At 38.5% G+C, this 70,337-nt stretch overlaps 8 protein-coding genes across 10 annotated transcripts; 2 read left to right on the top strand and 6 right to left on the bottom strand.

Annotated features, from left to right (window-relative positions):
* Positions 1–2,614: 2,614 nt before the first annotated feature.
* Positions 2,615–6,260, top strand: LOC147499785 (Pentatricopeptide repeat (PPR) superfamily protein). Its single transcript, XM_086563535.1, has 3 exons — positions 2,615–2,697; positions 3,154–5,776; positions 6,019–6,260. Exons 1-2 carry the CDS (start codon positions 2,615–2,617, stop codon positions 5,576–5,578), a joined length of 2,508 nt encoding a protein of 835 aa, XP_086419661.1. The 3' UTR covers positions 5,579–5,776; positions 6,019–6,260.
* Positions 6,261–9,644: 3,384 nt separating this feature from the next.
* Positions 9,645–14,189, bottom strand: CVL1 (CVP2 like 1). Of its 2 annotated transcripts, none has more exons than XM_086561559.1 (14): positions 14,039–14,189; positions 13,865–13,952; positions 13,481–13,549; positions 13,270–13,357; positions 13,044–13,148; positions 12,293–12,953; positions 11,980–12,173; positions 11,742–11,850; positions 11,456–11,604; positions 11,054–11,312; positions 10,765–10,829; positions 10,385–10,444; positions 10,091–10,271; positions 9,645–9,950 (listed from the first exon to the last, which is right to left on the bottom strand). In XM_086561559.1, the coding sequence occupies exons 1-10, from the start codon at positions 14,066–14,068 to the stop codon at positions 11,087–11,089; spliced, it is 1,719 nt and encodes a 572-aa protein (XP_086417685.1). In that variant the 5' UTR covers positions 14,069–14,189; the 3' UTR covers positions 9,645–9,950; positions 10,091–10,271; positions 10,385–10,444; positions 10,765–10,829; positions 11,054–11,086. The 2 variants fall into 2 exon arrangements, with proteins under 2 accessions (XP_086417685.1, XP_086417684.1); XM_086561558.1 differs by having other exon boundaries at positions 11,456–11,607.
* Positions 14,190–19,293: 5,104 nt separating this feature from the next.
* On the bottom strand, positions 19,294–23,583 carry LOC147499787 (Protein kinase superfamily protein). Its single transcript, XM_086561562.1, has 7 exons — positions 23,444–23,583; positions 20,655–20,755; positions 20,450–20,563; positions 20,066–20,344; positions 19,853–19,966; positions 19,702–19,774; positions 19,294–19,603 (listed from the first exon to the last, which is right to left on the bottom strand). The coding sequence occupies exons 2-7, from the start codon at positions 20,715–20,717 to the stop codon at positions 19,566–19,568; spliced, it is 681 nt and encodes a 226-aa protein (XP_086417688.1). The 5' UTR covers positions 20,718–20,755; positions 23,444–23,583; the 3' UTR covers positions 19,294–19,565.
* LOC147499788 (Pentatricopeptide repeat (PPR) superfamily protein) lies at positions 21,399–23,292 on the bottom strand. The gene has a single exon (XM_086561560.1). It carries the CDS (start codon positions 23,152–23,154, stop codon positions 21,499–21,501), a length of 1,656 nt encoding a protein of 551 aa, XP_086417686.1. The 5' UTR covers positions 23,155–23,292; the 3' UTR covers positions 21,399–21,498.
* Positions 23,584–34,586: 11,003 nt separating the features above from the next.
* On the top strand, positions 34,587–35,704 carry RDM1 (RNA-DIRECTED DNA METHYLATION 1). The gene is made up of 2 exons (XM_086561566.1): positions 34,587–34,773; positions 35,200–35,704. Exons 1-2 carry the CDS (start codon positions 34,638–34,640, stop codon positions 35,568–35,570), a joined length of 507 nt encoding a protein of 168 aa, XP_086417692.1. The 5' UTR covers positions 34,587–34,637; the 3' UTR covers positions 35,571–35,704.
* A 54-nt stretch (positions 35,705–35,758) lies between these two features.
* Positions 35,759–38,604, bottom strand: LOC147499790 (LOW protein: PPR containing-like protein). Its single transcript, XM_086561563.1, has one exon. It carries the CDS (start codon positions 38,506–38,508, stop codon positions 35,977–35,979), a length of 2,532 nt encoding a protein of 843 aa, XP_086417689.1. The 5' UTR covers positions 38,509–38,604; the 3' UTR covers positions 35,759–35,976.
* Positions 38,605–38,657: 53 nt separating this feature from the next.
* Positions 38,658–41,584, bottom strand: LOC147499791 (homocysteine S-methyltransferase 2-like). Of its 2 annotated transcripts, none has more exons than XM_086561564.1 (7): positions 41,284–41,584; positions 41,153–41,209; positions 40,826–41,055; positions 40,605–40,734; positions 39,967–40,170; positions 39,737–39,808; positions 38,658–39,102 (listed from the first exon to the last, which is right to left on the bottom strand). In XM_086561564.1, exons 1-7 carry the CDS (start codon positions 41,458–41,460, stop codon positions 38,941–38,943), a joined length of 1,032 nt encoding a protein of 343 aa, XP_086417690.1. In that variant the 5' UTR covers positions 41,461–41,584; the 3' UTR covers positions 38,658–38,940. The 2 variants fall into 2 exon arrangements, with proteins under 2 accessions (XP_086417690.1, XP_086417691.1); XM_086561565.1 differs by having other exon boundaries at positions 39,740–39,808; positions 41,284–41,548.
* A 10,975-nt stretch (positions 41,585–52,559) lies between these two features.
* On the bottom strand, positions 52,560–58,190 carry LOC147499792 (Protein kinase superfamily protein). The gene is made up of 6 exons (XM_086561567.1): positions 57,261–58,190; positions 54,456–54,577; positions 54,007–54,203; positions 53,753–53,927; positions 53,400–53,534; positions 52,560–52,976 (listed from the first exon to the last, which is right to left on the bottom strand). Exons 1-6 carry the CDS (start codon positions 57,547–57,549, stop codon positions 52,770–52,772), a joined length of 1,125 nt encoding a protein of 374 aa, XP_086417693.1. The 5' UTR covers positions 57,550–58,190; the 3' UTR covers positions 52,560–52,769.
* Positions 58,191–70,337: the final 12,147 nt, after the last annotated feature.

Genomic DNA, 70,337 nt, shown 5'->3' on the forward strand with positions numbered 1-70,337 from the left:
TGGAAAGACGAACCTGATTCAAGAAGGACGAGAAATTTTTTTTCTTCTTTCTTTCTCTTTCACTCTAGACTATTTTTTTTCCTTTGGTGGAAAAGTGAACAAACAAAAATCTTCTACAAGTCATAAACCCCTCAACTGCTAAACACCTCGAGACAATCAAAACGTTTCGTGTTCCCAAAACTTAAATCATTACTCACCCACAAATCGTCGTAAATCCGGGCCCACGAATCCAGCCCAACAGTTCCCGCACATTCCCCAAAACCTAAATTCAAAACAAAACAGCTGTCAGACACGTGCTTTTAAAACTTTACCTTTTAAACCGTTCTTGTTCCACGCAACAGCTGTCCCAAGAACAAATAAAAAGTAAAGGCGGTTGTGTAAGTACCCTCCATTTTACACTACAGAGCACGTGTCCACAAGGCAGGATGTCTTACTCCAGCTCATCCCATAACATCAGATCGTACCAACGACCCAACACCCAGGTCGTTACCAGCAATAGTTACAGCCATGCATGGAAAGATATCAACTAGTGCAATCCTGAAGATCAGTCAACACAACAATCAAGGAGTCATTTACTTTGTAACATCAGAGTAATGACAAATCATCAAGATAGCATACAAGGTGGATCTGCAATCCATAACGGTTCAGACACACATCTACAAATAGAGAGAGATGAACTACGTAAGGTTTGATTCAAGTTTACCCGGAGAAACTTGATATGTAGGCAACTATTGTCCCAAGAAGAGTGCAGCCATTTCCTATCGAACAGATCATCAGGTCGTAGTCCCAAAATAACCAACATCTACATCCGTATTGACACAATAAATAAGTGTACCTGCATGAACCCTCATGATATCTCCGCGCTTTATGTTATGAGTCTCTTTGTTCTCTCCTTGTATAAGAGTGACAGCACCACGTCCTGCATCCAATTATTCAAGTTCTTAGCATATATGAGCTAAATAATAAGAAACTGCATGCAATGATGCTAATCGAGACTAATTAATTGAATGTTTAAACTTTACCTTCAGCAACGTAACAAATGGTATCTGCATCCACATGCTTAGGAATACTAAAGCTGTTGGGATTTGATTCAGTGACCTCTATGCGGTAGTTCTCTATCCCCTTTAGAAGTTTGGATCTCCTAGTGAACTTCTCAAGAATTTTATAGTTACCTTCTTGGCTCTCAAGAAGTCCTTGAAACCTTTCTTGGTGGAATATGTAAGGGTTTTCATTTCCCTCTTCCTCTTCTTCTCCCATTCGCCCTCAGTTGGCCTCTTGCAAACGTGCTGTTGTCGACCTGGTTGTCGACTACATTTCTCTTGGCATTGTTGGAACTCTCTTCGAGGATCTCCTTGTGTTTCCAAGGAGTTGAAGAGTAGTTCACCTAGTACACTACCATCACCGCCTCGATGTTGTTCTTCTTCTTCACGCCTTTGTTTCTCCCTCGCGTAATCTTCACACCTTTGCTCACATTGTTGTTGCTGACGCCTATCAAATTGTTGTTGAGCTCGGCATCGATGCTTGCAAGTTTGCAATTCTGGATCTTCTTTTTCATGATGACTTACCAGAGCAAAAGTTGTAGAGAGAAGAATGAAAGCCAAGAGAACGAAAAGCAGCGAAAGCTTTGTTTTGAACGCCATAGTGTACAGTGTTTTTCGATGAAGAAGTGACATGTAAGATCTAAGTATTATAAAGAGAGAAATAAAATGTGGCAAAGATAAGAACTAATTCGTACTTATGAACACACCTGGTAGAAATGTTTCATGCACTTAGACACGCAGGTGTTTGACATGTCGGGAAATTTTCATGCCCGATGACGCGTCCCCGCTAACTGACGCCGTTTTCCCGTGTACGGATGCCGAAATCGAGTAAGGGCAAAATATTGGATGTGAATTTTGTTTGGTTTTGAGATGTCCGCTAGCTATTGAAGTTCGAATTGAGTGTCTGGACGCGTTGCAGCAACTGCAATAAAGACTACAAGAGTTTCAGAAAGTCTTCAATAAAGACAAACTTTCATATTTTGTCGTTTGGTATGAACTGTTGTCCTGCGTGATCACTGTTCTAAAAAAATCGGTCCAGGCGGCCACCTAGGCAGTCTCTAGGCTAGGTGGTGCTCAACCAACTCGCCTAAGCCTAATTTGTTTAAAAAATCGGTAGACTGATTAGGCGGGTCTAGGCGGACCGATTAGGTGGGCTAGGTAGCCTCTAGGCGGTCCAATCAATTTTTTTTTTTTTTTTTTTTTGCATGATTAAATGTTGAAAATTAAAAATCCATGTAGGCTTAAGATTTGAATGAGTTTAAAAAACTAAAGTTCAATATAAATTATATGTTTGTTTTTGCTAAGTTAATTATATGTCACTATAAAAAAGATTATGTTTTTATATGAAGTCAATTTTCTTAAACTATTACGTATTTTTGTAATAAGTATCTTTGTTTGTGTTTATTTTTTGAATTATGGTAAATGATTTTCTTCATTTTTTGTAGCATAGGTGTGTATTACTATATATATTATAAGATATATTTGAAACTTTTATCACGCAGATCAAGATGTCACTAGTGGGCTTACTCATCAGGCCCATCACAACATAAGTGCAGCCCATACCAAGCACATATATGACATATCCAACAAAGGCCCATCATCCCCTGCATTTTTCAGCAGTAACGCTTGATGGGGTTTCTGGAACTGAAGTTTTAAGGTAAGAAGTACACCAAAACATAAAACCTTGGGATAGTATGTGTGCTGTGCTATTCAATAAACAATGAAAGCATATTTTCTTGTTTCATGTACGAAGAAAATTTGAATTATGCGTAGTAGATTACTTTTGATCATTGATCTTCACTTCCACTTTGTATCAACTCTTCCTTTATTTGATACTTCGTGAGCGTGTTTTTCACTCTTGTATTACTATTTAGAATTCAGTCCATTAAAATGGTATGGTTTTTATTTCCTTCAGTCAAACTCATCTTCATTTCACTTGCTACTTTTAATTGTTTGAGTCTATTGAACTTATATACCTCGTGCACATCTTGTGCTTGATAAAATGATTTTGAAACCTTTCCTGCACTACGTTTTGGCAAGTTTGTTTTCTTTTTAGAAAATACAGTTGTCTATTGCTTTGCTGAACCTCAATTCATTTTGTTTTATACTCCAGTCATGAAATTCTTGTATATTCAAGAAGGTGCTCTTCGTATTGCTCAAGTTGGTCTGTTGGGTGGCTACCACTGCAGAGTGGTGTTTATACTTTGATGGAAAAAATGCTATCAATCAAGAGGCTTCGCCACAAGTTTACTCCAAGTCTTTTTTATTCATTTTCCTTGCTCGGTGGCAGCCATTTCAACGTCAAGAAAAGTTCTGCTTGCAGTTTGGATGATGTAAACGAGGACAGTCCTCTTGGGAAGCTGAACAATGTGTGTACTAATTCGTGGAGGCTCTCCTTTTCGACCATGGCTGAAACGATATTAGTGCAGGCTCATGACCCATCTCGCCTAAGTGTAGAATTAGAAAATTCCATTGTTGAATGCAGATTTGATGATTCATGGAAGTTATATCAACAGTATAAGGAGATGGAAGGATTTCCTAGAAAATCCATATTAAATAATCTTCTTACTGGTCTTGCAGAAAGTGGTGACCTTCAGTGGCTTGAGAAATCTCACAGTTTGGTGGAACTGATTTTTGATGAAGATAAGCATGAATTGTTAAAATTTGAAACTCTAATATACCTCTCTTTCAGTCTTGCAAAGTATGGGTTGCCAATACCTGCATCGACTGTGCTAAGAAGAATGGTTGAAACAGAAAAGTACCCCCCGGTAACGGCATGGTCGGCAATTGTGGCTCATATGTCAAGGACAGCCTCTGGTGCATACCTTGCTGCTGAGTTAATTCTAGAAATAGGGTACTTGTTCCAAGATAACAGGGTAGATCCACGGAAGAAGACTAACAGGCCTTTGCTTTCGATGAAGCCTAACACTACTGTCTTCAACCTTGCTTTGGCTGGCTGTTTGTTATTTGGCACAACTAGGAAGGCTGAACAACTTCTGGAAATGATGCCTCGAGTTGGTATAAAGGCTGACTCAAATTTACTGATTACAATGGCACATATCTATGAAATAAATGGACACAGAGATGAACTCAAGAAGCTTAAGAGACACATAGATGACACTTGTAACTTGGGGGACTTACAATATCAACAGTTCTATAACTGTTTGCTGACATGTCATTTGAACTTTGGTGACCTTAGTTCTGCATCACAAATGGTCTTGGAAATGCTCTCTAAGGCGAAGAAAGCACGTAATTCTCTTGCTTCGGCAACACTTACACTTGAAGCTGTTGGTACTCGTAAGTTCTCCTCACCCACAGTAAATTCCAGACAAGCCCGTGGCCTTAAAAAATCTGATGTTCTAAAGCAGCCTATATTTGTTGAAAGCTCAGACTTGTCGTATGAAGAGTTCTGTAGAGATCGAAATTATGTAGGCCTAGAGGCTGAGGCAAAAGAGACACTTGATCTTTTATTGGAAAACTTGCAGAAGCGAGTTGAACTGGTTACTTCTGAATGTGGTATACTTCAGCCAACTGAGAAAATTTACGCCAAACTGGTTAAGTCCTTCTTTGAAGCTGGAAAGGTCAGAGAACTGGCTGAATTTTTGATAAAAGCAAATAAAGAAGATGTCCCAGTTGCTATCGAAAATTCAGCTGTGGTCCATGTGATTAGTGCGTGTATCTCGCTTGGCTGGTTAGATCAAGCACATGATCTCATTGATGAGATGCGTTTTGCTGGAATAAGAACTGGTTCATCAGTCTACTCTGCCCTGCTAAAAGCATATTGCAAAGAAAATCGGTCATTAGAAATCTCATCTCTTCTGAGAGATGCTCACAAGGAAGGAATACAACTCGATTCTAGCTGCTATGAAGCATTGATCCAATCTCGGGTACTTCAGAAAGACACTCAGGGTGCTCTTCATCTTTTTAAAGAGATGAAAGAGACCAAGATTTCAAAATCTTGCCATGAAGAGTTTGATATGTTAGTGAAGGGATGTGCTGAGAGTGGAGAAGCGGGCGTGATGGCTAAGCTCTTGCAGGAAATTAAGGAAGGGCAGAGGGCCGACTGTGGCGTTCATGAATGGAACAGCGTGATCCACTTTTTCAGCAAGAAGAGATTGATGCAAGATGCAGAGAAGGCTCTGAAGAAGATGAGGGCTTTGGGGCACACCCCGAATGCACAGACTTTTCACTCTTTAGTTACAGGTTATGCTGCTATTGGAGGAAAATATATAGAGGTGACTGAGCTGTGGGGTGAAATGAAGGATCTTGCTTCTTCTAGCTCAATGAAGTTTGACCAGGAGCTCCTAGATTCTGTATTATACACCTTTGTGAGAGGTGGATTTTTCCTCAGAGCAAATGAAGTGGTGGAAAAGATGGAGGCTGGTGATATGTTTATTGACAAGTATAAGTACAGGACCATTTTCTTGAAATATCATAAAACACTTTACAAGAAAAAGAATCCTAAGATCCAGACAGAGGCCCAATTTAAGAGGAGAGAAGCAGCATTAACTTTCAAGAAATGGTTGGGTTTGCTTTAAAAAAAGTTATTTACCTTATAAAATTGTGTTGATGTCACATTGGATTTCAAGGGTGAAACATTCAGCAGATGGACCACGCTGTGCTTTGTCTTCTACATTGTCTCGTTAGCCATTTGCATTAAAACCAGTAGAAGAGAAGACTGGGATACGGAACAGAGGGAAGGCTCGTATTTGTTACCGATATTGATTCTTACAAAGGTATAATTGCCTTCAACGCGCCCTAATCCTGGAACTTTGTGAAGTTCTAATTTGCTAGATTATTCAAACTTTGTAACTCATAATCAACTCTTGCATGTTGTTAAACCAATTAGTTGTTACATGCAACAGATGCAAAGTTTATAGCTTTTACATTTTGGAAGTTCGTTAGTGAGCTTTGTCAATGAATTTTATTCATTTCATAAGTGCTGATATCCTGACTTCTTTATTTCCTGCTTTTGTAGGTTGCAACTCGTCAGAGACGTTCACTTTATGCTCATGCTGATGCTTGTCTTTTGGTTATGATTGAACATAGTGCTTTGGGAGGTCTAGTTGCAGTTTCTTATCTAACAGTTGAGGTCATCTCTAACTTCTACGTGTAATATTACTAATGCATTGTTACATAAATTGTGTAAATAGAAGTCAAGTGTAACATTATTTGCTAAACGTTCTAACTGGATGTCCATAAAGAGTTTCAATTTTCTCATATTGCATCAACAGTTTAGAGATGGTGTTCTATATGTGGCTTCATTTGTCAATTATTAAAAGTGGTTAGATCTTATACGGAGAGCTGAAGTATAAAGGACTCCAACGTGATTTGTAGCCATTAAAAGTTGTAGATGATCCACATTAATCATTAGCTTATCAAATGACATGGCAAGATCTTCCCCTTAGATGGCATCTTAAGTTTGTTGGGAGATTTCACTAGGAAGTTACACCTCAACCTAGTTACTTTCAATCTCAAGTTACTTCAACTTAGAGATCACACCAAGGAAGTCACCCACCCAAGACTTTGATAGTTATCACAACAAACTCAACAAAGCAAAACCACTAATTTATCATCACAATTTATAGCAAACAATAAATATGGAAGTAAATGCAATTCAAAGAGACACAAAGATTAAAGGTAGTTCGGTAAATGTTACCTACGTCCACACAAGAGCCGAGTTTCCTTTATAGTAAAGATTGGAGAGTTTACAAGAGGTAACTAGAATCAAGAACAAGAGGCTTCACTCAAACCCTAGCTCAATAGAGCTCCCACAATTCCCATGAAATGAATCACTCAAAAGTTATCTCAAAACCCTAATTTATTTCCTTTATATAGATACACATAGAAAAAGGTGAGAAATTGGGTTTTGGGCCGAAATTTCGTCAACTGTCGAAATTCCGAAATAAGGTGGAGCGCGTGCGTGCCTTCTACGTTTCCAACTTCCAGTAACATGAGTGTGTGCGCCCCTTGGTCCTGGCTATAATTGAGCGCGGCGCGCCCTATTCTCTGAGTGAAAACGTACTAAAGACACATGGTCGGACACCGGAGCAAAGCTCGACGGTTCCATAACCTAACAATCTTCTCTGAGTGAAAACGTACTGAAGACACATGGTCGGACACCGGAGCAAAGCTCGACAGTTCCATAACCTAACAAAGTTGGGGGTATATCAAGACTAAGATTTAGAGACTAGGAACACGAGTAGTTTCCGGGGATAAGAGTGCTCAGTGTAATAGTTGCTTTGGTGGTTTAGAGATAGGTGAGTGAAGAGACATCAGACATAATGATTTGTGCTTGAAAACCAGGATGTCAGGTGGTTTACATCATCGACTTGCACAAACAAATGTTTCACAACGTGAGATGAGTAAAGTATCCTATAAGTGCTTGTATTCTCTAAAGTCTAAATGCTCATCCGAATCGCCTCTTCTTATTGATTCTCTTCTCCTCGTTCATGTTCACTCTCTGTCTATGTCTTTATTCTGGTCTATGCTTGAGCCTCAACACTTATCGATTATTCAGTTTTAGTGCATATCATCATGAATCATGATTAAGCGGTATATAATGGGATAGCAAAGGAAATCTTAACCTATTGTCGTTAATTTCTATGAGAAAATTTGCGTTGGGAAGCTCCGGAAGAACTCTCATGCATGCGTCCTATCACATGGAGATTGGCACTAAGAAGTGGGATTCATGTGCAAATTCTTATGCAGTCCAACAAACTCCTACTTCTTGTCCCTTAATCAGAAGCCCTTACTTTCAAATTGGATTCCATATTAGGATTTTACTGGACGAGTGTTACCGAGGAGTAAGTTTGCTACAAGGCTTTCTAAAACTAAACAACCTTGTTCTTGTTTTTCATTTACTAATTCACTTGACTAGATCCTTTCAAGAACAATCACTTGATCAGAATCACTGTTCTTGTGCTTTCAAATGTTGCTCGTTCATTGACAAGAATCGTAAAGAAGAGATGACGTGTTGTACCCAAGAAGCCAAGTGCTATGAAGCAACGAATTGTTGGTCTGCATCCTTTTGCCGCCTGCATCTTTTTCCAGCAGCTATATGGCTGCTAAGTGTTATGTAACTTGGGCAGTCTAATTCAACCGACACCTGAGCAAAGTGTGAAACACGATTTAGCTTCCTATTCGCACCCACTAAGTGACCGTGAGAAAGCCCCTCCCCCAATTCCATACCGCTTTTAGTGCCCACCTAGCAACCTGACCTGGAGTACATGTTAATGCTCTCTCAAATCTCACTGCCCATAGATAAGTGAAGGAGAGGTTTTCACTTGGTGAGTGCTGAAGGCCAGGCTGAGGCTAATATATTCCACACCTCGACGGTTTCGGCCATATACATTCCAACTTTCTGGATTAGAATTTTTGCGAATGTGTAGTATCATTTGAACAAATTTTTAAGAACTGAGAAATGACAACCAAAATTTTCAGCTAGCCATCTAAGCTGACTCGAGTTGATCATAGTTATAGGCTTGAATGCCTGACGTTTAGTTGAGTTGGGGCTTGGGCTGAGGATAAAAGGAAACAGAAAATTACCTGCGGTCAAATCAATGTAACCTACGTCTGTAGGATAAATTATCGATAGTGAAAACCGGGAGCTTGTTCATGCTGGAATCTGCATAGCACGGAAAAACAGTCAGACGTGTTTCCTGCTAAAACCTAACCAACCCCATGAACCCAAGAATGAAGAATCCTACACTCCTACAGAATGGAATCAATTAACAGTTTTACCCAGTCATCCAGAAGTACTTGTGGTCTTGGTGGTGGGACCTATTCATTGTACAAAAGAAATCTCCTTACTATTAGGCTGACTGATTCTATGGACACTGTTGTCCCAGACTTGATCATAGACGTGGACCCCTCTATCTTTGCATGGATCCCCATAAAGCCTATCAATGCATGCAACATGCAAGTATGTTCATTACTGAGAAGCTATGTATAGTCACTGTCCCACTCATGCTTTCTAACTCAATCTGAACCCTTAGTATGTTACATCTCTTGATTGATGAATCTAAAACATAGATATTGATGATGATAACAACTTCTTGGAGTTAGAACTCAGAGAGGATGTTAGTTTAGTCTCTATACCTCTTCTCTCATTTTTGTGCCAAAGCAAAAGTTTAGGAATCAATTGCACTTTATAACTCCACATAACCATGGGTCCATGGGCAATATTTTCACCCACTATAATACTATATCATCGTATCTTAATTCATGAAAGTGAGGTTTATAGGATTAACACATAGGAGACAATCTCCTCTTCGCACGTGGCATGTGATTTGTGAGTTTGGGAAGGCAAGTTTGACTAAAAATAACCGCTCAAAGAATGGTCAAAAGAATAGTGAGGATTTGAGGTACAGATATCTTGTCTGGTCCTGTTTTTTGCTTTTTGCTCTTTTCTTCATTTATGCTTTTTGTTAATTTTGTTGTTTGACAGAGTTCAAAAATGACTTCTCATTAGGTACCTGCCATGACTGTGAACTCTTCTGTTTTTGTTGCTTTTCTTACTTTAGCTAATGGACAGTTCATAATCAATCAAAAATGACTTTTTCGATCAGTGAAATCATAAGCAGCAAAGCCAGCAATAGAGCATGAGCATGAAATCTATCATAACTTCTTTCTTCTTTTTATCACTTTGGTGATGAGTAGTATGCATCACAAGTTCTGAACTCTATTATTTAAAAAAAAATGTTCTGAACTCCAACTTCTCTTTTCATAATCAAAACCCAAAAAATGAATATACACTCAATGATTATCCCTGCTCGATCATCTTTCAGTCTAAGTGTGAAAAAAGCACTTCTTTCTTTTTCTTACAAAAGAATATCTGGAAAAATCTAAAAAGAATATTATTGTCGTATTGGAGTCCCACTTGGCGAGTTTGAATTTGGCAAGTTCATCCTGCAAAATCATCAAAATATTTGTTTAATTAGATGAGAAAAACTGAGTGTTAATGTTGTAAACAAAACATTTCTAACTAGGCGAATAGTTGAAGAGGATGCAAGTGTTGCTTTAACAAAAATAAGGAACGCGATAATTACCGATAGCAGGGTGAATGCATTTGGTACCCAAGCATGGTTGTGAGTGATTAGCAGATGAATCTAGGAGATTGGTCCAGGACATTAATGAATAGGAAGCCGCCTAAGTTGGCCATGGCGATGAAAATTTGAGAAATTGTAATACGTGTGCTGTAAAATATCAACAAACTACAAAAATTTGTACCTGATGAAAGGAGAGACAAAAAATACATGAGAACCACTAAACCACAAGTAGGATTAGGGGAAATGTAGAAGTACAAACTGCAGCAATTAGAGAAAAATATTAAAGGCACTGACCACATTGGATTGAGGGTTGGAATGTCTCTATCAATATAATTTCTTCATGACAAACTCTGCCTGCAACAGGGGACCATTAATGGATGAGAATAAGAACAAGAATGAAAATGGAGTCAGGAGAGGTTTCAAAGCAGTTGATTTACATATCATTCTTAGAAGATAAGCCAAAGAACATATTCTTTGAAAGATGTGGTTTTGAGTGTATGAATTTTAACAACCAACAGTGCTTTTACATAGAATGTAAACAATTTGGATTGCGACATCAATGATAGTTCTCTTAAGCTACTGGTAATCAAGTAACAAGTTCTGCCCAGTGTGCAACTGAAAATATTTCTCTGCACATTACCAAATTAAGATATGAGGTAAGCTGTGATGAATACCTATTGCTGTCTTCAATTCTTCATTTCATGAACTGATCATATTCTTCCAAAAAAAATCAACAAGCCTATTATAGCACAGAAAAAAATATCTCAGTTGGAGTAAGAGAACATATTGGCAACAGTAGAAATTCATCCAAATATAGGTATACCAATCACTGTGAGACCTTACTATCCAATGTTGTTAAAATCATAAAACCAAGGTTCTCTTGAAACCAGCACCATCACTTCATTATATATAGAATTGTGTGTGTGTGTGTGTGTGTGTGTGAGAGAGAGAGAGAGAGCATACTGGTTATGACTTCATAAAGATTTACGCCACCCTTTAAAAGAAATTAAGATCTGTATATCCATATGAATGTTGCAACAGTTCCTCCACCTCAATCCGGGAATTTGAATAACTCATACTTCTTTTAATTCGGCTATGGTTGACCGATTCTACCTCTGCTAAAAATACACTATAAACTGGTCTGTGATCTGAGAACCTAGACTCGCCACGAACATAAGATAATTGATGGAGGCCTCTTCCATACCATAAGATACGATCACACCTTCATAAGAAATAATAACTGATCAGTATTATCTCATAAGAAGAATAAAGTTTATAATAGTTCTATTTCTACAAAATGTAGGAAAAGAGAAAAAAAGTTATAGACATTTGAGTTTGTGTGTGAGTTAGCAGAGAGGTTCTTACCATGCAGGGGTGCGCCGCTTTTCTTTGAGGTGCAAGTTGTCTCCAGCATATCTATCTGAATTGTTTGAGTATTTGTATGTTGGTGGGAAGTATATCGTCCCTTCATTCCATCCTTCAAAGACATGACCACGCCTTTGTTCTAACCGTAGCTGCTAAAAAGCATCGATAAATTTTCACGACAAGAGATGAGCAAAATAAGAGCAATCATGAACTTTCCACAAACCATGGAAAAATAAGCCCTAATTTCAACAGTTGGAAGAGTAAACGGGAGTGTTAAGTGTCCTACCTGGTCATTTTCAAGTAATGCTCTCCAGTTGTGCATCTCGACAAGTGCCTTTGCCGATCGGTAAGAGAGAGCAATTCGGTAATTTAAATCTCCGAGCCAGATGATTCGACTGTACCAAGAGGAAACAATATTAAACACAACAGGGTTCATTTAGCAAAACCAAATCAGTAATATGCTGACTGAGACAAATATAATAACAAAGCAACATTGAAGGAACAGATTCTGGGAGATTTCTTACTCATGCTCAAATATTGTTTCGGGGGATTTTTCATCCCCTGACCCGTGAACACGTGGAAACCTTGTTTTTCTTAATATCTCCATGACATCAGAGTTTCTTCTTAGCTCATCACCCTCCTTCTGGCCTGAGGTCAAATGACTACAGACAAAGCAGAAGCTTGTTTGGTGCAAAGACATGCTGATTGAGATTGACCCCTGAATAGCAAAACTGTGAGTTATCCTACATTGCCAAAATTACTTGAAGTGCTTTAATGTTCCAAAGAGACTAGTCTAAAACCACACAAATAGATTTCCTTTAGCTCAAAAGAATGTACCTTGTTTCCGAGATATCCCATCAATCCTCTGCCAACACAAGAGACTTTCATGTTCTTAACATCATCCCTAATATCACTTCTCACCCACACTGTGAGAAATATTCCGACCATCTGCTTACTAGCTACCAAGCAGTACCTTGAGTACCCTGCTGGTCTCTCCCTGTCCTCCAATGGTCCTGAGCCGCCATACGACGTTGGCGAGAAGAACATGTTACTAGTACCAGGTGAATTGTGGTCATAGTCACTTGGTCTATTGTAGTCACTTGGCCTATTATCGTCATCAGAGGAACCCCATCTAGAATTGGGATCATAGTCACTTGGTCTGTTGCCGAAAATAACCCGATCACAGACACTGAATCGCCTATCAAGTCTTGGTTGTGGAACTGACATGTCATTATCCATTCTCATGCTACGACTGAAGGATTGGAAGGACCGGCGGTGGAAAAAGGATGAGGCTTTCTGCCTTGTTGATCCCTCAAAATCAGCATCCAATTCTACAACTGGATCAGGAATGGGAGAAGGTGTGTAACAACCCGCACTTCCACTTGTACCAGGAAGATTGTTCAGAGTCTTTCGTACAAGAGAAAGCCACTTTCTTGCCGGGCCATTGTCTTCTGCGCCCAAAACATTTCCGGCATTCAATGGAACAATTTCTTGAAATCTAAATGAGAAAACAATCACGAAGCCATCAGCTGATTGGAATGTGTAGAGTTTAAGTACAAAGCAAAACATGCTTAACAGATGAACATACCCAAGAACATATATATCAGCAGTTGGTGAAGTATGAAGCCAATCTTCAAGATTCAAATAACTTGGTGGAGATTTTCCACCCACATTCCATGTAGCTACAAATATCCTACTCCCCCATCAAAGAAAAGTTTGAAGTAAATATATATAACCAACCATTGAAACAACTAGAATAAAAATAAGAGTACAACAAATTCAAAGCTCTATTCCCCTATGAGAGAAATACATACCTGTAATTTTGCACATCTATAACTTGAGCAGCATCAAGATCGATCTTACCACGCCGAACACGGTCATTATTCCTCTTCTCCAATCTCTCTGAGCATCAAATTGAGGTAAAAGAAATGAAATAAAATAAAATACTAAAAAGAGCTGAGAAATCAAAAGACTGAAAACATTTTCAAGTGGAATGTAAAAAGATATGGACCAATGGTGTGGTACCTGTCTTGCTTTTCTTGATTGTGCAAGTATCCCTCTCTGAGAAACTATTCCTCCACTCTACATCACCACCTTTAAAAGAATAAACAAATAAAGTTTTAAAACTGTTGCTGATCACTGTGAATACATCACCTGGCCTTATCTTTAAAACACACAACAATCTGAAACCAGAGAATTTTGAAACTTGAAAAAACATTAAATGCAGACATCAAATCCACCATTTATTGCTGCAGAAGCAAACAAGTGATGAAGAAGAAGTAGAAGAATGGAGAATAAGGACAAATACTATATTTTAATAAAACTCCTGTTTTCTATAAAAGGAAAGTGTTAATGAATACAATACAACATAAACAGCATAAAACAAGATGAAAAGAAAGAAAGACCAACCTCCATAAACAATGTCATCAGAATGAAACTCTTCTGTTTTGCTCTTAATGTTGAACCATTTTCTAACCAGATTCTTGGACCATGAGAGCTTCTCACACAATAACAAAATAATCAGCAAAGCTAAAACAATAAACTTAGAAAGTAGTTGGAATAAATGAGGCTAGTTCTCAAAACCTTGGATTTCTTTTGACTTCCATCTCTCATTGTTTCACAACTTCTTCATACATACATACAGTTCTTTCTGGCTTTCTCTTAAAATGGACAATGGTTCAGAACAGTTGATCAAAGTTATTCTTCTCTTTCTTTGAAAACAAGACTCACTAGAATACAAAAATGACTAAATCGCAAAGTGGGCACTGGGCACTCTTCAAATCTTTTGTTTCCACAGTCAATCAAAATAGAATAATAGATTAAGAAAGAAAGATAGTGAAAGTGTCAGTGTTTTCTGTTACTGAGTTTTGTCACACTAAATAATAGCACAAGCCTCAAAACAAAAATGGCTTCTTCACAATTCTTCTTCTCTTGTTCTTTTATGTTAATTATAGAAAACACTGAATTTGAGCTCAGAGATAACAGAAACACTAGAAAAACAGAGACAAAAAAACAGAGGATAGAGACAGCTGGACAGAGGTTTTAGAGACAAAGACTAAAAAGCATTGAAATGAAAGATGTGATATTGAACGTAGTAGAACAACAAGACAATGTAGCAGAGATAAAGAGAGCTGAGAGAGCTACAAGAGATAGAGTGAAACAAGAAAAACAAAAACAACCTCCTCGTCCTCAGTTATCGTTAAATTTGAAGAGAGAATAAAGTGAAGTGTAGTAGAACTTCATCTCGAGGCAATGACCAAAGACCAAACCATACATGGCCTCAAATCTCCATTTCTCTCTCTCTCTCTCAAACTCAAACTCTTTTAGTCTTTTTACATAAAAAAAAAAACTGCCAAGGGCAGCTGCCCGTTTAAATATCGGAAGAATTGGCATGATATTTTACAATATCGCTGTGATCAGTAGCGATATCTGCCCGCGGTCAGCAAAGTGTAAGTGGGGTATAACCCTTACAAGGTGTACGCTTTCTCTTCTATTTGGTCTTCTATTTGAGAAGAAAAAGCAGTTAAAGAACAAAGAAAAGGTAAAGGGAATGTATCCTGCTTTTTTTTCTGCTGTCCTTATTTTGTCATTTTTAAATAAGCAAAGCTACCTACACAGAAAAACACAACTTTGTCTATTTGATTTGGAGGTGTTTTGGTTATTAACTTATTATCTTGGGTAAGTGTATCTCTCTCATTTGAGTTAAAGTATATGAGTATATGATGATTTGGGAGAATGTCAAGAAAGAATTTTTTGTATAGGGTAGGGGTTGTAGCCTTTAGGGTATTCCAATATGGGTTTGGGCTAGGGGGGTCGAAGATTTTGAGTATTTCTATAGTGGTTTTTTAACTTTAGAAGTGTATCTCCTCAAAGGCCTCATCTATTACTTTTTGTGTGGAACATTGTGTAACTTTGTTACTCTATGGCCTATGGCAATAGAGACATAGGTCGGCATGGTTGAGAAATTGTTGAGCAATTTGGTGTTTCTTTATAAGGACAAAGTTTAAGACACCTAAGCTAGGGCTGGTTTCCCAACAAATGGCTCTTGGGAGTTTTGGGTAGTTTTATTTCTTTTATATCGTAGTCACTTATTACAAGTTAGAACCTATCATTTGATTCATTTTTAGAGTATTTCTATATGGAAGAATCACATGCAAATTTGTCTCTACAATTTGGAATTTTGCGAAAAACCATTTTTAGGTAGAAGCAAATATGGAAGTATCCTATCTAAGTACGGAAATTTGCGGTTTTAGATGGGGATGCAGCGCGACAATATTATTGTTATCGCGCGCACTATTGCCAATATTGCGTAAAAAAAAAAAAATTTTTTTTTCAATTTGGCACAACCGTGGTAATATTGTGTGGGTTTTTTTTTTTACTTTTTTCAATTTGGAACGATATTGGGAGTGTCGCGGATGGTAGGTCCTATTCCAAATAGTTGTTATTTACCTCCACCTAAAATTGGTCAAAATTTGTGGGATACTTGTCTCAAATTTCAACCTTAAACGTGTAGGTGATACTACCACCACCTAGAGATGCTGAGTAGATTTCGAGATTTCCCACATTTGGTGATGTATCTAATTTCATTAGTAACAAAAATTTTGGTTTGAGCAAGAGAAAATTTAACCAAAGTTCTGATATGATACAATAAATACCAAAGATTTCCACAGTGAATGGCAGCTAACTATTCCAAAATTTTAGTATTATATTTGGCGAAAATGTTTTATTTAGTCGTTCAGAACTTGAGGCTATTAGAGTTTGAACTTTGGTTTGAGCTCATCAACCATGGATGTGATCATGATATTCCAAAAATAATTGATGGACTCAACCTTAAACGCATGCCTGGCATAAAAGACTGTGTCTCATCTCTTGTCTAGCTCTAAATTCTCACATTTCCAGCTATCTAAGCAATCAAGTGCTACTGTATTAGTTTATGTTATCAAGGATTAAATTTAATGGCAGACGGCGGAACAATCCAAAAGGGTCCCCATGAGTCCATGACCCTCCTCCATAACCCAAATGGGAATCACTAACAAAACCCTAACAAGAAAAAAAAAATCCACTACCTTACTGAAGCTTCCAGCCTTTTACAAGAATTATAATCTCCAAGCTCTCAGCCTCGAATGTCCGTTGACCAATGACTTGTCACCCAGTAGTTGGTCATAATGAGTACAAATGGCTTTGTTGTCAGCTCTCTTGTAGCATGCTTAATTAGTGGAACTTATACAAAGTATGTCCATTAGTGTTTTCTAATCAGAATGATTTTGCACAAGTAAAAGTCCCATAAGATGGGTAGCTAGGTGATATGCTTTTTGTATGAATTCTATAACAGACTAACAGTATGTCCTTGTTTGATTCCTACAATGTGAGTCTTAGGAATCCCTTTAATGCTGTAGAAAAGTGATATTAGAATAATTTCACACAAGCAAGAATGTCTTTTTTTTATTTTTGGTAACTTCACACAAGAGTGTCAATGTGAGGAGTACGTTGTATGAATTATAGAACAATGGGACCTATTGGTGACATTGAGAAACAATAGTAGGACCTACATTGCCAATCTTTATCAGTTAATTAGGTTTTGATCTACCCTTGTCAAAATTAATGGAACCCACACATTTTTGCATTCAATGGAAACATCATGAATTTATGATTTTTATTGTCTGACACAACTTGTACTTCTTAATCCAAAATATGACATCTGGAGTGTGTCTTATCGTCATCAAAATTGTGAATGTTCCATGCCTGTAGAACTAAAAAAGTGGTGAATCAGACATTCATGAGGTGGTGAGAGGTGGAGGGAAAGAGAGGAAGAGAGACTAGAAGGGAGAGGATTGAGAGTGAAGAGTACTAGTTTTCATGTAACTCTATCCTATTATAGATATAGATAGGATTATAGGACTAGGAGTGAGCTAGCAAAAAACAGAAGCACAGAGTTTCCTGTTGATGCATGTCTAGCATAATAGCTTCTGCAGTCATTTAAGCAGTCATACGTATTAATATGCATCAGCTCGCCGGATCTCCTTGGAGCCCCTACATCTTTTAATTTGTAAGGTCTTAGTCACAAAACTGCGCTCTTGTACAATGAATTGATCCACACTAGTATAAAGGAACTAGAAAGTAAAATGATCGAGTAATCAGAACCGATTTATTACTTAAATTCATTTTAGAAAACAGGTAAACGAGATAAGTGAGTCTCGTTAAGGGAGTGTAAGGGATCAAACATGAAATAAATCAACAGAACAGAACAAAACGAAATGCATTGTTAATTTGTTATAGTAAAGGAGGAGGAGAATGTTTTTCACTTTTGGTTGTTGTTCCAAAACTAGCCTGATTTTTCTCAAATATAAATCATGAATCACGAAGCAGTCAAAGGAAGATCTTTGATTTGTACTTTGGGCAAAGTATATCTCACTTGAGATTTTTCCTATCTTTTGCTTTTCACCTTTGAAATTTCTCACTGCACCAACACATCTTGCCTATCTTTCTCTGCAGATATTACACATTTGAAATGTTGCTTGGGCGGTTGGGCCTTCGCCCTTCGATTTTCTTTCCTTTTCTCTTTTCTTTTCTTTTCTTTTCTTTTTATCTGGGCTTTCTTCTCATTTCATCTTCTTTACTACCCTGGCCAGAAAACAAATAACCAGAGCACCTTTGGTACGTTATGTACTTGGATAACATATTAAAGTAGCTCTTGCGCTGTAGAGCATGCCCTCTATACACTTTTGTATGGGAAAATAAGAACTAAGTGAATCAAGGGACAGCTGAAAAGTCTCACAACTATTTTCATACCATCCAAAATTCAAACTTCTGGCCCTTGGAGCAGAAGACAAACTCTATTGTTCTTCTGTCTTCTTTTATCAAATGGGGAGGTATATATGTCATCTCATAAAAGAGAAAGTTCATATGTATCAAAATCACTAATAGAGCATAGAATCATAGATACTCTTTAAAGGAATAGAAGAAAAGATTACTACTAGAAGCTCTCCCAATAATTGCTAACCAATGAACTGCTCTTAGAAGGTCTCCTTGAGAAAAAAATTCATGATGTAGATCACAGTGCAGTAATGCCCTTGTACTAGGGACTAATGATTATTCCCATTATTGAAGGGATGAAATATATGAAAAAGGTAACAAAATTAATGACGAAACACTTGAAGGTAAGTAGAAGTCTAGATCAAGTCGACTAGAAAACCACCAACCTCATTAAATCTGCAGAAGAAGTGGTCCTCCATTTCATTTTCCTTGCACTTATGGTTATCCATGTTTCCTATCAAATCAGGATGTTCTCTCGGTTTCACCATCTGAGCTATAATGATTATCTTCCATAATCTTGTGCCCACTGCTTCGTAAATTGAATAATGCCGCATTTGTTATGTACTATGCTAGTATGCTACTTATCAGATGTGTGTAATTCCTATTTCCTACACAGAATTATCACACAAAGAAAACATACCATTAGTCTATGCACACTTTGATCACTGAGATCCAGCGTTTTGGATTTGATAAGAAGTTTGGATGTCTTCCTAATGAGGACTCCCACAAGACACAAATACTCTTGTTTTCTATGCCCTTCTGTTATCCACACAGAGTTGGTTTATACCATGTCAAGCCCTAGTTACAGACTAATGTGGCTCTGACCTCTACAAGAACGCTTAAAATCCACTCCGTAGACGTTTAATTGCAATAATTAAAGTAACTAATATAAGAAAAATGATTGGTCAATACATATATACATTAAGATCAGACCATCAAGGAACGAAGGAAACTGCACCTCATACCAGAAAATGAAAAAAACGAATGAAAGGACTTCAACTTTGAATGTAAAAAGCACTGTATCATTTGATCAAGGGCAACATCTACTTGAATAGAAAAATGGGTAAATTCAATTAACGAGTTTAAATAGAATATTATAAAGATAGACACCTTGCCTAGAATACAGATTAAACACCATATGAACCTTGAAAAGTTCCGCTTGTTTACAACTTGTGTCATTTTTTCCAAACTCCCTGGCAACCAAATCCAAACTTTTCTTGTTTTTCACTTCTTCCCTCTTTTACTTTTTGGGCTTTGCCATAGTTAACAGATGTCCCAGAATCTCAGCAAATTAGTCTCATCCCACCATGGTGCGCTTTCGACCTCTCTGCCGCACTGCAAGGAGATTCGCAAAAAAACAAAATGAGGGAAAGATTATACAAAGTGTAGAAGATCTTCAATATCGCAAAATTGAAACTTGTAAGAAACAGCACCTTGAGCTAACTTGTTAAGTGTGGAAGACCATTGCTTGGAAGATTTCCTGTAGGCAGCGAGTATCCGATCCATCTATTCAAAGAAGTATAATTATAAGAGAATGAAGTTTTACAAAGAATTACATAATCAAAATTTTATAGCAACTCTTACCACATTGCCACAAGAGGAATGCATCGACAGTAAGGCTCTCTCAAGCACATATAAGTCAACTGCTTTATCTTCAGGAAGAGTTGACGTGAAACTCAGACCAAAGTCGATGAGAACCTGAAAAGATAAAATGACCACAAGAATGATGTGGTGTTCCTCAAACTTGGAAATAGGAATGCATGTAAAAGGTGCATAGGATTCGGTCGAAGTTCTTACCAGCTCATTACTACCAGTTCGAAGTAACATATTTGATGTTGTCAAATCACCATGAATAAGACCACCATCATGTATTTTTGCAATTGCATTACCAATCTGTGTTGCGATATTGGCCATCTGATCCTCAATAACACCATGCAGTCCGAATTCAAGAAAAACATCCTTCACAGCTGGTCCCACAACATACTCAAATGTCAGAGTATGCAGCGCAGGATCTGTGGCATACAACACTGGAGTGGAAACACCAAGTCGTCTTGCCTTGGTCGTGCACCGAGCCTCCTGCATGGAAGAGCGGAACAAGACAAAATCTTCATATGCAGTATAAGAGTTAGTGAGGAAGCATATAAGATAGCTAAACGAACTGAATTCTTGAGAGAAACTGACCGCGTTCAAGCGTTTCATAGTGAGTTTTGAGTCGAGAGAAGGATGTCGATACTTCTTGGAAAAACGCTCCTTCACTACCGATCTTCTTCCCAGGAAGGTTGACTCAAAAACCCTCTGAAAGAGAAGAGTGAATTCAGCATTAAAAGGGATACCTACACTGGGAAGATCCCAATTCAACACAACGAAAAGTTACAAGTTAACTTACAGCTTCTGCCCCCTGCTTCAACAGAAGGAGGGAACCCTCTTGACAATCCTGCTCAATCTCCATAAAAAGAGCTTACTTGTGGTGAATTTAAATGCAATTACCTGAAAATGATTACCAAAGATAACAAAGAATTAAAAATAATCCTAATTAGGGCACAAATTCTATTCTGCAACAACCATGTAAAAGATTATATCTCTATTCCACCTATCCCATATTTAAAATAAGCTTTTCTTTTATTTATTTATTACCCATAAGCTATAATTAATCATTATGTTTACAGTCCCCCACGTTTACTAGCATACCTGCATCAGATATATTACAAAACTTTTTTTAGGCTAACCACCAATTTCGAACTTTCATAAGTTCTTGGTGTAAGAGATTATAAGAGTAAAGAATAGTTGGTTTTTATCCTACATGTGTACTTTCCATGGCAAGAAAAATCTGGAGGCGACAAAATTGATAATACAGTAATCATTCACTGGGTGCTTACTATGAGAGCCAAACTTGACAACAAGAAGCAAAAGGCCCTCTTTCAGTGAAGATTATAAAATTTAGGCATCAACGTACCATATAAAACATTTCCACGACAATGTAAGTGATAGATAATCAAATTATATTAAGGGTCACCCAAATTCTGGCACTTGTTTCAAATATTCAACTGGTTCATTAGTGATTTTGGTAGCAGTTCTGACAGTGGGGCAGTAGGGAATTGCTCACATCTGGCCAGCAAGAGGATGGTCCGAGTATGTAATGCTTTCAATGGATTAGTTAATCAATTACACAGAGATACATTGTTTTGGTACAATGGTGTGGAAATATAATTGATCGCAGATCGTTTAGAACATCAACCAAGATTTTCCAGACTTTCTGCCTGTGTCATCAATTTTTGAATTTTCTCCTTTTCTTTTTCCATGTTCTTCCTCTCAAGTTCTTCCACCAGTCTATAATATGTGCTGGACCAAGGAACTTGACCCTTCAACACCATTTCCTCAAAAAACAAGCAAGCTTGTTCAACATTCCCACTCTTGCATAAGCCATTAACTAAAAGAGAATAAGTTCCAACTTCAAGGCTGATGTCCTTTTTAAACATATCGCTCAAGAGAAAAAAAAGAATCTTCATCCATTTTCTCCGACAACATATCTTCAATAGAGGGGCGTAAGTTTTAAGATCAGGCTTACAGAGCCTCTCTTCCATTTCCTGGAGAAGCTTTAGAGCATCTTCTACTTGGGAATGCGCACAAGCAACAGAAATCATGGTGTTGTATGTCGTTACATCTGGTGTACATCCACTCTTGGACATCTCGTCAAATATCTTACTAGCCTCCTGAAGCCGACCAGCTTTACTACAGATGTAAATCAAAGAATTATAAAAGGAAGTGTCAGGAACACAGTCATTTTTCTTCATCCTTTCATAGATCCCCAAAGCTTCATATGTTTCCTTTGCCTTTCCTAGAGCATGCATCACAATAGTATAAGTTACTACATTTGGAGAGCACCCTTTGAATTGCATTTCATCAAGTAACGCATCAACTTTGCGGAAATCCTTGTCACGGCAGTAGGCTTCAATCAAACTAGTATAAGAAATTACACACGGATGAATCCCACATCTCTCCATCTCTTCAAGAGTCCACTGGGCCTTGTTGAGCTGTCTGGCTTTGCAACAACCATGCAATAAGACGTTAAAAGTATGAGAATTAGGAGGTATTTCATTTTTGAACTCTGAAAATACATCCCATGCATGCTCAACCCCACGCTCTTTGCACAATGAATCCAAGAGAACATTCATCGTTACAACATCTTTAATCAAACCAAATCGCTCTATTTCACGAAAAGTAACTATGGCATCCACCCACCTACCTGCTCTAGTAAGCCTCCTCATGATCTTACTCATTGTTGTTAACGAGACCAACCCTCCCAAAAAAACCATTTCAACCACCAAGTCCCACATCATATCAAACATTTTAGCTTTGCCTAAACTGTCAACAATCAAATCATACAAACCAGGTGAACTTTTATAACCCGTTTGCTTTTGGTACCACTTAAAGAGACCAAAAGCCGATATCCAATCATGGCTAAACCTCTTCATCACTTTCTCAACCAAGCTCTCCGAAACAACAAAACTCCAACCATCTAAAGCTTTGACAACTTCCTCAGGAGACGTGTGCCTAGTCTTCAAAATTGCACTAATCTCATCAACTTCCTTATCAACACTCACAGAAGATGACAAACGTCGGATATTACTACCACCATCCTCAACCTTCTGATTACCAATGTAATTATTCAAACTTGTAGGAAGAACAAAATCATCAATCGAATCTCCAATAGTAGAATGTCCATCTGAAGGGCTTTTTACCCAATTGGGAAGCTCAGGTGACTCACTCATATTGCAAAAACAGTTGTAAACTATCCCTTCACACATATTCCAAGTTGTTCGTTGTTCGAAACGTGCAAAAGCCTCAAAAAGTTTGTATTTTGAGAGCATATTACAAGCACCCAACATGGAAGAAGCAGAGTAATAACAATCAGTCAACTATAGAAGCAATAATCATGAAAAAACTCCAACTTGAGCATTCCTATAATCAGTTCAAAAGTGCTAAAAACAGTTACTGTAAGAAACTAAGACAACCCCAACATAGAAAAAAAGAGAGCAAACCACGTAGAAAGAGTTGAAGTAGTGCAGTAACAGCAAATTATTCTGATGTGGGTATGTTTCTAATCAGTATAAAGATTGACACTTTATAAAAAAAAAATTGAACACTTGTGATTTGAAAGGTTAATAAGAAGGATACCTGATGGGTGGAAGAAAAGCCGCCAATTTATGGTACAAAGAGCTGTCTCTGTGTGTGTAGAGTGTAGGCTGTGTAGTGTAGCTGGTTCCCTTTTTTTCTATTGTTGTTTGTGGACTTCTTATTATGGCAATTGCCAATTTAAGATAACCAATTTGGGCCGGGCTTTTCGTTTAGCAAGAGTGTGCTATATGGCCTTAGGTGATGCGTTGTTAATTTGTTATTTCGTTAGGCAAAAAACATTTGCTGAAAAAAATGTAAACAAAGTCTTTCCCGTATTTGCTGGGAAGTGTATTTTAGCACGCGACCGAGGCATTTGATCTCACCTGGATGCAGTCATGCAGACCCTTGTTAGTAAGTTCACGTATTAAACACAAAATTTTCAAGTATTTTTGAAAACGAATTATTCGGGAATATTCGGGAAAAATTTGGCAGTTTAAAAAAAAAAAAAAATCTTGAAAAAAAAACTATTTGTTTAGTATGTGATGTGTGGTTTAAAATGAGTATCTAAGTTAAAATAAAATAATATTTATAACACTTAATATAAGTAATTGTGTATGGTTTTGACCTATATTTTGTGAAATGAAAGTAGTTTATATCTACAAATATTTATTAGAGAAAACCGAATTACACATGAACAAACGTATGGACAAAAGTTTTCCGTATCTCTACACTATATGATAACCAATCTTTAGGAGGAAAATTTCTCAACCAAACTGTGTATTTGTAATCTCTCTATTTTATGATTTTAGAACCACCTCTCTCCTTTTTAAACAATTTACCAAAAACTCTCTCACTTTATTGAAATTAGAATTAGTTTCATATTATTTAAAATAATTTACAAAACTTCATTCACGTCACTCAAATTATATTCAACCTCTCATAATGTTTTTATATTATTTTTTAGATTATAACTAGAATTTAAAAAATCATACTATCAGAGAGATGTTAGAGCGACAGGTTTAAAGATTTGAAAAAACACCGATGTGTAGCACGGTTCACATACTCGTACCGAATATATGACTGTATATTTCTCCAAATATTTCAAAATTAAAACCGTAATTTCCGTGGTCCTCGAATTTACTAACCAGGATGCAAACATTAATTTTTTATTTGTAAGGCACATCAAACCAGTAAGCAACCAGTCACAGTACAAACTAAGAAACCATGTAACACGTTGTATGGAAATATAGCATTGACGAGTTTGTGATTCCTAAGAGTAACAAGTGTAAAATTCGTGAAAACTCCGATTGAAGTAGAGGGTTTTGTTTATGATATGTCATCTCCCACAGTGAGTACATGAATTGAGGGTTCTGTGATTTTAACGGCAGATATATGTTTAGCACTGTAATATCCCTGATCATTGATTTATTAGTTTAATTGTTTAACTAATTGCAAGTATTCTTTTGTAATTTGGTGTTGTAGATTTAGTATCATAGATACAAAAGCATTGGAACGTCTCATTTAATAGCATTAGTGGTACTGTTGGAGATTGTGTTTGAATGGGTCTAGAGATACGTTGAGTAGGTTGGAGATATAGACGTTGGGAAAACCAGATAGTCAAACCTTATGCTTAAATTTGAGGGCAGCACAAGCGATGGAGCATGAGTCCATTTGCTTTAGATGACGAGTGTTTAAATCTTACGGTTTGGTTGTCATTAATTACTCCATGGGAGTGTGTCCTACCGGACAATTACTAATTTGGGGGAGTAGTTTTGTTAGAGCATTTTTAGAACATTGTCACCAAATACGGTACGGGTTTAAAATGGGTTTAAAACGGTATATTTGAAAAAAAAATTAGTTCGTGTTTTAAACGGAACGTCTCAGAAAAAAAAAAACGGAAAAAAAACATAAAAAAACGTAGGACATAAAAAACAGGTTTAAAACGGTAAAAGCGGGTTTAAAACGATAAAAAAACGGTAAAACCGATAATAAATAATATAATAGATAAAGAATTTGATTTTTTTTATAAGAGTGGAAAAAAGAATTGACACATAAAATAAAAATAAAAATAATACAAATGAAAAAAAAATTCAAATATATGAAAATATCAAATTATCATTACTCATCCAAATATTAGAAGTTTTAGATTCAGTACCAAAACACGACTCTAAATAAGATACTACTAATTACCAACCATATTGGCATAATCAAGTTCTACAAATAAGTTAATAACTTTAAAATTTATAATTAATTATTAATAGTCCAAAATAAAATAAAACTGTCTCAATAAGTCAATCTAACACCCACTCTTCAAAAGGTAAACTCCAAAACCCCTTTTTCTTCTTCGTGTTTTCTTTTATATTAAAAAAAAAAAAAAAAAGGTTTTAAACGGAGATTTTCAAAATCTCGGGTTTTAAACGTTTTTTAAGTTTAAAACGCGTTTAAAACGTTTAAAACGGGTTTTTTTTTTTAAACCCGGGTTTTAAACTGGAACCAGACGCCTTGCCAATATCTCGGGTTTTAAACGCGTTTTTTTCAAAGAAACGCCGAACTTGGTGACAATGCTTTAGAATAGAAACCAAGAAAATACAAAAAAAATTAACCAAACCAAAAAAACACCAACTAATTTCAGGAGAAACATCAAATATTCGACATCAAATGACGCGGTTTTATATAAATTGCGCCATATAGCTCAGGCGGCTTTCTCAAAACCACGCCACTAAAGCCCATCTTAAAAGGCCAAGCCCACACAGTTTTCCAAAAATATCATGAAAAACATCAAATATTCGACATCAAATGACGCGCGCGGTTTTAGATAAACCGCGCCATATAGCTTACGCAGCTTTCTCAAAACCGCGCCACTAAAGTCCATCTTAAAAGCCCAAGCCCACGTGGTTTTGGGAAAACCGCGCAATATGTCACACATTAATTTTCTTATTTATTTTCTTTCCAAATCTCTCACACGGTTTTGGCAAAACCACGCCATAGAAGTCCACTTAGAAGCCCTAGCCCATGCGGTCCGCATGAGAGATTTGATACAACACCAAAACTGAAACCAAATTTTGGCCGATTTGGTGTTTTTTTAGTGTTTTTATCAACATGTGACTCTCTTGAAGATGAAAAAACACCAAATTATTGAAAATTTGGTGTTTGATGCTAGGAAAGTATCTCTCTTAAAGATACTCTTCCAACGTGCTAAAATGTTTGGGGATTGGATCAAATGCAAGTTAAAAAGGAAAGGCTATCAACATTTACAAGTTTTGAGTTTCTGTGTGGCAATGGGTAACTCAGACTAATATTTAATCAAAATTCAGTTTATCCTGTATCACTTCATCCACGAAGGGCAGAGTCTTGATGGTATTAAGCCCGAGGTTTTAGTCATTGGAGCCTTAACAATATCATAGGTGGAATTGTTGATAATTAACTCCGTATATCACGGCCAAAAGTGTTATCGAGTTTTATTGGTTCACTTTGGGTTATAGCGTGTTATCATGGAAGTTCTACACCTTTTCTAGTTTCAATTAGTTAGAAGAATGATAATTCCTATTTATTATTTATTGATCAAATAATTTTTGGTTAAACGTGTCAAAATTTTATTTTGTAAACCGATTTTCGATTAACGATTTAAAAAAACTCTTGTGTTATTTGGGTGTGTATTTCAATATTCACAAGGATGCATGGTTGTTGTGCATAAAATGAAATTAGTAAAATATTGTGAATGTGGTATTGATCTAATTTTGGAAATTCGTTGTTCTTGAAATGTGACATGGAATTTAACTTAGACTCGGAACTTAAGAAGGATGTTGATATCCCTAGGGTGTAAGACCCAAAAGGAACACTGGATCCATGTGTATTGACGTTGGTGCACACGTCAATGAATGTTTGGTTGAGTAGGTGTGAATGTCAACCCTTTGGTAACATTTGTCGAGTGGTTAAGTCAACATGGTATTCACATTGATAGAGTATTTTAAAATGAATTGTTCTTGCATGATGAATATTTGGATATACATGGTTTCTTGCATTAAGTAACAGTTTCAGTTAATTGTTATGAATATTGTTTTCATTCCAGGTACGTTTTTTGGTAATTAAAATTAGAATAGTACGTTCTGGTAACTCATTGGGCTTTTTGAAATCTCACTCCACATTGTTTACTATTTTTCAGACAAAGTAGAATTGAAAGCATGTTTGTTTAATCATTGGAGTATGCGGGATTTCAAGGGTTAATATCATTATAGTAGTTAATTATAGTATTCCTAATCCAAGTCACTATAAAGGGAAATTGAGAGTTTTCACCTTTGAATACCAAAAAACCCATGCCCAATGCAAGAGTAACAAAGTCGGTGACTTATAACTAAGTCACAACGAGGGTAGCACTTGCTACTGAGATTTTCACTGAGTTGTAAGCTTCGGATGGAATGTTTTATTCCGTATTGTGTGTGTGTGTGAGTTTTTTTTTTTTTTTTTTTTTTTTTGGACGGAATGTTTCATTTCGTCTCGCGTGTTTTTTTAGTTTTTTTTTTTAACTTCGGACGGGATGTTTCATTCCGTCTTGCGCGTTTTCAATTTTTACACCGCGTTTTTTCGATTTTTACATTCAGACGAATCAAACATCCCGTCCGAGATTCAAAGTCATCTATGCATTGAGCACTTTCACCTTGTTTTTCACCAAAACGGTAGCAAAGAGGAAAAATTGAGCCTACGTGGAAGTGAAAAACACTGACTTGCATTGGGAATGCTCTTATAAGATTATTTTCACTTTTGTTCACTTCTGGATGTAAGACTTGATGGTTATCCTTTAGAGTTTGAAATTTTGATTATCAATCATAATATTTTTAATAATGACGTTGGGAATATATGTTGGATTTGGATTTGGATTTGTATTTGTGGAATAATCCTTATATATATTTTATGGACAATGCACTTTGGGCATTGTTGCCTATTTTGAGATCCAGGGTGTCACAATTGCAAGCATTTTCTTCTCCATAGATATATAGATAAAATCTTATAGTTCAAGTACCAGGTAAATTAATGAATGCAGAGAAATTTTATGAGTTCGTTGCTGCCCTGAAGCACTTGGGCAGGTATTTTACTTCTTTCTTTCTTTATTTTTTTATTTGAGACACGTTGTCCGCTACTGGAAAATCCCTCATTAAGTGGGTTTTGCCAAAACCCAACCTCTATGCAGTTAAAAACTTGCATGTGTTCATCATCTTGGCTGTGTATGGTCCTCGCATTTAAGGCATCCTTAGGCTCATGTCTAGAAGTGGCTAGTGTCGCCTCGCCCCATTAACCCCCACCTATGCCTTTAACTCCGGGCTTCCTTACCCATAAAAAGACATTGTTATATATCAGATCAGTTGGAATAGGCGCTATATATAACACAATACAAGTTTATGTTTTCTAATCTTATTCTGCTGATTTTGTGTTTCCTATTTGTATTGATAGGTTACCTTAAAATAGTTTTTGTGTCTATTCACATTAACTCCTTTAACTAAACCAGGGGAAAATGTCTTGTGTCTAGGGAGCAAGGGTTTGAAGTTGCTGCTAGACATCATCTACTTGTTGGCACTTAGCATGCCCAAAAGGTATAATCCAACTCTCCACCATTCACTCATGGCAACTAGTTGCACTCGAATGCTAGCCTCAATAATACCTAGATGTTTACTTCAATATGTTTTACTTCTGTGCAGGTTATTGAGTGAATAAATAAGTGTGACGTAGACATTAGAAGAGAATTATTTAGCAGTATTTTGGTTAGTTAATTCCAAATCTTAATTTAGAATGTCTGGCCACCGGGTCTTTGGGTGTGTCGTCTTCTTCTTTGGGGTGTAGATGTTGCCCCGATGCCTGCTGCTGCTGGCGGGTGTTGTTGCTTTGCCCGGGTGCCCTACTTTCGCGATCTTTGGGTGTTGTTTCTACCAGTCGGTGCCTGCCGCTGGCCGGGTGATCTTTTTGCGCCGTGGTGCCCGCATCGCCTGGCCGGGTGTTCTTCTTTGCCAGCATCGTCTTTGCTACTACCGGGTGCCTCGGCACCAACCTGCCGCCATGGACCTTCATCTGCACGGAACTTCTTTTGGTAGGTTTGATTGTGTTTGAAGTCATTTATTATTACTTGGAACACTATATTTTCTTTATACTTTTACTGAATGATTGATATTATTAATTAGTCTCATTAACTACTTGATTGTGTTTATTTTGTTTTATTTCCATTAAGTTTCTCAGTAGGTTTTCCTCACATTTTTTCCAAGTCCTATTGGTCTGCCACCAACCCTAGGTCTAAAGATTTGGTAGTCACCATCTTTTCTATTTGCTTGATCTCAGGCCCACAAACCTCTTGTTGATGATTACTGTCCCGTGCAACTGATGAAAGTCAAATTGATTTCTTTTGAACTTCAGTTTCCAACACTTCTTGATATATTATCCATAAATAATATTAACCTTAGAGAAATTTCTTTATCAGGATTACTAGGCCATGGTGGTGCAACTCGGACATCAATTTCGACTTGGAAGACTTTCTATACAAGGACTCTGGTTTTTCTGTCAGGTTAAGTTGGTTCGAAATTTACACCATGTGTATTTGTTTCCCAGCTAGCAGCTGATGCTCTTTTACCATTTTTATAGCCCTTGATGGTGTCTATGCAAGCTTTGTTTTACCGAATGGTGTATGACTTAAACAAATGAAGTTACTATGTAGATGGGTCTACGAAGGTGTGATTGATGATCCTTATGAAGAATTCTTATTGTGTAGATGGGTCTATGAAGGTGTGATTGATGATCCTTATGAAGAATTCTTCATTGCTGAAAACAAATCACTCCAAAAGGTATTCAAAGTTTACCTATTGTTGTGAGCCCCTGGAGCATGCATATTAGATGCTTATTTGGTTTACATTTTACTAGGAGGCTCTTGTTCAAGATTAGGATGCCAAGTATTGGCAACAGAGATATAGCCTCAAGGAGGATATTCCTAGCTTCCTTTCAAATGTTGCAGAGTTAATATTAATCACAGGCAAATATTTAAATGTCATGAGGGAATGTGGACATAATGCACAGGTATATACGTTTTCCTTTTTCTGTCCTTCTCATTATGTAGTACTAAATTGTCAGATGACCTTTCTCAATCATTATACAAGTTTTTAAGTACATGTTACTAATATCTGGTTTGAGAAGTAATTTTTTAATATATATACTTCCTGCTATTTCCTTTTCCTAACTTCAAGATCATTTGTTTGGTCAGTTCTTTACAACAAAGCCATACCCCTGTGATCCATCAACTTTGCCCAAGTATCCACCGAGCAAGGAGTTTGATACTAAACTCCGGGATGAGGAAGCTAGAAGGTATGTAATAATTAATTTATTTCAGCTTATGTCATTCTTTTGTTCTGGAAAATGCTATTCAGCCCTATCAGTTTAATGTGTCGAGTGAGACTCCCTCATGCTCTTTGTTTTTAGGTGGCAAACCATTTTTCAAAATGTTTTTTCTTGTATTTGAGGCCATTTATGTAAACTGTGAGGCTTTTGTAGCATCTCCTAGAGTCCTCTATAGATGGTTTTAGATGGTAGCTAGAAGCTCTTACGCCTGTTTTGAATATGAAAATGAAAAGGAAGATCCGAACACTAATCGGGGACTGCAACCTCTTCCACAAAAGGCACAACGTGTTACTATTTTCTTTCTATCATGCAATTATTTTCTCTACCAGCGTACTGAACTGACGATATTTATGCAGGCAAAGAGCAACTTCAGTTAAAGGCCGTGAATCCGAATATAGGAGGAGGGATTCGAGAAACTCCAACGCTGCAGCCAGATCCAAATGTGAATGCCGAGTTACAAATCTCATTACAAGTATGTCCATGTCTTCATCTTGTTATTAGAGTTGGCCCTTTTTTTTATATTTGTTTATCAATTTGATTGAAGTCTTCACCTTATTTTACCTTTCCTTTACCTCTCTCTTGACTTCTATGGCATTTTCGAGCTGCGGCCGACCCAAAACCAAAAAGCAACAGTGAGAAATACAATCCACAAGAGGATGCTGGATCTAGCTTTCCCATTGATCCTCCCAGAGGGCCGAGTGCATATGGATCTTCATGGAACAAAAAGGGGATGGAGAGTGGACATGTGGGTTTAAGGACTCAGAGATCATACATGCCCATGCCCAATGGAGCTTCTGAACACTCTGGTTTGGCATCAAGAAACAGTGCACTATTCAATAACCCTGGAGAGAGGAACTCACATTCTCAGTGGGTGGATAAGCAACTGAGTTCTAAATACAATCAGCTAGATGATGTCGAACCATCTGGAAAACAGGAATGGAACAACCATTTACTGGATAGGCCCGCCTCTTCCCACAAGAAGGGTGATAAGGTATGTAGCAAGGAACTAGTTGGTAGTCAACTAGATATACCATTAAATAACTCTCTGTCTTATTTAAACAACGCAATCTTATTTGCCCGAAAACTTTGTATGTGCTTTAATCGTATATGAGTATTTGATTCCTTTATTTGTATTCTTGGATATCCAATTTGTTGGATCATCATATTAGATGAGCATGACTCATAACAAAAGCACTAGGGTTTTTTCTTAGGGTGTCCATTTAATCAGCGACTTTCGATAATTTATCACCAGTGCTTATATTATTTTATTTGGAAACGATATGTTAACAGGATGGTAAGATGTGTGATTAGTCATGAAGATATATAATCTGCTCCACTGTTTTATAGAATGGCTGTCTGTCGCATCTGCTACAATTAGGTAGCTGAGTGAGTTCAATTCGATATTGCATCTCATAGAGTGATGACATGAAAGGTTAAGAACCCTTAAAGAGAATGTGGATCTTAACAAATAAGCCATGTTAAAATGTCTCCGTCTTGTAGCGACATTGATATTTTATATCGATGTATGAAAATATAATTTATTTGTTAAATGTTTGAAATTAACTTGCATTGATTTTTCAAGGTTATGGCCCACCCAAGAAAAAAATAGGATCCATTACTCGGACCTTTAATGCCTCCCCGGGGAATCTCGACGAAATGCTTAAAAAGAGCATGAGAGGCAAATTCAACAGTCCCGAAAGCTCGTCTCGATAAGGTCAAGACCAAGAAGAATATTGGTGATGGCATCCAATCCGAAGCGCTACTTTACTCGAGGAGAAATGGCAGATGATACGTGACACTTGCTGTGGTTTGACTTTTCATCAGTCCTGCAACAATAAAAGCTCAAACCTTACTATTCTGGTTAACAATTTGCATCAAGTGGAGCTTTTAAGAGAAGGGTTGTTTGGGGTTACCGAGCTACATTGTGATATGGAAGGCTGATTAAGCTATGGACTCTTTGGTGGCCCAGAGGGTAGATGACCACCGATTAAGTAAAGCTGTTATGGGAAATTTGTACTTTGTAGTAATTAATGCTCGACGATAGCAATTGTGGCTTAATGTAAATGAAGAAATTATCAGAACCACACAATGCTTTTACATATTGGTCATATTTTTAGATGATGAGATTCATCTCTTGGGAGTAGAACAGTTAAATTGAAACAAAGAGGAAGGTGGGATAAAGGTAAATATTAGGATCATTAGGATGAAAAGCACGAAACCAAAACAAATATTTTTTTTTCAAATATATAAAAATTTTTGTGGCTATTCATACAAATCTGTCGGGTAGTATACAAGAAAAAATGCAAATTTATAATTATTGACTCCAACCGAGGTGTTAATTTGTTTTGTAAAACGCAAAAGTTATAGTGCCAAACCTTTTTGGGGACCATTTGAAAAACAGTTCAATAAAATGGCCGTACAGTTGTACACCAATGCATGTTTAGTACAAACATAGAACTCTAATGAATATCTCTAAAACTCTAAAAGTGTATCACCTTGGGCACAAATAAATGAGTAAGACCAAGTACAAAATGTCGTGTCGGAATAAAAATTCCATATCCTTAAATTGATATTTTAGAAAATATCACAAAAATAATTTTGGAGTGGTTTGATTACTTTGATTTTCTGGTAAATTGATGTTCTGTTATACCGTGATAATAAGATGATATTTTTAATAGAACATATAAAACTATGTTTTGCATGAAAAATAAGTGATGTTATTCAATGGGTTCAACAATATCATCTATCAAGTTCATCACTTCATGAAGTAGAGTCTATTTACAAGTCTATTTCTTGTAACTCGTGGAATCAACCATTTGTTAAAGAACCCCATTACATTAGTAACCCTCTCCAATAGCTCCAATTTAATGAATTTTATAGCAAAGAGGTCATCTAAATAAGTGTTCATAGTTTGTTCTCATACAAGAAAGCTTGAATTGGTACATCAAAAATGTATACCTACCACACATGAATTGATTTTGGAGCATATGGATAGTCACCATTATATGACACGACCCATTGCCACCCCTATTCACAATCTCTTGAAGTTAAACAAGAGCAATTAGCTATTTTGGAATCCAACGCACAATTTGTTTGCATGTTATTGATTTATAGCTACTTTACAGTTTACACAATGTTTGTTCCAATTAATATTTCGTTGAATGAGATTTTTTCTTTTATCTAAAGGGTCCAACACCACTCCCTAACTTTTGGATATAATTTATGATGTGGCGAATCTAAAAACTTCTAAAGTGTGGGTGGTTTAATAGTGTGGAACAAGAGTGTTGTATCATTATTAAAGTTAACAAATACGGCTGGATTTTTAGTGGGCTTCGGTTGGACATTTTTTGTCGAGCTTCTACTGGACTTCGATTGGAGTTTTTTAGTAGTTTGTCGAGATCTTCCGTCTTGGGTGGATCGATCGGAACGCCAAAAGCGCGGATTTTATATGGCACGTATATATACAAAATCGTGCAACTGCATTTGCATTGCCAACTCTCACGACCAATACAAATTTGGTAAGATCTGGGCTACCACGAGGATATCCCTATAGGGATGAGTGTTCCGAGATCCAATGGTCCGAAAATCAAAAACAAAAACAAAATGAGTTTGTTTTAACCGTTGGATTTTTCAAACATTCGCTGGCGTCCTTATGAAGATATCCTCGAGTAGACGAACTCATTTGGTAATTGGTATTTCGGGTTGGAGGTTACAGAATGAGGTGACATGTTGGACACTTGGATTACGATAAAATGCCGAAATATCCGAAAGACATCCAGATCTTCCGAAATATCGTGATATACAAAATTTCTAATAACTGAAAACCAACTCTGGGCGAAGAAAAGAAGGATAACACTGGCAAAAAAAAATTGTGTTTAACATAGTAATGGAGGAATACATCAACCAAGTGATATTATCTTCAGATGATTCCGACTCAGAAATGGAAGATGTGAAGATGAAGGTAGTCAAAGAAGAAGAAACTACTACCTTTTGTCTACCTGCTAAACAAATTACTGCCGAAGGTATGCTTTTCTTGTTTTATTTTAATTATATAGGTTAACTAATAATTCATTAGTTTTATGACAATTTAGTCCCCATTATGAATCCTAAGAAATGGGTTAACCTTCTGTAGCCACTTATCGATTTAGACGTTTTGATCAAACCGACTTGACGTGGGAAGCTTGTATATTCTTAGGACTCAAAGCGATTATGGACCTGATGCTAATAATGGTCACTATTTGTAATGCCTGTCATTGACATTTCCTCTGCTGATCATTCCTAGGCATTAAAGATTCCTTCTAGTGATGTTTACAAGTTTGTCACTTATCTTTTAAATCATGGAAGAGAACAGCCACATATCTTGTCTTGAAGCTGCACATTTTGTTTACTTATTAGTTTGTTCAGTTTCCCCTCTATCAAAAACTACTTTAGCAGGCTCTTTGGCGCAGGTACGGTCCTCAAACGAGCAGAAATGTATCAGGAATACATGAAGCTGATCCAAATTCCTTCTCTTCATGGCTCTGCTATTCCATTCACCACATGGCAGGGCCTAGCCAAATCTCTCAAGCAGTTATATGGTCAACCCTTGCATTACCTCACCAATGTCGCCCTAAAACAATTGGATCAATCAAGAATTGGCAGTGAGAACGAACATCAGCCACTGGATGCAGTTATCCACCCTCGTAAAGCAGAAGCCACAATCTGGCTCATGGAAGAAGTCCACAGACTGACTTCTTCTCACCATCACTTAGGGAATCTCTGGCTTTTGGACCCCATGCATCACGCCTTTGTTGATCCCATTATCCCACAGATATCTTGAATTCAATGTGCACAGCGTGTTTCAGTTATCAAGTTTGTTCTGTAACATCTCTGACATTGTTTTTGCTTGGTGTCTCTAAAATGTTCTTACATCCATGTATTTCGGATTTGAAGTAATATATTCTTCTTCTTCTTCTTCTTCTGTTTTTGTTTTTGTTTTGCTTGTTTTGCTTGTTTTTCTTCAACTTATTTGCTTGTTTAGAACTTCAGTATTTTTAGATGTACTTTTGAAAGATTGATTTCGCAACTGTTTCTGTCATAAACCATTTAACATACCCATCTCTTGGATGATATTGACTTCTGACGGTGAAAATAATATGCAATTTTTTTTTTCCGGGGTACTGTTGGCTTTTCATATCTCAGATGCGTTCTTTTACACAAGATACAGCTACTGTATATTACAACAATCACCAAAAGTCTCTGCAAGAACACAAGCCTTGTCTGAAAAAATGAAATCGGTTATTATCTCTAACTACGATCTCCCTACTGTACGTGTCTGATACAAACTTTGCAAATGTGTGGCAATCAGCACACATTCGAAGGTTCTTGATTACACGAATTTGATCCCCGTGATCTGTGCTGATGAGCCCAAAGGCAATAGCTAATTTCTCACTATGCCGATTAAGTGCATGTTCCTTCTCATGCTCATCGACGTCAAGCAAAACGTGAGATAGATTAGGTACATGGCCTGCATCCTTGAGTCTGCAGCACATTTCTTCAAGCATTCGGGCAATGTGGGTCATTTGCGGATGAGACTCATCACTGGCGGTAAACTCATTAATAGTCCCATTCACCTCTATTGAACTGGATCCAGGAGGTTTATGCCACCCCTTCTCTTTCAATTGCATTCTTACTCTCGCAACATCACACCATTTTCCAGCTGACGCATATACATTTGAGAGAAGAATATGAATCCCAGTTCTATCCGGAGCAAATTCTGTTACCCTCTTGGCTGCATAAGTTGCAAGTTCAACATTTTTGTGTATTCGGCAAGCAGCTAACAGAGCACCCCAAACTACATCGTTAGGTTCCATGGGCATGTTCTGGATAAACTTATGTGCCTCCTTCAACATCCCAGCGCGGCCTAGCAGATCAACCATGCATCCATAGTGGACTACTTTTGGGGGGCTTCCATAATCATCCTTCATAGACCTGAAAAAACGCTGCCCTTCTTCTACCAGACCACTGTGACTGCATGCAGTTAGTACTCCCAGAAAGGCCACACCATCTGGCTTCACCCCTTGTTTGATCATCTCATCAAATAGAATTATCGCTTTCTCACCGCTCCCTTCCATAGCCATTGCTCCAATGGAAGCAGTCCAAGCAGAAACATCTTTCTCCCTCATTTTATGGAACACTTGCATGGAACTTTGTGGATCACCGCACCTAGCATACATGTCAACCAGAGCTGTGCTGAGACACATATCACAGGTGATTTCATTGTTTTCTATGTAGTAATGGACCCACTTGGCAAGGTCAAGTGCACCTAAGTACCCACAGGCAGAAGCAACACTCACCATTGTTACCTTGTCTCCCTTTACACCCTTATTCTGCATCATCCGGAAAAGTTCAAGTGCTTCCTCAAACAAACTCTCCTGTACTAAAGCACCAATAATGGTGTTCCAAGATACAAGATCTTTATCTGGCATCAAATTAAACATCCTACTTGCAGGCTCGATGTCACCATTCCTGATAAATCCAGCAACCATCGTGTTCCAGGACACTGTGGTCTTGTTCACCATGGGATCAAATATGTAGCAAGCATAATCTGGCTCATCACACTTCATGTACATATCAATGACAGCATTAATTACATAATCCAAACCATTGAATCCATTCCTTAGAATGTAACCATGACACTCCATTCCATAAACCAGATTACCAAGTTCAGCACACGCGGAGACAATGGCCAGCATTGTAATGTAATCAGGTCGTAGGCCTGCCATCAACATTTCACGAAAAACAGTCAATGCTTCTTTTGCTAGGCCCTCTCGCACATAATTTGACATCATCGTGTTGTACAGAACCAAGTTTCTATCAGTACACTCGTCAAATATCCGTTTTGCAGTTTCTATCACCCCACACTTCATATACATATCTACAAGTGCATTAACCAAGGCATCATTTTCCTCAACTCCGCAACTTCTCATACAAGCACAAACCCGCTCACCCAGCTCAAGATCACCCAACTTCGCACAAGCAGAAACAACACACGTCATTGTCACTGCACTGGGTCTAATCCCAGACTCTACCATCTCAAAAAACAAATCAACTGCCTTTCTCTCACAATCCCCACGAACATAACCACGAATAAGACTAGTCCATGACACGACATTTCTCTCAAGCATTCCATCAAAAACCAGTTTCGCAGCTTCCATATCTCCATTCTCACTATACAAATGAATCAAAGAATTCTGAATAAATGTATCCTCATTAAAACCCATCTTCATCAAACACCCATGTACTTGATTCCCCTCTCTAAATGCCAATATCTTAGTACAACCACTAAGCACAAAAGGGAACGTAAAGTTATCAGGTACGACCCCTTCATTCATCATACGAAGATAAAGAAAAATGGATTCATCACCTAGTCCAACTGAAGCATAGCCTCTAATCAATGAGTTCCAAAGGAATAAGAAATCACACATTTCGCGATATTTCGCGAATAATTCAAAAACTTTTCTTGCATAATCCAAGCTTTCTAAAGTTGCTATTTCAGCACAAGTAACAACCATTTTGTTTACAACTGAGATAGTTTTACAGATGCCTGTTTTTGTTAACTGTGCATGATATTGCTCGAGTTCTTTTACGTTTCTGCAATTACTCAATGACCCAATTAAGGAGTTGGCATTCGTTTTCGGTTTAGAGTTGTTTTGGGTTTTGAGGATGATATCTTCATGGTGAAAAATTAGTGGGGATGGACTCAGCTGAGCAGCCATGCCTGCTTCTGTTTCAACTACCTTGTAACTGTTTATAACTAGTTCGACCGTTAGTTAGTTTATAAACATGTCTTGATACCATGCTTCTCAGCCTATTTTAATACCCTGGACACTTCATCTAAAAAGTCATGAATAGTAAGGCTTTAAAAAGTGCATAAATGTTGTATTTTATGTATGCAGCTCAAGGACCAAATGCTGTGAGATTGTGTATCTGCATCTTCAACATTTCATTCTCCATTATCATGGAGACAACAAATAGAAAGTATATTTAGACGGATATTTAGCCTCTTTCTTCCTTATCCAAAAATACCTAAAGTAATTAAGCTGATATTATCCTCTTCCTTCTCCTTGTTACGTTAGTATTTCCTCCCAAAACACGTCCTAATTTGTCTTTCTCCTCCTTGTTAATTTAGCACGTCATCTAGTGGGAAGCTATAGTTGAGATGGTGAAGCAGCAGGTGACTTGAGGGCTTTGTATATAGCTCTGATTGTATTAGGAGTTGTTCTGCAGCAACCTCCTATAAGTGATGCCCCACATTCACGCCACTTGTTCACATAGGAGACAAAATCTTCATCAGAGACACCAGTGGATTGCTGCAAAAGGGAAAGGGTAAACTAATTATAGATTGCATATAAAACACAGAGAAACCGGTAGGTAACAGAAAGGTTATACTCTATGAGCAGCAAAAGAATTGATATTCACGAAAATTCTACTTAATTTCCTTCTTGTCTAGATAAGTGCAAGATGTATAAGAATGATAAAGAAAAGTAACAATATAACCAAACTGTGCACTAGGTGCAAATATTGATGCTTTCAAAGGAGACCTAAAGTTTCGAGATAGCATAAGAATTCATACTGCAAGTTTTACCGTACAACCATCTGAAAGAATTGCTTTTACAGTCTCAAATCAGTAGTTGACTGGATATATTAGGGAGAAGTGGACCTTAACACTGGGCGTTCAAGTTTATGTACTGACAGTCAACTGTGTAGGGGTTTAGTTTACAGGCAAGCTTTCTGCAGATTGTGCAAACTTTGAGATATTTGGCATACAAGAGGTGTACTAAAAATTGCACATCTATACTCTAATTAGATCATTAAAAACCTTTATCCTTCAAACATTCAGGATACTACCGCTTCAAATATTATGCAATGTAACACTAATACTGTGTACCCTATTACATTTACTGATACAAGTGGAATAGGAAATGAAGTGAGGAGGCAACTCACTACCCATTGCTTCTGATCAGGATCATATGTCTCACCACTGTTGGGATATATAAGAATTGGTTTACTTGTCACCTGCATAGGTGAATTTGCAAGATAGGACAATAATCAGAAAATGTGCCTGATGAGGCACTTTAAAAAAATATAGCTTTCAAACTCTTACTACCACGAATCAGAAAATATAACTTAAAAAAAATGTAACTTTCAAAGACAATAATCAGAAAAAAAAATACCTTCTGAATCGATAGAACCAAACCACGAATAAATCTAGGAGGGGTACAATTGATTCCAACAGCTATAACCTTCTCAGATGAGTCAGCAATGGAGGCACATTCACTCAAAGAATCTCCGCTAACCACATTGACACCATCCTTAGAATTGAAAGCAAACCATGCTGGGATGTTTATGCCATCTTCCTCTAGAAGCTCAGCATAGGCCTGCATGAGCACACCAATGAAAGAAGAGCCTGAGAAAAAATTAAACAGGTTTCGATAATATAAAATTGGACCCAATTGTCTCAGTTGATCGCCACCAAACCGGTTTTATGATGTATCTGTCCAGAATACCTAAAGTTGTTACTCATCATCGATTAACCAGGCACTTAAAGATGGTATTATCAGTTTCCATTCTGAATCAGGACCACAATTTGCAGTTACCATTCTGGCTATCAAAGTCTAGATCGACATCAGAAGGCAGTGATTACCTGGTCAGTGATTCAGTGGAACATCTCATTTCCAACTTCAGTTGGACAGTTGAGATATAATTTTCAATGGACAATATCTAATTGTAGTCCAACATTATATGTGAAAACAGATATAACTTAATATGTACATCAGCATATATCATTTAATTTCTATCACCTAGTGGATACCTGGGCTTCTAGCTTATTTGGTATTGTCTCAAAAGCAATCAGATCAGGACCTGATTCTGCTAGGACCTGAACCCTTCTCCTATGAAATTCTTTCAAAGTTGACAGTGTTACTGCATCACCATAATTCCCACTGTAAAGTTAACACAAAATGAAAAAAAGAAGAACAATTAGCACCTTTGCTATTTGATTTAGACCTTTTAAAGAAAGACAGAGTAACTTACTCATATTCAGACCCATCGGCCAAATATGCCCCATAGCTTCCTACAGAGGCTGCGACCAAGATAGGCCGGTGCTTGAGAATCCTTCCATTTTTTGTTCCATCAGACAAATGCTCTGCACATCTCTCATAGTATGTATCTCGTGCCTCACATGCAATTTTAACACTTCTCTGCAGCAATGCTTCACTATCTTCTTTTGACATGCCTTTAGATTCAAACCCCTGAATAGTAGCCTGTGTCACACACAAAAAGATGATGGAATCTTCTTCTTAAAAATATATTACTTACATAACTGGAAGAAAAAAAAAAAGACAAAGCTAGCCCAACTACCTGATAAGATGCCGTGAGAATAATATCCGCACCTGCTTCAAGGTAATCGAGGTGTACCTGTAACATAAGAGGTCATAATTACAAGCCGAAACTATTCATATGTGAATGACAATGGAATGAAGAGACATTACAGTTTTGATTAAATGAGGAGAACTGATAAGACACTTGGCACTCCAAAGAGGGTCATTAAGATCAGCACCATGTCGTTCAAGTTCAGTTGCTAGTCCTCCATCGATCAAGGCGTACCCACCCGACTGTTGAAGGAAATTGGACATGCTCGACAATGGATTAACGAGTCCCAACCTCATTTTGATAATTTTATAGGTTCTTGTTTTGGGGATTCGGCTGAGTGTAAAGACTAAAGAGAGAAAAGAAATTAAGTTTGGTAGACTTTAGAGTAATAACGACTTGTTGAAAATTTATAGAGGGAAGGAAGTGTACAATTACAAAATAGCCTCACATTTTTACTTTTTCTCAATTAATGCTAGGGTTTACTATTGATTGTCTATGTCCATTTGGCACGTGGTAGATTCAACAGCCTAAAACTATGAGCATTGAGCAAGCCAAGGCTACACCAACTCGACACTCGAGTATACAAGGGGACATCAACACGATAGATTCGTTTATTTTGGTTTTTAGTTTTTAATTGTAGCCTGGGACATCAATCTTTTCTGGTAGGGGTGGGCAATGGGTCGTCCCAGTGCTAGGTTAGGTTAGTGTTGTGTTATATTCAGGTTACGTGTTAGGAGAGCAAACCCAATTACTAGCCGTGTCGAGTTATTTGTGAAATCCATACCCAACACACTTATATAATGAGTTACTCAATGGGTGACACTCTAAGCCAGCGGATCAGTTTCGGATCGGATTTACAAATAACATATACAGAGCTTACTGCCCAAGGACAAAACCCAATAATAATTTCACCATAAGTCCCAAACTGGGCTGACGTCATCATTTTTTACTTATAATTTCGGTTCAAGGACACATTTTCAATTTTAATTTCACCATAAATCCTATGTAAATTATTAGAATATGTCATATATGTAAAGTCTCACGTTTCTATAAGTGTGGACATCCATATCTAGTAGTTTCAATTATTATGTTTTGGATTATTTCACACTCAAGATAGATTAGTATAAATATGTAACTCTTGAAGAACTCAATCACTTTAACCCTAATCAATCTCTCTCTCTCTCAATCTATATTATTCTTCATTGTTCTTATTCTTGGTTTCTTTCAATATATCAATGTCACAACTCTCCTAACATCACCACTAACATGTAATTTAACATGATATCAGAGCATCATCAGGTTCAAATCTAAGTTTAGTGGTATATTAGGAGAGGTATCATCAAAATCAATATACAAGTTTTAGAGTATTCAAGTTTTAATCTTTCTCATAAGAAGAGACCAATAAAGTTTAAAGTTCTTCTGTCTCGATTCATAGGCGAGCACCTATACTTTTTCCCTCAATCATAGACGCGCGCCCATCTGTATGAAATAACACATTTCCGCTGGTGTTTGTTGATCTAGTCTTCTCTTTCTCTAGATGAACTCTTTTTGGAAGCTCTTTGAATTGGTTGATAAGGCTTAAGCTTATCTGTCTTTTATTCTTTTTGGTGGTATTGTTTCTTTGAGTTGGAGATTTTCTTTTCCGACGAGCAGATCTGATTCTATTCTTTTTATGCTCTTGGGTTCATTGTTGATGACACTATTCACTGCCACTATTCAAAGTACTGTTCACAGGCACTATTCACATATACTATTTACAACACTATTCATAGTTACTATTAACCTTTGCTGATATGATCTTCCCTTTCTCTTGATACACTCTATTTGGAAGCTCTTTGGCTAAAAAAATAAATAAACTCAAGTTTTCCATGACTTGTTCATGTATGTTTCTGCATCCGAGTGTTTTTTAAAACGCCCAACTAGTTTTCCACTACTCTGAGTATCTTTTGCTTTCCTCTTCGGTGTTTGTTAATTCTTATGACTTATGAGAATATAGTTATTAGTGAATACAATATTGTTATTTGACATGGGCATTGATTAATCTTTGGTCGTATAAATTCGTCTTTGCGTTTTTTTTAAGTAGGTATTGGTTATTGGTTGGTTATTCCACATGGTATAAAGGGGGAGCTATATTCTTATCTTTTCTTTATGTCATTCAAGTTGTAATTTGTAAGTTTGCGGCATTACAACTTGAGGGGGAGTATTATAATATGTCAGTATTAGAATATGTCATATATGTAAAGTCCCACGTTTCTATAAGTATGGACATCCATATCTAGTAGTTTCCATTATCATGTTTTGGGTTACTTCACATCCAAGATAGGTTAGTATAAATATATAACTCTCAGATAACTCAATCACATTAACCCTAATCTCTCTCTCTCTCTCTCTCTCTCTCTCTCTCTCTCTCTCTCTCTCTCTCTCTCTCTCTCTCTCTCTCTCTCTCTCTCTCTCTCTCTCTCTCAATCAATCAATCAATCAATCTATATTATTTTTCATTGTTCTTCTTCTTGGTTTCTCTTAATATATCAATGTCACAACTCTCCTAGCATCACCACTAACATGTAATTTAACATAAATTGAAATTTGCATATAAAGATAAATTTACATAGTTTTCTTTTCATATGTAATATACATAGTTTCTTTTAAATTTACTTATGAAAAGAAAATTAAAAGAAAACTATGCAAATTTAAATTTACATAGTATTTATGGCGAAATTAAAATTGAAATGGACTTAGGGCGAAAATATTTGGGAAAATTGAGCTCTCAACCCAATTACTTGTAACATGTACGCAAAATATTTAGTATTTTATCATATATATATATATATATATATATATATATATTCTATATTAAAATATATATATATATATATATATATCTTAAGTTAACTTTAAAATAAGTACATAAGTAAAACTTCACCTACAAAATGAATTTAAACCTATTTTTTTGTGGATATGATATACTCAATATTAAGATTATCTCTACAAAATTTCAGCTTATTTGTAAACCTCTAACATTGGCAAAAAACAATTACAAAAATTCAACATTTCTGGACCGTTAGATTTCTTTTTAAAGATGACAACAATTTTTATCTATGTTAAAGGTTTCCAAATGAGCTGAAATTTTGGGAAGATAATAATTATGGTGAGTGCTTCATAACCACAAAAAATTAGGTTTAAATTCATTTTGTAGGTGAAGTTTTACATACATACTTATTTTAAGTTAACTTAAGTAGCTACTTTTTAGAGAATTACAATATATATATATATTGGGCCGGATAGGTTGACAGCCGAAAATCTAGCAGCAACCTTACAGCTGAAAACTCACCGTTGGATCACCCAATCTAAATTAGAAATCAAAGGCCCAAATATTGTCTTAACTAAACATATATAGAGGTATTTTAGTAAATTATTTTCTTTCTCTCCCAATTTTCATTTCTATTTTGCAATCAAAACCCTTACCTTCTTGCTCTCTCTCTCTAAAAAAACCGAAAATTTCCATTTAAACTATCAAAAATCAAAATCAAACCGAACCCAAAACAAACTTTTACCTTCTCGCGCGCTCTCACTCTCTCCTCCACTATTGAAATCAAACCCAAAATAAAACCCAAAAATCAAACCCCAAACCCAAAATCAAACCCCAAACCCAAAATCAAATCGAAAATTGAAATTCTAAAAATCAACTTTAACAGAGCTTTGTGAATAATTGATTTTACATTTGAATCTTTTGATTAAATAATTTAATCAAACTGAAATACGTGTATAATGGAGTCAATGACAGAAAATATAGCTATCAATATGGAAGAAGATGTAGTTGTTGGGTCTTCTTCCAATAAATCCCCGGACAGAGAAATGCATAAACTAGTTGCTCCGTTTGTAGGTATGGTTTTTAGTAGTGTTGACGACACAAATACTTACTACAAACAGTATGGTCAACAAGAGGGATTTGAAACTCGTGTTTGGTCGACGGATCGGAAAAAAGCGGTGTGGATTTGGCTACAGGTTGTTTAATGGTTTGCTCTCGTGAAGGGCTCCATAACAAGAGAGAAGTGGATGTTTCTAGAAATACTAGCACTATCAGGTGTAGTTTCCCCGCTATAATGCGTGTTACGAAAAAAAAACATGAAAATATATACTATGTAAGTTGTGCTGCTGAAAATGACCATAGCCACAGTTTGGTTAGTCCAGTAAAGAGAAATTGCATGAGATGAAACAAAAATATGCGTGAAGTGGCGAAGAGGTTGACTGAAATTTTTGGTGAAAATGGTTTACCAGTCGGCAAAGTTGCAGCTGTTTTTAATGGAGAAGAACTTGGGTTTACAAAGAGGGATTGCTAGAACCATCATTACGGTTCGACCAGAAAAATGCCTAAAGAAGGTGATGCAACTGCCGTGTTTAACTATTTTATGCAGAAGAGTGCCGAGAATCCTCAGTTCTACTACGCCATTAATCTAGATCAAAATAGGACTGCAGTAAACTTTTTCTAGGTTGATAGGAGGTCTCGAGTGCAGTATGAGTATTTCGGGGATGTTGTCTCTTTTGATACCACATATCGTACCAATGCATACTCTATGCCTTTTGCCCCTTTTACTGGAGTAAACCATCATATCTGATCGATTCAGTTTGGTTTAGCCTTTTGTTACTTGATGAGACGTAAGATACATTCATATGGCTGTTTAAGGTCTGGCTTGTAGCCATGGGTGGTCGTGCGCCAACGGCAATCATCAGTGACCAGGATAAAGCGATGACTGCAACTATTGCCAAAGTGTTCCCTGATACTCGTCATCGTTATTGTCTTTGGCATATTATGCAAAAATTTCAAGAGAAGCTGCCATTTAATAAAATTGAGACACTGGTAACTAACTTGAAGAACACTATTTATTTCTCGTATATGATTAGTGATTTTGAAAGAAGATGGTGTACAATAATAGAGAATAATGAGTTGTCTGAAAATCCTTGGTTGATAGAAATGTATAATATATGAGAAAAATGGGTGCCTTGTTATCTCAGTGACACATTTTTTGTTGGTATGCATACGACTGGGAGAAGTGAATCAATGAATTCTCATTATGACCAATTCGTAAATTTGACAACTAGGCTGATGGAGTTTGTACATGGTAATGAGAGGTCTTTGGCTTTGATTGCTAGGAATGAAAGATATTCTGATTACCGCACCAAGCATAGTTCATGAATTGTGCCTAAAGATGTTTTTTTCCTTATGCATGCTGCGAAGGTCTATACAATTAATCCATTCAATAAATTTAAGGAGCAATTAGAAAAGGCAAAGACGGAGTACAAATTTGATGGGGACGAGATTGTCAACAATGGAACCGGAAGCTACATGGTGAAATTCAGAGACCCGCAGAAGAAGTCCATTTGGAAAGTGAGTTTCAATAGAAGAACCTTAGAGGGAGACTGTGAATGTAAACATTTTCAGTTTATGGGGTTACTTTGTGGTCACATGTTAAAGCTTTTTCAGCATTACGAGATCGAAGAGATTCCAATGCATTTTCTTTTGAAGCGGTGGATGCAAAAGGCAAACACATATAGAGCGGAGTTTGATACTAGATTAGTGGTCGGCCATGAAAACTATGAACCTTTGAGAGTGGCTCATTGTATTAAGATTGCTTCTCAAGTGGCTTACGATGCAAGGAATACTGTTCAGGCTTATTCATATTTTATAGAAAAGATGGGTGAAATGGCTATTGGAGTTTCAAAGTTGAATGAAACTTCCGAAGGAGTCGCAGATAATGAAGAGCCTCCAGTTGAAGAGCCTTCGATTGATACCTCACAGGTTAATTGATTTTAATGTTTAATTTGATATTAATATTTATTTCGTTTTGACTTTCAAATCTTTATTTCCATATTGATTTTGAATCCTAACATTTCTCAAACAAAAGGGAGAAAGAATAACGCGGAGAGATTTAAATCCCCTAGGGAGATAGCCCTAAACAATCCAGGAAGAATGTGTAGTAACTGTGGAAAGATTGCTAACCATGACTCGAGAAATTGTCCAGAGAAAAAGAATACGTAATCTGTGAAATGTAAGTATTTTTGGTTATTGATTGTGTTTTTATGGTCTATTATTAAGGATATTAATGCAAGCTGAAGTCTGTCAGAGTTTTGAGTTCTGTCAGAGTTAAGGGTGTCAGAGTTTTGAATTCTGTCAGAGTTAAGGATACTGATGCAAGCAGAGTTAAGAATAATGATTATTAAGAGAGTAGATAGAAATAGTTTTCGTTCATAGTATACATATCTTGTTTTCTTTTGAACTTGTGATGTGGATGTTTGTTTTAATTATGATTGAGATGGGAAATGATAAACTAGATCTTTGAGTTGAATTGAATTGTTGAAACTCCATTGCCCAAGATACAAATGAGGGTTCACCATGGGGGAAAATTCATTAACTATAGTGACTACTGCTAAAGATTATATTAATGGGTCTGATTATTGAATTTTTAATGTTGATGCAAAAAAGTTTGTGCTTGGTTCAATTGAATGCATTGATTCTTACGCTTGTCCTGAACCCATTTTGTTATGAACTTGAGATTGGTGGTGACCCAATATATTGCTTAAATGGGGATAGACTAAGTATAAAGAATGACAGTGATTGTATGATGTTTGTGAAGGATTCTGATGTTGATGATACTGGGTTTTTGAATTTATTTGTCGAATTTGTTGTTGTGCCTCCTAAAAGATTTTCAATTGGGGATGGTGAAGTGTTTGAAGTAGTATGTGAAAGTAATGAGGTGAAAGAGATAACAGGGGTGTATCTCAAATTGACCCATTAACATTTATACTCTAGTAGTTCATGTTCATTCTCTTGTTGGACTATAAACATTCGGTGTTCATACTCTAGTGGACTATGAACACCTGAATTTCATTCTCTTGTTGGACTATGAACATTCATGTTCATCCACTAGAAGTATGAACACTGAATGTTCATAGTCCAACAAGAGTATGAACATTCACTGTTCATAGTCCATAGAAGTATGAACATTTGAACATTCGATAGTCCACTAGAGTATGAACACTTAATGTTAATGGGTCAATTTGAGATACCCCCCGTTATACATAATGCTCATACTCTTGTTAGACTATAAACATTCAATAACATTCAATGTTCATACTCCAACAAGAGTATGAACATTCAAGATGTTCATGTTCATAGTCCACTAGGAGTATGAACACTGAAATATTCATAGTCCAACAAAAGTATGAAACATTAGGTGTTCATGTTCATATATCAGTTATGAACACTGAATGTTCATAGTCCAACAAGTTTGTGAACATTCAAGATTCATGTTGATGCAATGAAATTTGTCAATGCATATGTCAATGAACTTGGCATATATAGAACTTGGCATATGATGCGTATGTCAATGAAGTTGGCATATGTCAATGAACTGGAAAAACGGGAAACAAAGTCGGAAAGACATGGACGCGGCCATATTTGATTTGAAACGTCAAAATAAGCATAACCCACAACAAGCTGTGGGCACCACCCTCTCGGGGCCCTAAATCCATCATTTAGGCCTTCAAAATTACATTTTTGTCGTTTTAGGAAAGTTTTGTTTTTGCTATATCTTTTGATAGGAGAGTCCGTTTTCGATTTGGTCAGTTGGCGGATTAGTTCTATTTTGATTAATAGTTTCTTAATATGTGGTTATCCCAAAACTTTCCATTTTTGGAAAATTTCGAGTTTTGTGGTAATTAGGGTATTTTGAGTAGTTTCTTAATATGAATGTTCGAGAGTATAAACATTCATTGTTTATAGGAGTATGAACCTTCATTGTTCATAGTCCATTACCACAAAACTCGAAATTTTCCTAAAATGGAAAGTTTTGGGATAACCACATATTAAGAAACTACTAATCAAAATAGAACTAACTCAACTGACCAAATCGAAAACGGACTCTTCTATAAAAAGATATAGCAAAAACAAAACTTTTCTAAAACGACAAAAACGTGATTTTGATGGCCTAAACGATGGATTTAGGGCTCGAGAGGGTGGTACCCACAGCTTTGTTGTGGGTTATTTTTATTTTGATGTTTCCAATCAAATATGGCCACGTCCATGTCTTTCCGACTTTGTTACCCGCTTTTCTAGTTCATTAACGTATGCCAACTTCATTGACATACGCATCATATGCCAAGTTTATTGACATATGCATTGGCAAACTATACTGCACCAACTATGAACACTAAATGTTCATACTCTTGTTGAACTATGAACATTCAGTGTTCATACTCCTAGTGGACTATGAACATGAACACTGAATGTTCATACTCTTGTTGGACTATGAACATTCAGTGTTCATACTCCTAGTGGACTATGAGCACTAAATGTTCATACTCTTGTTAGACATTCAACTTCCAGAAACCTTTAAGATTCTGTGCGTCCAAAACCAAGAAGGTGACCATTTCTTGAACTTAGAAGAAACACATGTGTTTGTATTGTTTAAGTTCATCTCTAAAACAACAATCAAACCGAGCCCGCTTCAACATCGAAAACACAATTCAAAGTTTGGTTTTCTCATCCTTCCCTCTTCTCTCTCCTGTTTCTTGATTTTTCTTCCTCACCACGCTTTCTTGAAACTTGAAAGCCAGCCATGGCAAGCAACTTTGATCTCAGGTTACGAACTTTGTACATCATTGAAAAGAAACTCAGCTGTGGCAATGTGACATCGGAAGTACACCAAGCCAAATTAAAAGACCAAAACGCTGCTTACCTTGCTATCAAGATTCTTATCCTAAGCCAAACTGCTTCAACTTTCTACTTGATTGAAGACCTACCACCACACCCCAACATTCGTCCTCATCTACATATCAAAATCACTGAAGATAACTATTGGGTAGTTATGCCCCTAATGAACCGTGGGGCTTTCAACAATCTTGCATCAAAGTTGAACTCTGGGTTAACGAAAATTGAGGTTTGTACGATTTTGAGAGAAGTTGTGAAAGGGGTCTAGTTCTTGCATGAAAATGGGTGTGCATACAAGGATTTGAAGATGAGGTCCACAAATCGAAAATGAGTTCTTCAAATTTGAGTGTTGAAAATCGAAAATAGAGAGTTTTGGGATCTTTTGATTTCAAATTTGGATACGTGAAATAAAATAGTTTGTTGGAGAGAGGCGTTTGTTTTGGGTTAGGTTTGATTTTGATTTTTTATAGTTAAAATGGAAATTTTCGATTTTTGGAGAGAGAGAGAGTGAGAAGGTAAGGGTTTTGATCGCAAAATAGAAATGAAAATTGGAAGAGAAAGAAAGTAATTTACCAAAATACCCCTGTTCTATTTAGTTAAGGCAATATTTGGGCCTTTGATTTCTAATTTAGATTGGGTGATCCAACGATGAGTTTCGGCTGTAAGGTTGCCGTTAGATTTTCGGTTCTCAACCTATCCGTCTATATATATATATATATATATATATATCAAAAAACATTTATAATTTAATTGCATATCAATGAAAATTGAATAATGAAACATATCTTAATCAAATAAATCAAATATGACGGCTAATCATTTTTCTTTTAGTCATTTATTTTAGACAGTTGGTAAAACCTTTGGGTGATGATATCATAGGTCTGAGCACTTAAAGCCCGCCAACATCAGAGAGTTACTGATCTCATTTACAATAGGCTTGCCAATACATATAGGTATTTTTAAAAAAGGTATTTGTTACTTACGGACCCCAATTTGTGTTGGGCAGACTCCCATAAAAAAAACTATTATTACAAGTGTGTCATTGGTTTCAAAAAATCTAAAAAAAAACAATTATTACAAGTATGTCATTGGTCTCCAAAAAATTGAATTAGAAACCCCAAACTTAAACGACCCGGCTAGGTCGTTTGGACTAAATCCCAAACGACTTGGCCACACCGTTTGGGACTTAGTCCAAATGACCCGACCATACCTGGTCAAGAGCCCAAAAACAAGAACTTTATATTTTTTTTTTCAAGTTCAAATCCCGAATAGACGTACCGCCTGCGATTTGAGTCGTTTGGACTTCGTTGGGATTTAGACTTAAAAAAAATGGTCACACCGTTTGGACTTAGAAAAATTCTCAACGATATGGCCACACCGTTTGGACTAAGTCTCGATGATATGGTCACACCGTTTGGACTTAGTCCAAAACGATGTGGCCAAATGTCGTTTAAGGATTGAACTTTGAAAAATATAAAAGTTACGTTTTTTTGGCTCTTGACCGGTGTGGTCGGTCGTTTGGACTAAGTCCCAAAACGGTGTGGCAAATCGTTTGAGACTTAGTCCAAACGACTTTAAAGGGTCGTTTTTAGTTTTGGTGTTTGATTCAATTTTTTAGGGACTAATGAGATACTTGTAATAATTGTGTTTTTTTTAGATTTTTTGAAACCAATGGCACACTTATAATAATTGGTTTTTTTTTAGAGTCTGCCCAATACAAATTGGGGTCCGATAGTAATAGGACCCAAAAATAGATAAACGTATCTTAAAACATGTATACAGGTCATAATAGGGTCTACGGTCTACTACAAAAACCCTTTTCCTAATCTAGTAATCCTAACCCACTAATTTAGTGTCGGGTACAAAACTGACACCCTGTTATCTTGTACCTACTTTTGGTGGAGTGGTACGGTGGTTAATCATCATAAAGAGACTTGAAGGAACAATTTGAGTGGAAGATCCACGCAAAGACAAAGGGGAAGAAGTAAAGTCTTGGAATTCATCTATATATGACCAGTGGAGAAGGTGGGCAAGGCAGTAAGATTTGTAGGAATACCACGTGGGTTGCTGATAAGCTTATCTAGTTATCTGCAAATATGCAAATGCTGATTCTAAAGAGTCTATGTTTGGTTGGTATCCAACTATCCATGTACATCTCACCCTCCAAATTCAGCTACTGCGCGCAAGAATCCAGTAATCCACTCGAGCACAATTTGGTTTTAAAAGGAATATATAACTAGGCATTCCATTCACTGTCCAACCTATTAAAGATTTAAAGCTCAAGTAGATACAAAGTGAAGTAATCGGAATGTTAGTACTACTAGTTGAATGGATATCCTTATGATCCTCCACCAATGATACTAACTTTTCTTTTTAGTATTCTCTATCTTGCCGACGCTTGTGAATAAATTGAAATGAATTAACATTAATTAACATGTAATTACTCGTGAAAAAAAGACTAAACATGTGACTGGAAGACGTTCTCATTTCTCAAGAAGCTTCATTCGTGTGCACCAAACATAGACTTCTGATACGTGATTCTCATAGCTTCTGAGATTAGATTAGCTCATACGAAAGTATTATGACTTTACCCTAGGCTGCCAACAATAAAAAGAAAGGAAAAACCTTCTGAGATTATGCAGCAAGAGTACACCAACATAAAATTCCTGCATACGATACCATGACATGTAACAACGAAAAGCCCTATTTATTATCGAATTATGGAACACCATCTTATTGTCAAAAACCAATTGATTTTGATTGTGATCAAAGATTTCTAGAGCTTGTAACAATTCGTTGTTTATCATTTGATCTAAAGAAGTAAAATGGAAAGGAAAAGAAAAAACATCTAAAAGCATCCTCAGCAAAAGCCCAAAAAAAATATGGGGGCAAAAAGTTTCAAGGACCACGAGATGCTGTGAAACAGAAGCACCCTTGAACTTGACCATCAGGTATCATGCCTCCTCCCTTGCTTGTATCAATCGCCTCCAACATTCTAACTACTTCAGACATTTCAGGGCGTTTTTCAGCATTTCCATCCCAACATTTTCGCATGATTGAGGCCAATGAGTTTGGACAACATCTAGGAATTTCTGGTCGCAAATTCTGCAGAAAACCAGTTGTGTAAATTCAGTCACAGTGCTTCTCCAAACATTAGTTTTTTTTTATTGTAAAAGACTGAGAATACAATATCATTTCAACTATAAAAGAGAATGAATATTTACTCTTTTGTAAATACCAGCTAATAATCTCAGTGATGCAATACACATATATGTTCTGACATCGTTTGATTATTTATGTGAGCAACAATATAAAAATTACAATTCCTATAATCCTCTTCTAAAGGCAGAACGGCATTAACTTGAGATGTTGGTAGATGTAGGCATTCCCAGAAAAACAAATAGTGTAAACTTGTACCTACAATCCATGCAATGTTTACTATATTTCAAAGGTTGCAGCTGATTTCCAACTTCTGATTGCAGTAACAGCTACTATATTCAACAATAAAAAACAAGAAAGTTTACCAACCTGTCGAACAACCGCAGATGAAACTTCAGCAAAGCTAAGATCAGGATATGGCAAGTCACAACAGTAGATTTCCCATAAGCATATTCCGAAGCTGTACACATCACATCTTCTATTGTATGGCTTACCATCAAGCACCTAAAAAAAACTTCTTGTTGGAGTTCATGGCAATTCTATGTAGACCTTCTAATATAGTTGCAGCTCTAGCATATTTATTAGTTGTTAATGTATCGTATTTATTAATGGTTCTGTGTGTGTGTTGAGGGGGAGGGGATGTTTGAAGATAATTTAATTTTACAGCTAAGAAATTAAAACGTTGTGTACAGATAGTTTAAGAGCCACAAAGACATAAGTACCTCTGGGGCCATGTACCCAAGGGTACCAGTTTCACCCGTCATATCCCTTGGGTTTTGAGCCTCAACACGAGCAACTCCAAAATCAGCAATCTTCAAGTTTCCATGTGTATCTAACAACATATTCTCCATTTTAACATCACGGTGTACAATCTTTTCGGAATGCAGATAGCTCAAACTGCAAGATCATACAAGCACATTCTTGATTAGCCAACCTAAACTGGTAATTTATACAGAGATAACAACCGAATACATACCCTCTTGAAAGGTCCAAAGCGGTTTCAATCACAACTTTGAACGGAAGTTTCCTTAGCCTATTTTCAAATATTTTTCTCTTCAGTGTCCCACCTGCTAGATACTCAACAACAACACAACATGCTCTAGCAGGATGTGAACGATCACCTTCAGCTAAAGGAATCTTAAGATTTGAAGTTCCCATTGAAGCACCAATGAACTGGAACAGAGGACATATATAATAATGAGCTATTACTTGAGCAGAAAGATTTCAGATCCAACTAAACAAGCAACAACAAATTAACAATTACTCAAAACTGGCTATTACGGTAATCAGGATGGGCAGTATAAAATAGTGGGGACTGATTAGGCCGACTATAACCGAAAGGTCATAAAGTTAATGATATCAAGGTGGTGGTTGTCATCACAACAACTAAAAGAACACCACAAGAAGCTAGAAACAATGGATTACCCTTGTAACATTTGGATGGTCAAGCTTATGCCAAACAGCAACCTCTTGCTTAAATGATGCTCGGAGGCTGGCAGTTTCAGCTGTTGTGGCAATACCATCTTCCCCCCAATCCAAAACCTTCACTATAATAAAGGAAACAGCACTAATGAGAAAACTTCACTTCAAAATAAGTATACGGTAAAGCAAAGGTCTTAATAAATCTACTGACACACTGCATAAAAATTTTATTGAAAAAGAGAAAAAAACAGAAATCAATAATATTTATACAAGGAAATGAAAATATACTCAAACGTTACTACTTAGTAATAGAAGCAACTATGCTTCTTTTTCCAATATGGAAAGACGCCTTGTGCTAAAGATGTAACTTAGAGAGCAAAAATATTTCTTATGACTCTTAACAGTTGAGAAAAATATAGATTAAAAACAGAAATAGAATAACAAAACTCACATCAAAATATAGTTAATTATACAACAAAATATATATTGAAGGGAAAAAGTACCAAAGAAACCACAAGCTTCAGAAAATTTTCTCCTAAAATAAGATATTCAAGGGAAATCATCTAAGAAAGACAAACACTGAGAACCTAACTAGAGCCAAATAATTTATGGATATGATCTACTAACCATGGAAAACATCTCTACAAAAGTTCCTCTTATTTGGAAACATCTAACCCAGCTAAAAATTGTTGTCAAACTTTGTATTTTATTTTTTTGCAAACCAGAAATTTCGATTTTATACAAGTGATCTTCATGGTTGGTTGAGCATATCCACAAAAAATCAGGTTATAATTCACCTTGTAGGTAAAATTGTGGGGTATGGTATAAAAACCATGGTATACTGCTAACACCTTCTTTTGACATCCACAACCTACACAATGAACTAAGGGATGAATTTTTGTGAATATGTTCTCCATATGGAGATCACCTCCACAAAAAATCAACACATTTGAACATGTCTAACCTTGTCAAAAGTTGTGTTCAAGTTTGATATTTATTCAATGGTCCACAATTTTAGCACTCTTTTTTACAAGACTAAATATATTCAATTTAGACGAGTTTTGGTAGAGACCGTCTCTACAAAAAATCAGTCCTTAGTTCAATGTGCAAGTCCACTTTTAGGTTTTGAATGTCAAAATAAGGTGTCAAAATAAGATGTCATTTTAGCCTAACTATATATATAAACATCAAACAAATCAAAACGTGTTGCTGGCCAACCTTGACATCTAATAGTTCATTGGGTTTCCTCCAACAAAAATATGGAGGTCGAGAGCAATGAAGTACATGCTTATACTCAGTATTAAATTTGGGCATCCAACACAAAACCAATTGATTTATAAATCTCAACATGCCCCTCACGTGTGGTTTATCATTAGCAAAACACATGGAAAACCTATAAATAGGTGATGTGGAGTATATGGGCCCTTTTGGGCGGAAACAAACACACTCCATGTTAATTTGCCAATTAATCCACAACCTCCATCTTTAAAATAATTAAAGAGTTGATATGGTATCAGAGCTCGGTTATGTGAGGTATGGGGTTCAAACCTTTCCAAGTGCACAAAAAGGGGGGATATTGAGATTATTCCACCCCACTTCTACGCATGGGACACCTCCCACCTAAATTCTATCATGAGCCTCCTCTTGATATCCACAAAATTAGCTCTATCTGGAAGGTCGAATTTCTAGAGTAATTGGCAATTTGGCAATCTTAAATTGTGCAACACCCAGCTCAAAACCAATTGACAATGAGTGGAGAGGCCCATGAACTTATATGGAGTTATGCAAGGCTCTCAATGTCCGATGTGGGAATATATTAAACATCTAAACACGACCCCTCATGTGTTGTGTTACATGGCCCTAAGACGTGGACTGACAAAGAAAGGTGGAATGGAATAGTCCTTTGTTACCATCTTAAACTTTAGAGCATCCAACTCATAACCAACAGGCAATGAATAGAGAAGCCCAAGAATTTATATATATACTATTATTCAAGGTCTTTTTTTCCTTTATTTGTTTCCCTATTTCATCTCCAATCATCTCCATTGCATCACAGATTTAATGAACAAGGGTGTGATCAATAACAAAAGTTCGGTATGATCTTCATCTCCACCCACAAGCTGGATATAAGCGGATTCGCACCACTGACATCCGCCATAGGGTAAACCGCAGCCATCTCAGGCCTCCCAGACAGATTTAGAGGCCAGTGATAGACAATTAATTATTTGGTTCTTGCAAAGGAGACCAACGCCGGTATACATCAAATTTTGCTACAGAAAGGGGGACGAGAATGTCACTCAACTAAAACGGGGGCGCTAGTCTATGCAGTCAGGTTGGTATCCGAAAATTCAGTCACACACGTACAAGCTCTATGATAGTCCTTAAGATTATAATTAAGATTATGCTGATCGGATACTAGGTTAAAATTCAATGACATCATAAGTCCTGAAATCTTCAGATTGCATGGGCAGTGATTATTAAGCTTCAAGTTGATAAGACTATGCTGATCAGCTACTTAAAGGTAGAATTATTTGATGTGAAGCTAATGAATTGCACCAATTCTTAAAATCTACTTGCAACAACTAGAAGCCATAGGTAACTAAAATTTGTTATACAGATCGCATGTGCTTCTTCCAACATCTTGGTACTATATGCCCATATCACCATGAATCTCGAAAAATACCATTCAATATTAGTAACTAACACAAAGATGTTTACATTAAATTTATAGCGAAATATGGAGATCAACTAGAACAAAGTATCCATTCAATGGAAAACACAAATAAGAGAAGAAAAAAAAATAGGTACCTGCAACCTCCTGGCCATCATAAGTTCCTTTATACACGATACCGTAAGTCCCCGAAGCAATACTTTTCATAATATCCAACTTAGACAAATCAATCTCCCATTCTTCCTTAACCTTATGCAAGTCCTTATCTCTTGACCACACCCTACTCAAATGCTTCTCAAGTTGAAAATCTAAACTCTTCAAATCAATCTTATCAGCTCTAAAAAACATATCTTTGTTACTAATACTTCCTATACCCTGCACCTTCTCAGTTTTCACAACCCTTCCATTTTCCTCCCCGTTCTTCATATCCAGTTTTTTTTTTTTTTTTTTTTTTTTTTTTATTATTATTATTCAATCAACAAAAAACTAAATCTATATTTCCTAAAATTTCATCATCATCATCAAAAAAAAAAAAAAAGAGGCCAACAAATTCTGAATTCAAGTTCAGCACAAAAAAGAAGTCTTTTTTTTTTTTTTTGAAAAAGCAATAGAACCGACTCAATTCAGAAAAAATAAACAAGCCCCTTTTCTTATCTCCCTCCAATATTGACTTTAAACCTCAAAACAATTGACCCTTTATCAAACCAAACTCCCTAAAATTCCACCAGACCACCGACTTATCTCATCAAATACCCTTTATTAGCAACCCAAAGAAAATGACTTAATAAAGCAAATGAATATAAATAAACTACCTTTTTAAGGTAATTAATATTGACCAAAAGAAAAAAGTTGACTTGATTAAAGAATATTAGTCATGGCAAAAGAGGATGACGTCAAAAAAAGAAGAGTTTTTTTTTGTGGTGGGGATTCAAGGAAGAAGGAATTTTCTTTTCTTTGTTTTTGGAGGGAGGCGTGTGGAGAGAAAGAGGAAAGCGCGCGTGGCTGTACTTAAATTAAGGAGATAATGAAGAGAGAGAAAGAGACTGCTTCAAAATCTAACAACATAGGATAAAAACCAGAGGATTTTAACGGATTTACCAGAATCTGTTTTTATGTGGACGTTATTGCCCCCGAGAAAATCCTTTTAGCGGAGCTAGATTCATTTTTTTCTTTAGCATAAAAAAAAGAGGATCGATCATATCTCTACCAAGATTTGTAAGTACTGTGAATAATAAGTTTTGGGATTTCTAGTGGGATATATTGGTGGAGGATGTCGACATTGCTAGGTATTTTTCCATTTAATCTTATATTTTCCCCTTAATAGCAGCTGAGACAAAGGAGTGGTACCTTAGAACATACTCCAAAAGGCCAAACAATTATAACAACCAGAGCAATGCTTTTGGAATGACAGTGTACGGTTAACCAATACGTACCCTTGAGAAAACAATTTTTTAACTGGATGTGCTTGCTTTCTAAGAAACATTTCTCAACCTTCTTCGGCGATTTGTTCCCTTATGCTACTTGTGTGGGAGGTTGGAGGCCTGAAGGATATATTGCATAGTATATTTGAGTCATGAAATATAATAAGTTTCAGTTAAGTTTAGTCTGTTAAAGGAGACATTTTACCTTTACAAACTGCAGGACTCACAACTTAAGAGGTGATCAAAGAATGTGTACGTCCTTAATCCATATAAACCTTTGCCTATCAACATATCAACAAAGCAAAGTCAAACGAAATTCTCCCCCACTAGATTATCCAATTGGGATTCCCTCCTACTAAATAGGAAATTAGTAAACACACGGTTAATTTGGTTTGGCTGTTAACTTTTTAGTCAAATAACTTAAAATGACACAACTGCCTCCACCTAAATAAAATTGAACATTTTCTTTTTGAAAACAATAAAAGTATCTGTGTTATTTTCAGTTGCTTGACTTGAAAATTAACAGTTAATCCAAGGTGACCTTGTGTTTAGGGGAGAGACCCTAATTTCACAATGGGGGAAAAATCCTAATTGGATCATCTAGTGGAGTAATACTAGTTAACCCTAAATATATATAATACACATACAAGAGTCAAGACACCATTAACATATAAGTCTATTTTGTACTAATAATGGATCCGGTAATTATGGTTCTTAGACACAAACTTTAATCTCAAACTCGTGCTTTTAGATGAATACTTCGAACATTTCGATTTAACTTTGTAACATTTCATATCAATCCTTCCAAAAAATGAAATCTGGCCGGCCATGTTGATCATATTGTTTAATATATTTTCTTCAAATTGATTTGTGACTTTTCTTTTTCTTTTTGAACCATGGAATATACATTGGAATATACATGCGCACTGAGATCTCTCTTTTGGATTTGAATTTACTAACAATCGGGCAATTTGGACATTACTCCAAAGTTTTTACTGGGTTATTGTTTGCTTAGTGAGGAGACTTTTGGAAGTTTACTAGGAAACAGAATTATTCTGGTGAAAGAACTTTGGAAACGCATGATTCGCGAGGTTTACAGTTAAGATAATCCTCGAAACAGAATGAAATCCATCACGTTGGACCCTCGCAGACTTTTCGGAGTTATCCATGGTTCAGTTATGGCAATTTTAAGCTCATCATTGCCCGTGTTTGGGTGTTTTCCACCAGGGGTCCCCAAGTCATCAACCAAACAATCCCTCCCACCAGCCTTCAATTTTCTTCAAGTGGCTCAAGACCTCAAGTGCTAAACTCACTGAATGTGGTGCACTGTGCACGGACATAAAAAATCTTGCAGAAATCTTTGAAACTCTTAAGGATATAATGTCGTGAAACCAAAAGGTTGCAAAGTGGTTAGTAGTTAGTAAGTTAGTAGTGGCATTCATAGGATATGAATATTCTATACAAAATTGAAAATTCCATTCCGTTAATAGATAATGTAAATTGGCAAGAGGGACCAAAGTTTACCCCAAGTCCCCAAGTGCCTTTGGAGTTTGGATTTATATACTCGAAGACTCGATGATCAAGGCAGCATTTGAGATTGGAAAGATTTCTAGTTCTCTAAAACTTGGCAGATTTTATTTGTAAAAAGCACTAAAACCAAAACCAAAACCAAAACCAAAACTAAAATATAAATATATATATCAAATATTCCGAAGTGAGACAGGATTGTAGGTTACAAAAATTACCCTGTATAGATACTAGATAGAGATTATATTCGCTGGCAACATTTCGATTTCCGAGTGCTTATGGGTCGTTTGCACTAAAAGAGCATAAACTGCACATTTTTATTTATTTATTTATTTTGGTAAAGATATTGTAGAAATTGCACTTTCGCAAGTCTTTTTAACACCAGAAAACACTACTTTATGGCATGAAATAATATTTTTTTTTCAATGCATACTGTGACATCTCACATCGTTACTTGGTATCCCAAGTCATATTATTTCAAATTTTCAGGACGTATATGTAGGGGAGCAATATCCCCACTAAGGAACATTGCAGACGAAGCACAAGCGATCTCATCGCATCGACCTCCAAGACCGATCTGCGAGCGACTCCTTAGAAGTAGGTGGGTACATTGCGCATCGGCACAAAAGCGACCTCAACGCGCGTCGACCTCCAAGACCGATCTGCGGCGACTCCTTACAAGTAGGTGGTATGAACAAAGATACCTAGAACACTTTGCGAGAGGCGGGCAGCCCCACCCACGGATGTAATCATTGCCAAAATCTTATTTGTATTCCCCACCCAAATAGGGACTACCGCACCAACTCCCAATCGAGTATGACTTACACCAAAACCACTCCGGACTCATTCACGATCTCTACCCTACATTTGTACACAAAGGGTACACGTTCTGCGAAGGATCTCCACTCCCAAAATCCTATAAATACCATCTGCTGGAACTTCGTCGGGCCCGATTCTTCTCTCCCCAAGAAAAGGAAAAACGAGAAGATCGTGAGGCGGTTAAACTCCACAAATACCCTCGGTCCCATCCAAAGTCCAAACCCATCTCGTCCTCCTCTACTATAATCAGGAGAAAACTAAAACGCTCCTTTACATTGGCGCCGCCTGTGGTTTCGATTACTGGAGAGCCACTTTAGATCAGTTCATCCATCTCTAACTCTCTCGATTTTGGTTAGCATAGAAGATCAAGTTCTCCTTGCCCACCGTTAGGAATAGCGAATGAGAGCATTTCCTTGCTTTCGGGGAGGAAAACGCTACTTTACGTGCTTTCGGTGGATAGTTATCAGCAACAACAAGTGGAAACGGGCGAACCACGGCATCGATGGCGTTAATCGGCCTTTAACGAAGTTATCCCAAAGGATTGGCGGACCTCTGCGAAGAAGGACTTCGACCGCAGTTATGCACAAGATGCTTAAGGGCGTATCGCATCTCCGTTCACCGCAGAGGTCCTCGATAAAAATCCTCTCCACCGCGACTTTATCCGGCCACGCTTTCCCATGTATGCGGCCGGACACATGCCCCGTCAAGACATGTGGCTCGCTATATCGAGTTTGGCACTCTACGGCTCGCCCGAAGTTCGATTATCTCCACTGCAGATTATTTCCGGCCCGACCTCCGAGGATGGCTCTGGATTGGTTCTTTTCAGCGAGTCCGATTCTATAAACACTTTCGAGCGGCTTCTTGTTTGTTCAGACGATCCACAACAGCGGAAGAAGGCGGATCTTGATTCTCTGTTTCAATTATCATTCAAGGAGGGCGAAACTATTAAGTGAATTCCTAGGGCCGGTTCAAGGCGCCGAATTGGAAAGTGGCTTGAAAGAATCTTTAAGCCACAATCGGCCTTTTCCAATGCTTGCCGAGTCGCGAAATAGCGACCTAGCTAGGTGGATTGATGAAGGAACGCCAGAGACCGGTCCAGAGCTCTGGATAAGATAAGTACATCAAGTTGCAAAAACTTTAAAACTCCATGGTTTAGCGAGAGAGCCACGAGGTCGCCCGAAGTCTCGGATCGTTCCCCGGGGCAAAGAAGCGCCCGGTCGCGTGCCCCCCCCGCGTGCACGCGATCGGATAACAACAGAGAATTCAATCGTCCCGACATCGTTCCCCCACCACATCTTGGATAAGATTAAAAAGCCACCCTCATTTTTCCGGCCAACCATCGGGCGCCCAGCGATCGACTGGCAAGCCTTTTTGTGCATTTCATAAAGCAAAGTGCCATGAAACCGATGCATCTTTGGGGCTCAAGCATTATCTCAAGACTGGTGGAAGTTCGGTTATATCAAACACTACATTAGCATTCACGATGGCGACTGTCCACAAAGTTCTTTCTCGTCGTCGTAATGCGTAGTCGATCTCCACCTCACCGTCACCGCCAAGGGATACAGGCTCGTCCTCGCGGATGAAGGGCGGCTCGTGATAGTTCGTCCGCGAGAGAAGGCATCACTCGTCCGATCGTGACAATGCTCGCGACTATTCATGTGATTACCTTCCGGACGATTCCGTGACCTCTTCCCCGAAAAAGGCGTCGGTCGGCTCTTCAGAAGTCTATCATTTTACTTCACGAGGCAACTCAATGCGTGGTTCAGTCGCAGTATGAGGCTATATCACTTTCCACAGAGGCCGACTTAAGCAAAGTCCGCCTTCCTCATAATGACGTTATTGGTCGTTCATGTCAAAATCGGCCGGACCGATCAATGGCGCGTCTGTCGATCGACCACAGCGGTTCTGTGACATCTTATTTTACCACACCATGCAAGAGATGAACCTCCCCAAGTCCGTTCTAGTCGACCCAATCGCTCCCTTTACGGGTTCAATGGCTCCGAGCCGACCCCATTGGTGACATTATCTTACCCGATTATCGGTGGGCTCGAGGGATAAGATTACCCGCAATACTTTCGGTTCTGCGTTCGACCAAAATTAAGCCATACAATGCCATCCTCGGGCCCATTTGATTCATCGGATCAGGTATGCCGTCCACTTTACATCAAGTTCTCCGTTTCCGGGACCTCGAGGCATGATGGAGCTTAGAAGCAATCAACTTGAAGCGTACCATTGTAACCCGGTCCATCAATCGATTCTTCGCTGCTTCGTGAATTGCTTCCCACCATCACGAGAGCCCTCCAGCTACACAATGGCACGTGACTTAGTTGCAGAAGTCCAACCCCGAACGCCAATGAGCGGGGGCTCTTTCCAAGCGAAGTTCTCTCCAATGCCGATACACACTTTCGCTCCCCCGAGTCCTCAATGCACCGGCGAAGACCTCTAGCTTTGACCCAGCGACAGTGGCTTCGTCAGTTAAAGTTTCAGAGATCGTCTCAGCCCATGCCGCGTCGCCATAGGTGCCAATAGCAGCCGCACCATCAATGTGTTTGCGGCCAGTCCCACTCCCGATAAGTGGCTACCCACGGCAGCGTTCGCCGAACAATTAAACGCTCCACCATCAGACGGTCGGATCGTCCCACCGGCCCAACAGCCCTTCTCTGCGGTGAAGTAAGCCAAGTAGTGCTTCACCACGGTTATAAAACCCCGTGGCGAGAAAAGAAAAAGTGAATCTTAGCACGAAGGCGACCGAAGTTTGTATATGTAGGGGCTAACCTCGATACACTCGGATCCCAACTTGTAAATTTCTTATCAATGAATAAAGATGTTTTGCTTGGTGGTGGTATATCGATGTGCCGGAATCGATCCTAACCTCGCTTGCCACAAATTAAACGTGAACCCCAATGCTAGACCCGGTCAAACAATGACCTCGTCGACTATCCCTGCGCTTTCAAAAGCCATCAATGACGAGGTCGAAAAACTCAAAGCAAGTCGGTTTCATCGAAAGGTAGACTACCCCCGAGTGGATTGCCAATATTGTTGCCGTCCCCAAAAGAATGGCAAATAAACTATCGTCGATTTCACAAATGTCAATCGGGCCACGCCTAAAGATAGCTTTCCGCGCCTCGCGTTGACCAACCGGGTTGACCAAACCCGGTGGTCATGAACTCCTCTCCTTTATGGATCGTCATACCGGGTACAACCAAATCCCACTTTCGCCGAGGCAGATCAAGAGAAGACTTCGTTCATTACGGAGCAAAGGGATTTATTGTTACAACGTCCTCCCCGTTTCGGTTAAAAACGCGGGATGACATACCAACCTTTCCGCGGATATGTTCCAAGACATGTTAGGCGACACCATGGAGAGTCTACATTGGCGACATGGTGGTCAAAAGCAAAAGCCGGTGATCACCTCACCCACTTAGAACAAAGCGTTCTCCGGACTTTTCACGGGCATGAAGTTGAACCGAAAAATGCCTCTTTTGGGGCGTCCTCCGGCAAGTTTTAGGGTATCGTGTCGCAAATGGCGGATCGAGGCAAATCGACCCGGATCCGGCGTTCTTAGATATGCCCGATCCACGAAAAAAGCGAATCTGAAGTTGTTCGGGGAATGGTCGCGCGCTCAACCGGTTCATATCAAAGGGCCTCGGATAAATGTAGGCCGTTCTGCGGCTCCTCAAAAAAGGCGAAGCGTTCTCATGGAAGCGATCAATGTCATCATGCATTCGCTACTCTCAAAGAGTATCTCACCACGCCTCCCGTCTTAGCCAAACCAGTATATGGAGAGACACTGGGGCTTTATCTGGCCATTTCCGACTTCGCCATCAGCTCAGTTCTCTTTAAAGAGGAGAACAATTCAGAGAAGCCGATCTACTTCCACGAGTAAGACACTCACGCCAAATAGAAAAAGAATTATTCCTTCTTGGAACGCGCCGTACTTGCTTTGTTGTATTCCGCACGGAAGTTCAGGCCGTACTTTCAAGCACATCAAATTAAAGTTCTTACCGACCTTCCATTGAAGAAAGTCCTTCACAAAGAAAACAAGACTACTCGAATGGCAGTTTGGGCCGAAGAACTCGGAGAACACCACATAGAGTTAAGTCCCCGCGACTTCTCGAAAAGGTCGGTCGTCACCGATTTCCTAGCAGATTTCCCGGTCGAGGACCCCAACCGGAACAAGAAACCAAGCTCCCGGACACAAAAGCGGGGGAGTCAAATCGCATTGGTCTCTCTTTGTGGATGGTTCGAAATATCTACGTGGAAGCGGCATCGAGTCGTCTTAGTTTCCCACGGCGGATATGATTTGAAAAGTCGAATTTTGCAACTTCCAACAATGAAGCCCAAAGTCTGAAGCGTAATTAGGGGACTACGGATGGCGGCTTGCGGCTTCGGTGTCGAAGAGCTCAAGTCTTTAGTGACTTCCATGGCCGTTCGTTCGCCCGGGTTGCAAAAATTACACTACCCACGAAGGTAACCTTTCCAAGTATCTTTAGGTCGTTCATCGGTTATTGCCTTCTTTTTAAGGGTACACATACATCATTTCTTGCGTGGGGAGAACCGCCACGCCTTGACGGTTTAGCTTATTTGGCTACCCGGACCGAGTGCGTTCCCGACAAGTTCTCATAGAAGTCGTCGACCGACCTGCATACCAAGTCGACCATACCTTGATGATAGGCGACCTATTCCCTCTCTCCGCCCGGTCGGTTAGGCCAAACATGGATCGCGACCCATCATCGATTATATCCGAAGACGGCGGCGCCCCACGAGGAGCGTACCAGGCCGCGTCTCTTATCAAGCTCGGCGTTATTGTTTAGTCCAAAACAAGCTATTAAGGAAATCAGCTGGTGGCCCACACTTACGATGCATTACCCCAGAGCGGTCGATTGATTTTTGCGAAATCCACGGCGGCGAATGTGGAAATCACCCGGCGACGCTCGTTAGCCCACAGGCCATCTCCGAGGATATTTCGGCCCGGATGCGGTCGATGCTAAAGCATCGTCCTCAAATGTCTCAAATGCCAAACGTTAAACCCCAATATCATCCAACCTGCTTCGCTGGCCCGATCGGCATAAGCGAGCCGGTGGCCATTTCACATGTGGGGCATGGACATCATGGGACCATTCATTCCACGAAGAATCGCGGCTTCCGCTTTGTCCTAGCTGCCCACCGACTACTTCACCAAGTGGGGTCGAGGCCATTCCTCTCCGCCAAAAGAGTCCCATGTCCAAAACTTCATCCGACTCACATTGTCACCAGATTTGGTTTACCACATACACTAGTAATGGACAACGGGCCTCAATTCAAAGGCGAACGGTTAAAGAGTTCCTAGCCAAGTGGAAGATCATTCATGCGTTCTCTACTCCAGCGATGCGCTCGAGTAGCGGCTGGCGAGAAGCCGATAACAAAGCAATCTTGGAAAATTTGAAGAAAAAGATTGAAAGAATAAGAGCCAATGGCCAAACCGGTTGGAAAACATTCTATGGGCTCACCGCCACGGCTTCGCTCGATCTGCGGGCGAAGTCGCCATTCTCCTTATGTTATGGCACGCGAAGCCGTAATTCCCGAAATGACCGTCACTACAACTCGATCGAACTTGTTGAGTCGGGGTATAACGACTCCGTGTTATCGAGGGCGTCGACTGTTGGAAGAAAAGCGAGACTTAGCTGCCGTCAGTCGCGTCTTACCCGACAAACTCTGAAGCACTCCTACAATAAGCGAAGCGAGTTCATCCTAGGTTTTTCAACACGGAGACCTAGTGCTCAAAAAGGCGGGGCGATTCCAAGTTAGCCCCACATGGGAAGGCCCCTACATCGTGGAGCAGCGTCGTTGGCAATGGAGCATCTTGGATAAGAACCCAAGAGGGGAAGATGTTGCCTCGACCTTGGAATACTTATCTACCGAAAAATTTTTTATCGATGGCGCCATTCATGTTGTAAATCTTTTGTTTTCATTAATGTAAGACAAGTTTTTGTCGACCGATACTATCTACTCCATTTAGTTGTATTGAGTGCATTTCACGGGCTACATAGCCTCTCCATTCTTGTAACGTCGAGGACCTATATTTCTAGGATCGACTAAAGCGAGAAACGCTCTCGGGAAGCGGCACTCGAGGAGCTCACGGGCTACATAGCCTCTCCAATTCTTATAACGTCGAGGACCTATATTTCTAGGATCGACTAAAGCGAAACGCTCTCACCGGTGGGCGACTTCGAGGGAGCTCACGGGCTACATAGCCTCTCCAATTCTTATAACGTCGAGGACCTATATTTCTAGGATCGACTAAAAGCGAACGCTCTCAGAAAGGCGACTCTCGGGGGCTCACGAGCTACATAGCCTCTCCAATTCTTATAACGTCGATGACCTATATTTCTAGGATCGACTAAAGCGAACGCTCTCCGTAAAGGCGCACGACTCTCGGGGAGCTCCACGGGCTACATAGCCTCTCAATTCTTATAACGTCGAGGACCTATATTTCTAGGATCGACTAAAGAACGCCTCCTCTCGAAAGGACGCTCTCGGGAGCTCCACGGGGCTACATAGCCTCTCCAATTCTTATAACGTCGAGGACCTATATTTCTAGGATCGACTAAAGCGAAACGCTTTCTCCGCGAAAGCGCATGACTCGGGAGCTCCGCAGGCTACATAGCCTCTCCAATTCTTGTAACGTCGAGGACCTATATTTCTCGGATCGACTAAAGCGAGAACGCTCTCCACGAGCAAATACTCAGCCATCGCAAGCTACATGCATCATACACAGAACACATAACATGCATGCGAAATACAACCAATAACAATATTCGATCAAGCATTGCAATAGACATGCCCACCGATCTGCTGGGACTACCCAGAAAATCCAGATCGGCGTCTCATACAAAATAAACAAAATATAGAACTGCCGCTTTCGCGGAAACCAGTCCTCCGAACAAAAGTGACTTTCGGGCAAGCCCGAAAACACTTTCTATTGTTTGCTCTCGTTATAAGAGAGGAATGTAGACTATACTCACAACTTACGGTCGACAGAGTCGGATGGCGATCACCTTATCAATTCTCGGTAATGACATGCTTGTCTTAGTTGCTGCGCTAGTCGAAGATGCCGAAATGCGGTGACCTCCGGCTTCCACACGCATTTCAGTTTTTCTTCCTCGCCCGACAATCGTTTTCCTCGGATGTGTCATACTTTTCGTCCAGAGCGGGCATAGGCGATACAAAGGGCTTCGATTATCGCCTTCTTAAGCTTCAGCGCCACCTTCCGACATTTCTTCGCATAAGCACAACCGCCAATTCCTTTCCAGCTTCGGTCACATCCGTCCGCGATCAAATAAATTCTCGGCGATTCGTTACGGTACTTGGTGGACATCACTTCTAGTTTCTTCTTGTCCACCCCCACGGCTCGCATCAACCCGGCTCCGCGTCGCGGATTCCCATTAGTCTCGAGCGGCGCCACGGCATCTTTCAGGCTTATCATACCACAAGAAACTGCATGAACCGCGGTTAGACCACCGGACTCCAGCGAAAAGTCGGTCCAGAACGGCTTAAGCTATCGGGGAACTCACCAAACAAAGCGGCCATATCCATCGTCCCCGTGGTGTCCCCATGTCCTCGTCCTCAACCTCTGCTTTATCACCATCTAGCACAATCCCCCCAGCGCTTAGTCGCTATGGGGCCCAGAGTGGAAGCTTCTGATCCGGCGTTTTACCATCCGCTTCTTCCCGTCTTCCCGGTAGTAGAATTCGCTCCCCCACATCCTTACATGGCGGGGCGAACTCTCTCTCACAAACTGGCGACCTTGCCCCAACTTCGTTGTGCTTTCGGCCAAAGCGACCCGATGGTTTCACCCACTTTCGGCTGTGGCGACTGAATCTGATGCCGCCCGGTGGCGACTATCTCTCCTCGATGGTTTATGACCGCCGGCTTCCCTCGCAACCTTTCTCTTCCCCGATCGCCATGAACATGGGCTCAAACTCCATCTCCTCCATTGATAGTGGCGGCGTTTCTCTCCTAAGCGCCGCGACATCTAGCCATCCTAACCTAGCGGCAAAGTTACTTGCCCGCTTAACACTTAACACTTACTCTAGGTATTTCTCAAACGAATAACATTTACAAAGAAGGAATCACGTGCACGGCGAAGAAGCACAAAGAGCGAGCACGGCGACGGTAGAGCAAAGAAGAGAGAGTAGCGACTTCACGATGGCCAAATACCTTGATGGTATCGCGAGGAACCGTTTATATTCCTTAGGAAACGTCTTTTCCTAAACCTCATAATTGCCTTGAGGGCGTAAACGCCATCTGCCATCCATCATTATGTCCCTGAACCCTCGCCTCCCTACCGCGTGTCACGCGACGTGAAGAAACACTTCCGATTTGCCGCGACCGAATAAATCGCAATTCGAACAACGTCTCGGCGGTATAACCAATGGCGGGGCCTTTCATCCAAGCTTACCGTCATCGGCTGACTAAGTGGTCACGCGAACGCATCTACCACGCGTTACGTTATCGCGATCTAATCCACAATCGGCTATGATCAAACAAAGCGAAGTCAAGCACACAAAAGCAAAACAAATAGCCAAAGACCGCATGAAAACAAGGAACGACACGGTTTACCGTTTTTCTCATCTGGTCGTTGTTTAGCGAGTTCTTTGAGACTACTTTCGAAATCCAACCCGGCTACACAAATACTAACATCACATGGTTACCCCGAATTAGCACGGGGTACCGGCTTTTGCTCAAGAGTATAGTATAACAACACAAGAAAAATGAAGCGCCCTGGTTTACCCCAGGAAACCCGGTTCTATGTATCCGCGGCATATAAAGTGACAAGAAACAAAAATAAATTCCGCATTTCGCCCTCCATGGGCACCACGATCGATTCGCCCAGGGCTCAACGCTTCATCAACCTCAACCCTCCACCCGATCGATATCCCGTCCGGTTCTAAACTTCATGATCATCGTAGGTGCCCGGTTCGACCGGACACCACGGTTTTACGGTATGATCAAGGAAGACCCAATCGCCCCAATCGACGTCTCCTCCGTGCACTCCTCCACCGGCGTAAACGCGTCGTGCGGCGCATGTTCCTCCTTCAAAGCTTTGTAATCCATTTCCGATCTCCGTGAGTCGGCATCGGATCGTCGTAAATGCGCCTTAGTAGCGTCCCGAGCAACTTTCTTACGATGGAGGGTATAATCGTTCGACCTCCCGATTTCCACGATCAGCGGCCGAAGCGTTACCTTCGCTCCTTCTAACTTCGCCCGGATCTTCACCCGGTGTCTTTTCGGCATCTTCGGCCAGTCGAGCTTCATGTGCCTTCCGCGGACCCTCCGAGCTCATCCGGCTCCATCTTGGCGCGTCACCGCGTTTTCAGCTCTTCCGTCGGCTTCAAAGACCGGACTCCTATCCGTTTCAGGTGAATCTGCGCAATCTCTTTCAACTTTTGGAAGCCGTGACAAGCT

Source organism: Coptis chinensis, chromosome 5 (assembly GCF_015680905.1).
Source record: "Coptis chinensis isolate HL-2020 chromosome 5, ASM1568090v1, whole genome shotgun sequence".
NCBI lineage: Eukaryota > Viridiplantae > Streptophyta > Magnoliopsida > Ranunculales > Ranunculaceae > Coptis > Coptis chinensis.

Excerpts from the sequence above, each read along its gene's own strand:
- CVL1 (XM_086561558.1), bottom strand. The coding sequence starts at position 14,068 with ATGAGAGATGGAAGTCAAAAGAAATCCAAG. Across the intron at positions 13,358-13,480 it reads AATCAAGAAAAGCAAGACAG|AGAGATTGGAGAAGAGGAAT; the intron begins GTACCACACCAT and ends TTTGATGCTCAG. Across the intron at positions 13,149-13,269 it reads ATAGATGTGCAAAATTACAG|GATATTTGTAGCTACATGGA; the intron begins GTATGTATTTCT and ends ATGGGGGAGTAG.
- LOC147499787 (XM_086561562.1), bottom strand. The coding sequence starts at position 20,717 with ATGGAGATTGAGCAGGATTGTCAAGAGGGTTCCCTCCTTCTGTTGAAG. Across the intron at positions 20,345-20,449 it reads CTATGAAACGCTTGAACGCG|GAGGCTCGGTGCACGACCAA; the intron begins GTCAGTTTCTCT and ends TCTTCCATGCAG. Across the intron at positions 19,604-19,701 it reads ACTTAACAAGTTAGCTCAAG|TGCGGCAGAGAGGTCGAAAG; the intron begins GTGCTGTTTCTT and ends ATCTCCTTGCAG.
- LOC147499788 (XM_086561560.1), bottom strand. The coding sequence starts at position 23,154 with ATGTTGGGTGCTTGTAATATGCTCTCAAAATACAAACTTTTTGAGGCT.
- LOC147499792 (XM_086561567.1), bottom strand. The coding sequence starts at position 57,549 with ATGAAGAACGGGGAGGAAAATGGAAGGGTTGTGAAAACTGAGAAGGTG. Across the intron at positions 54,578-57,260 it reads TGATGGCCAGGAGGTTGCAG|TGAAGGTTTTGGATTGGGGG; the intron begins GTACCTATTTTT and ends CCTTTATTATAG. Across the intron at positions 53,535-53,752 it reads TTGGGTACATGGCCCCAGAG|GTGCTTGATGGTAAGCCATA; the intron begins GTACTTATGTCT and ends AGTTTTTTTTAG.
- LOC147499791 (XM_086561564.1), bottom strand. The coding sequence starts at position 41,460 with ATGAGGTTGGGACTCGTTAATCCATTGTCGAGCATGTCCAATTTCCTT. Across the intron at positions 40,171-40,604 it reads CAAATAAGCTAGAAGCCCAG|GCCTATGCTGAGCTTCTAGA; the intron begins GTATCCACTAGG and ends GTGCTCATGCAG. Across the intron at positions 39,103-39,736 it reads CTGATCAGAAGCAATGGGTA|CAATCCACTGGTGTCTCTGA; the intron begins GTGAGTTGCCTC and ends TCCCTTTTGCAG.
- RDM1 (XM_086561566.1), top strand. The coding sequence starts at position 34,638 with ATGGAGGAATACATCAACCAAGTGATATTATCTTCAGATGATTCCGAC. Across the intron at positions 34,774-35,199 it reads TAAACAAATTACTGCCGAAG|GTACGGTCCTCAAACGAGCA; the intron begins GTATGCTTTTCT and ends TCTTTGGCGCAG.
- LOC147499790 (XM_086561563.1), bottom strand. The coding sequence starts at position 38,508 with ATGGCTGCTCAGCTGAGTCCATCCCCACTAATTTTTCACCATGAAGAT.
- LOC147499785 (XM_086563535.1), top strand. The coding sequence starts at position 2,615 with ATGACATATCCAACAAAGGCCCATCATCCCCTGCATTTTTCAGCAGTA. Across the intron at positions 2,698-3,153 it reads TCTGGAACTGAAGTTTTAAG|TCATGAAATTCTTGTATATT; the intron begins GTAAGAAGTACA and ends TTTATACTCCAG.